This window comes from Pongo pygmaeus, chromosome 6 (genome assembly GCF_028885625.2).
Source record: "Pongo pygmaeus isolate AG05252 chromosome 6, NHGRI_mPonPyg2-v2.0_pri, whole genome shotgun sequence".
Lineage (NCBI taxonomy): Eukaryota > Metazoa > Chordata > Mammalia > Primates > Hominidae > Pongo > Pongo pygmaeus.
In genome coordinates this window covers 122,884,690-122,956,778 of record NC_072379.2, presented here as the reverse complement: position 1 = coordinate 122,956,778, position 72,089 = coordinate 122,884,690, and the positions used below count along the sequence as shown (strand labels likewise).

Here is a 72,089-nt window from a genome sequence, read left to right as displayed (position 1 = left end):
AGGGGGGAGGGATAGCATTGGGAGATATACCTAATGCTAGATGACGAGTTGGTGGGTGCAGCGCACCAGCATGGCACATGTATACATATGTAACTTACCTGCACGTTGCGCACATGTACCATAGAGCCTAAAGTATAATAATAATAATAATAATAATAATAAAAAAAAGAAAAAAAAAAACAAAAAACAAAAAAAAAAAAATCAACATAGCCACAAAGTGCTCACTTTTTCTTAAATACATCTCAGCTAGAGGAGGTGAGAACAGCATAACCCAGGCAGAGGAAAAGGAACGTGTTCAGATCCCTGTTCATCTTTTATTCTACAGACTTTGATTGATTCAAAAATATATTCAAATAGGGCCTTTGTTTTCTTATGGCCTGTTCACTAATGCTTCTTAGTAATGATCTTCAGCTTCTTATTTCACTTCTGATTTCAGTCTATGTCCGTTCTCTTCTGTTTTCTCGGTTTCAGTTTCTCTGTGTACACAAACTGCTTACACATCTACCTCTTGTCCCATCTAGGTGTTCATTTGGATCATCTACAGATCTCTTTTAACTAGATAAATTCCTTGGATCTGAAAAGAACGTTCCAGCACATCCAGGAATTCATTAAAGAAATATCTAACTGCAAAAATTAGACAGAAATCTTGCCCTCACAAAGTTCAGAATTTAGAGGAAACAGACAACAAAGATAATAATGTTTGCAAATTCTCTGCAGTGAGTTTTCAAGTACTGTGTCAATGTTTGGTAGGTTCCCATAAACTGGTATAGGTAGATCAGGAAATTACACTTGGAGTAAGTCTTCTTGGTCTAAATACCTCATCTCAAAGCTACACCCCATCCTGCAGTTAGAAATATCACTATTCCACCTGTCTCCCAAGTTCCAAAATATACCAATAAGATCTGATGTTTCCTTCATTTTCCATATATATTAATTGCCATATTGTTCACTTTCTACTATGAAAATACCATATGAAAATATAATGGAAATGGTTCAGAAGAAAGATTATTTCCTCTTCACTGATAAAAGTCTAAAATACTGACATTCAGTTTCTGTAAACTGCTTACATGAGATAAATATATATATATATATATACATATATATATGATTGTAAATATATCCCCTAGTATATTATATTTAGCTGAATAGAGAAAGAAATGCAAAAAGGTTCCTTTAAAATAAGCCCATTAAGCAGGCTGCCTTGTTTTTTAATAAGCCAAATGCTCTATTTATATGTTCTAAACTGCAATTAACTCATTTAAAAGATTGTTTAGCATTTCAGGCAGTTTATCGCTATAATATTAAGTCTTTCTTGGTATCAATTGGGTTCCATTATAATGTGTCTATTTTTAGTGAAGTCACAATGAAACATTTTTTGTTGATCCTCTTTCCCAGAAGGCTGAATAATTTCATCTGATTGCCTAGGTCTTTTTTCCAAGCTTTAACATCCAGTAACAACATTTTCAGAAAGAAAAAAATGAAGTGATTAAATGAAAGAAAAAAATGAATCCACTTTTTCTATCATCATTACAGTTTTATTTCTCTAAATCAAAATCAAAATCTCAAATCAAAGCTTTAGGCATCTCAGAAGCTTTTGCTAAGCAATCCATTTGACAATGATATGTTTTCATTTAATTATCCTCTCACATAATTATATGGTTTTGGCATATATGTACTAATCTTCACCTTCTCTAAACTGAAATTCTCTTTGCCTCTCTACGAGGGAAAGCATGGACTTTGATCAAGATATACCTAGGTTCCAAGCCTGGTTCTGTCATTCCCAGGCTACATAACCTTGGGTAAGTTACTAAGCCTCCCTGAACCCTCTTCATCTATAACACAGAGACCATAACACTTCATAGCAAGGTTTCTCGACGTTGACGATGTTAACATTTTGTATCAGACAATTATTTGCTGTAAGGAGCTGTTCTGTGTATTGTAGTATATTTATCAGCATCTCTGATCTCTACGCACTAGATGCCAGTACATCCTCTGGTCGTAAAAACAAAATTCTCTCCAGACACTGTCAAATGTTCCCTGGGGGGAGAATTGTTGAGAACCACTATTTGACAGGATTGTTGATTAGTCCTATCAAACAGTGGTTTAAATGTTTAAATATTTAGATGCTAATGTGTGTTAAATGAAATTATATACATCAATAATCTGGCACACTTTGACACATAATATGTACAGAATAAATTTACCTGTTTTTATTAATAGACCTGAATTCTCAATAATAACAACCTTGTACTGTATAAAAAGAAAGAATGAGAAATTACAGAAAATAAAAGACTTTATTGTCGGGGAAAGGTATAGTCATCATTCAGAAGAAAAATAATTTAGTGTTAATTTGATTAGAATAAGAAGCTTTTGATTGTACCTGTTTCAGGCACAGGGAAGGTGGGGAAAACCTAAATAACTTAAAGCATTCAATTCAGCAGTTACCAATTTCCACACTGACTGGCATTTTATTTTTTAGTCTCATAAACATACAGCCACTGGAACATCAAACTAAATTCAAGCATTAATTTCCAAGTGTCTCATCTTGCAGAAAGGGTTCAGCATTGGGAGATACACCGACCTGGATTCAAATCCCAGCTCTACATTTATTGCTCCAAGACAAGACTTTAGGAAAATGTCTAACTATTCTGACCCTCTTTCCTCATTTGCAAATTAGGAAATAATAACAAAAATTCCAGTTGATAATGTTTTATGAGTAACCAGTGTGATAAGATGTGGAGGTGGAAGGCAACGATAGTGATGATCCCGACCCTGTGTAGGCCTGGGCTAATAAATGTGTTCATGTCTTCATTTTTAAAAATTTTTTTAAAAATAAAAGACATTAAAATTATGAAAAAATGTTGTAGAATAAACATATAAAGGAAGAAAATACTTTTATATGACTATACAATGTGTTTGTATTTTTCGCTGTTATTACAAGAGTCAAAAGTTTTTAAAATTAAGTTTATAAAATAAAAAAGTTATAGTAAGTTAAGACTAATTTATTTCTGAAGAAATAAATTTTTTATGTAAGTGTAGTAAGCCTAAGTATACATTGGTTATAAAGTCTAGAATAGTATACAGTAATGTCATAGGCCTTCACATTCATTCACCACTCACTCATTGGCTCACCCAGAGCAACTTCAAGTTCTGCAAGTTCCATTCATACTAAGTGTACAGTTTTTTATCTTTTATAGTTTATTTTTACTATACTTTTCCTGTGTTTAGACATGTTTGGGTAGGCCAATACCATTGTGTTACAATTGCCTGCAGTATTCAATACAGTAACTTGCTGTACAGGTCTGTATCCTAGGAGCAATAGGCTATACCATACAGCCTAGGTGTGTAGTAGGCTATACCATCTAAGTTTGTGTAAGTACATGTTATGATGTTCACACAATGATGAAATCACCTTATGACACGTTTCTCAGAATGTATCCCTCTCATTAAGCAATGCATGACCATGTACTATTGTTATTATTATGATTATAAAATCTTTCTTCTCCTTTTTGTCTTCCCTTCCTTTGCCTTCCCATCAAATCCTATATCACTTCTCCTTTCTGGCAGTAATAGCTTCCAAAGGTAGTGCTGTCAACTTCAGTCATTCCTTAGACTGTCATTCAACATTCCACCATCTGGGGTAAGACAGCAATTAGGAACATAAGAACTTTCTTTTCCAGCTGCCAAAATACAATTAATTGACTAATGTATCCTTTTTCTTATTTGAAATGCAATAATTGCTGAACATTAAAATGTTTCCAACATTTTGAGTATTTTAAAATCCACAGAAAACCTAAAAGAATAGTAGAATAAGTACTCAAATAACCTTTGCTAGACTAACCAGTTAACATTTTGCCATTTTGGCACCCTCTTTTCTCCTTGCTCTCTTGATCTGTCTCCTCTCCCCACTCCTAAATACTTAAGCATGAATTTTCAAAATTAAAACATTCTCTAATGTAACTACATTGCTGTTATCATACCTAAGAAAACATAACAATAAATAAATAGTGTCATCCAATATGCATCCATATTCAAATTTTTTCAGTGGTCTCCAAAATGCCTTTAAAAGATGCTTTTATAGTAAATGTTCATATATTGCATTTATTTGACATGTCTATTTAAATTGTCTTGATTTAGAACATTCCCCCCGCCTTGTTTTTATTACCCTGAGTTTTTTGTTTTTTTTTTTTTTAATTTCAGGCCACTGTCTTCTAGATTTGATTCAACATAAATGTTTTGATAAAAATAGCACATGGATAATACTATGTGTTTCTTACTGCATCCCATCAGCAGGTTCACTATTGGTGATGTTAAGTTTGAGTGTGTGGCATGGTGGTAACCTCTAGATTGCTCCACTTAAAGGTACATTTTTTTCCTTCGTAAGTAATCTGTGCTGTGATACTTTTAAGACCATGTGAATGTTCTGTTCATTACACCATTCACCAGACGGTTTTAGTAGCCACTGATGATCCATGTTTGAATCAATTATTATCCAGAGGATTGCAACAGGATCATTTTCTAATTACATCTATATGTTAACACATATTAGCTTGCACTGTTCTCCAAAGAAGAGTTCCCCCAATCCTTTCTCTCCTTCTAAGTAGCACGACGGATTATAATCATGGTTATTATTACTCATTGTGTTATAATACATTACCATTACTCTTTTTGATGTATAAATTTTCCCAGTGTGGCCAGTGGGAGCCACATCAAGCCAGCTCCTTTTGAATACATTTTTTGCATTCTGGGGCAGGATGTCCCAGGCTCTCCTAGGATCAGATGTTTCTCCAAGAATCCTTAGTTCTTTATTTTTTTGTTTTTTTGTTTGTTTGAGACGAAGACTCGCTCTTGTCACCCAGGCTGGAGTGCAATGGCACGATCTCGGCTCACTGCAATCTCTGTCTCCCGGGTTCAAGCGATTCTTCTGCCTCAGCCTCCCAAGTAGCTGGGATTACAGGCACCTGCCACCACACCCAGCTAATTTTTGTATTTTTAGTAGAGACGGGGTTTCACTATGTTGACCAGGCTGATCTCGAACTCCTGACCTCAGGCCATCTGCCTGCCTCAGCCTTCCAAAGTGCTGGGACTACAGGCATGAGCCACCACACCTGGCCGAATCCTTAGTTCTTTTGATAAAGAATGAATGGTAGGTGTGCTAGAGGAGTGTAATTGCTTCTAGGTCCTTTCAGGCAAACATTATTTTATACATATTCTTGAGCCTACTATTAAACTTTGTTAATTTTCCACTGATCAATCTATTCGTAGGAGTTTTAGATAATTTAGTTTTATAATACATTTTAATATTCAGTTTGGTCAGTTATTTATTTTTATTCTGTTTTGTTCACTAAATCTCACATTTTAATATAAGTTGGTCACGTTTTGGAGAAAAATAAAGATTAATTTAGAGATACTAACATAACTACATCACCACATTGGCATTACAATATCAACATATATAAACAGTTATGACTCACCATTTATTCACAGATTATTCAAATGTTCCTCCTTGTCTTTTAATTAACTTTTGTAGTTTTACTATAATACCGTGGGCCTTGCCTTCACATTTTTTGTCAATTGTGATTATTTTACAATATATATTTTCTTACAGTTTTCCATGAGATTTTTCTTAATTACATTTTAAATGGTTGTTGCTGATATGTAAACGTATGAGTTTATTTCTTTATAGCAGTACACCATATGAATTATCTTATGTTCTGATAGTATTTTGAAATTCATTCTATTGAGTTTCCCAAGTAGACAACCACGTCACCTATAAGTGAATATGTTTTTCCTCCTCTTTTCTTCTGTTTATACATTTAATATTTAGAGTGCAGACAACTTAAAACTTCCTGCCTACAGAAAGATGAGAGTGCCAGGGGTTCTGAAAGAAAAACAGAAAGGTAAAAACCATATCTTTATTAAGGTGGCCAGATAATTCCTGGAAAACTCATTCTAATATAAATTTAGAGGACTGAAACCTAGAACCCACTAGAAAAGGAGAGAATTTCCATGGAAAGGGCTTAATAAAGAGGTAAATTTGTGAACACTGGACTCATCTGGGCAACTGTAATTTATCTGCATATGACTTATTTTCCATGAGATTCTTATGCTGGAGTAAAAGCAGACATCTTTTCCTCAACAATTAGCTTTCATGATTTAGATCACTCTAGGTTTTAAAAAGGGAGAGGTGGAGAACAGAATTTCCATTCCTTAGATTGAAAGAAAACAGAAAAAAATGCTTAGGAGATAGTTACAGAAATAACAAGTTGCACATACTTGGTGGTCTTCTGTTTAAAAGTGACCTGGGGGCCAGGCGCAGTGGCTCACGCCTGTGATCCCAGCATTTTGGGAGGCCAAGGTGGGCGGATCACCTGAGGTTAGGAGTTCCAGACCAGCCTGGCCAACATGGTGAAACCCGTCTCTACTAAAAATAAAAAAATTAGCCGGGTGTGGTGGTGCACTCCTGTAATCCCAGCTACTCTTGAGACTGAGACAGGACAATCGCTTGAATCTGGGGGGTGGAGGTTGCAGTGAGCCAGGATCACACCACTGCACTCCAGCCTGGGCAACAAAGCAAGACCCCGTCTCAGGGAAAAAAAAAGTGACCTGGGTTCATTGTATTGCATTTATAATAAACATGAAGGTTAGGCACAGCACGGTGGCTCATGCCTGTAATCCCAGCGCTTTGGGAGGCTAAGGCAGGAGGATCACCTGAGGTCAGGAGTTTGAGACCAGCCTGGCCAACATGGTGAAACTCCGTCTCTACTAAAAATACAAAAAAAAATTAGCCAGGCGTGGTGGTGCGTGCCTGTAATCTCAGCTACTTGGGAGGCTGAGGCAAGAGAATTGCTTCAACCCGGGAGGCGGAGGCTGCAGTGAGCTGAGATCGCACCACTGCACTCCAGCCGGGGCAACAAGAGTGAAAACTCTGTCTCCAAAAAAAAAAAGAATGGAGGTTATTTCGTGGGGATATCAATTTGTTGAATAATATGTGTATTTGGTTTTAATATACATATTAAATATACATATATACATATGCTTATATATGCGTGTATCTATGCACATGTGTATATATGTATGTATCTATGCATGTATGTGTATATATACAAATACATATACATACAAATACAAAATATTTATATTGTTGTTTCATGATCTGCCAATGCAAACATTTAAATGAGTTAACAAATCTTTGACAGAGATATGGTTTGAAATCATTTTGATAATTTAAATGATAAAGTTATTGCAAAAAGATCCACTTGTTTCCTGTTGAGAAAGAGGCTTCTAAAAATTATCTCAAACTGCAAATAGCCCTTAAAGCTTACTAATGTATTTCCATTAAATGTTGTAACCCTGAAATAGTCTTACTTGTATTTTAGAAGATAATTAGATAAATTTATAATCAAATTCTCCCCTCTACATACTATGCAAGAAAGGCAAGCAAACTTGTTTAAGGAAAAAAATATAATTCTTATGCATAATTCTAAGAATCAAGTAAGACTGTGTTCTAGAGGAAACTAATAAAATGTTAGTTCTACTACCATGTGATTACAATAGGAGGAGTTCATCCTCCCAAAAAATTTTGCAAAAGAATAATCTAAAATACAGTAGGGACTAGAGAAAGAAGGTAGTCCGGGCATCTGAAAATGTATTCTATTTTCAATAAATTTATCTTAATGTCTTAAATTTCATAGGAAATTTTAATAAATATGCATATAAATGATAAATTCCTTCATTTCTTTTATGCATAAAAAATATACACCTGTTAGTGGCTTATAAGACTATAGATTGGGAAACATTTTTTCTTTTAGTCAACAAAGATATATGTTTACTTATATATGCTTTATGTGACACATAAAATCAAGAGATTGGAAGTGCAAATAGAGTAACTCTGAACTGAAATACATTAGGTCAAATTCCATCATTACATAACAGAATCACTTTAACTCAACCACACCTTAAAGTTGAAATGGGTAAAAGGTTTTCCTAGAGTGGGTCTACAAAAATTAGCCAAATTTCATTAATAACTTGGCTTACATATCTATTTTCATTTACGGATTGATTTTTCTTTAGTGGCAAAGGAAAAAATTCTCAACATTTAACAGACAAGAAAGAAAAGTGATAAAAAACTTACAACAGTCTAAGATAAATACCATACAAGAAATAAATGAAAAAAAAAAGTTGTAACAACCAAATAGCTAGGGCTTAACTGCTTACAAAGCAAGTTTATTTTTATCACAAGAGAGTAATTCATGTATGGGTCATTTGCAAATCTTTAACAGAGTATGGGAGAAAATATGGAAAAAAAGCTAGTAACTCTCAAATGTTCTCACATTCATGTGAGTCTGTTAGCTTTAAGGGGAGGATTATAAATGACCTAAGTGAATAGAATGTAGATTATCTTTATTTACTTAGCAGATTTTTCATTTTTTTGGGAGACATGTAGAAGTCCCCTATTCAGAAAAGGTTTTTGGATGTTGCGTTGCCTATAGCAATATAAAACTGGTTGCTTACTTGAATTTTTCATCTCAATCTTTGTGAAAAATTAAATCTTTGTGAAAAATTAAATCTTTTATTAAGTAAATATTTTGTTCAAACTTTGCCTAAAATAGTCAAAATATAAATATTTGCTTCTAGGAGGGGCACAGTGGCTCATGGCTGTAATCTCAGCATTTTGAGAGGATGAGGTGAGCAGATTGTTTGAATTCAGGAGTTTGTGACCAGCCTAGGCAACATGGCAAAACCCAGTCTCTACTAAAAATACAAAAATATTAGCTGGGTGTGGTGGCATGTGCCTGAGTCCCAGCTACTTGGGAGGCTGAGGTGGAAGGATCACCTGAGCTGGGGAGGTTGAGGCTGAAGTGAGCCGAGATCACAGCACTGCACTACAGCCTGGGCAACTGGAGTGAGATCCTGTCAAACAAATAAATTAATTAAATTAAATAATATAAAATAAAATATTTGCTTCTCATCTTTTTCACCCAGGGTAGCTGGAGTATGAGATGTGTTGAGATGAGTAATAAATTGGAGTCAGACTATAAAGGGCCTTGTGAACCATTCTAAAGAGTTGTGAAGGTAATGGACAGTGAGAGTGGAGAAAACAGGATGTGTCTGAGGGACATTTCCCAAAGAGAACCACTGATCTTTGAAGCTGATTAGATGTGGTGAGTGAAGCTAAAGGGGTAGTAGAGAAAAAACTCTGAGAGGGATGGCTGGCGAAGCCTTTATCCAAGACTAAGAACACAAAAGCTGAAGCTTTTGGATGTCCTCTGAGTAGGTGAACAGGGTAAGAGAGGGAATACAGAGTGAAATAATGACTTCATTTTTAGAAACGTTGAGTTGACAGTGCCTGTGGAACAACGAGATGAAAACAGCTGATGGGATACTAGATTGTGAATCTAAGTTTGCAATGATAGCAATCATGGGTTTTCGTTTATTGCTAGATTCTGTGCTAAGCATTTTGCGCATTATAGCAGAAGTTGCTAACTCCTAAATATCTGTTCTCCCTCAACAACTACATTTATCTATACTAATCTCCTTCATCTATACTAATAGAACCCATGATTAGTGGCTGGATATAGTTTTACTTGGAATCAAAACAATGCTTTCCAGCCTCCCCAGTGACTAAGTGCCACCATGCCACCAAGTTCTGAACAATGGGCTGGGGATGAAAGTGCAATTTCCAGGTACTGTTCTCAAGAAAGAACCTTCTTATCCTTCCAGGTGGCTAGAATGCAATGACTAGACAGCTAGAATAGGCATATACATACTTCAGAATGTAAGTCATATACAATAAAGCATCCAGATGAGATAGAATCTGGATACCAGAAACTGAGTGGTGCCATGCCAGTTCAAGACATGTACTACAAATTATTCATGAGAGAAAAATAATTTGTCTCTTCAGACCACTAATATTTGAATGTTCTGCCTTTTAAAAGAAAACCAAATTGTAACTATGACACATATGTTATCTAATCCCCGTAACAATATTAGTTGATGAATACTCTCATTATCTCACTTTAGAAATGAGGCAAGAAGAAGCTAGGATAGAGGTTTGCCCAAGGTCATACAAACAGAAAGCAGTGTGGCTAGCATTTAGTCAAAACAATTTGAGAGCAGAGGCCACACTCGTGATCACCAAACTTTAGGAAACTATCTAGCTCTCTGACCATTCCAAAGCAACCCCACACATATGAAAATTTGTCTTTTAACTTTTTATTAAAGTATAATATATGTAGAAAAATGTACACTTTTATTTTTAGATGAGGAACATATTCAATCAAAGTGTTATTTTGTTTCCAACCTAAATTCTTCCTCATGTATTATGTACTCATTTTCCCTTATCCGCAGATAAAGGCCAATAAGGCACAATCTTTTTCATGTTTATTTTATGACCTAGAAACATTATTAAAGTTCTCTGGCAACTTCCCTTTTGCAGGCTAAATATAACCCTGAGTCCTTATGCCTTTCTTTCAGTCTTAACATCCCAAACCCCTGAATTATTCCCACTGTAAACCTTTGCAGATTCTTTAATGCCTCTCAATCTTTTACCTAAGAACTATTTGTGGTTGCAAATTTAGCAGCATATGGGGCTTGAGAATGAGTTTTCTCACAGCACTTTCCATGTACCAGGCCAGGATTCATGCATTAGACCCCCCACCACATTTGAGAAGATTTAAATACTTGATAAGTTAAGAGGTTCTTTCTGTTTTTCAAGGACAAAGAGAGCTTTGTGTTATTGCTGAAACCTGACATGAATAACTTGAAAACAAAGGGTTTGTCAATTACAATCTATTCTTTATGTTTTCAGAATTTGTTTTTGGCTAGCCATAATCCAATAAAATTTATCTGTGGACAAGGAAGGCATGGGAAAGAGTAGCATCCTAGTTCTCTTTCTGGGACAGCCCCAGTGGATCAGCAGACAGGAAGGGATACACCATCCTAGAGAGGTAAATTCAGAGCAAGACGATTACTATGGGTTAGGTCTGAAAAGGAATGAGCTGAGGCAAAACAGCTTGCTATTACAGACAGCCAAAAAAAAAAAAAAAATGGGCATCCAAAATGCTTAGATTCAAAAGAGAGATCTATGTTATTGTGAAATCCTAAAGGTGGTTTAAGAGAATTTAATTTATTTCTGGATATTCTCTTTTGAAGGCCAAATATAACCCTGAATCCTTACGCCTTTCTTTATACTCTTAATATCCCAATGTTACTGGTGGCAGAGATCCAAGTTACCCTGAGTTACCAGCGGCGAATCCGTATGGGTCCATAGCAACTTCAGTCCTTGCCTCCTCAGAAGAAAGAACTCGACTGATGGGCATAAAGCAGAAAAAGAGACCAAGGCAAATTTCAGAGCAGGAGTGGAAGTTTATTAAAAAGGCTTTAGAACAGGAAAGAAAGGAAAATTCACTTGGAAGAAACCCAACCAGATGCCTGAAGGTCCAACAGAGAAAAAGAGCTAAAAGAGGGGTCTTCAGCCTTGATCCTAGGACTTTCATATGCTCTCCTCTTTCTCATGATTCTTCCCCCAGGGTAGGCTTCCCGCATGTGCAGTGCTTTCCTTACCCTTTGGACCTGGGCATGCCAAGCAGTATGTTTAGGAAGTTAAATGCAAGCCCATCTGAGGCTTTCTTCCCTTTTCCAGTGGCATGTACCTGGATGTCATACTTTGCCATTTTTGTCTCTTAAAGTGCATCCCCACTAAGTTGCTTCTCCCTGGGGTCTGTATTCAATTAACGTGTTGATGTTAACAGGTGTGGACCATCAGGAAATGGTCTCTCTGTTGCCGAACCATCACCAGACATTCCCGGTGGGTTGGGGGAGAGCCCTCTCCTGTCTGGCTCATGCCTATCTACCTGTAACACCAACACTAAATTATTCCCACTTTACAGTGGAAATCTGTTAAGATTCTTCTCCCAATCTTTTACCTAAGTACTGTCTGTGGTTGCAAATTTAGCAGTATATATGGCTTGACAATTAGTTTTTCACATTACTTTCTTTGTTTCAGAAAAGGAAAATGTCTTTTGGCACGGAGTCCTCTTAGATGTAAAGTTATTTTCAATTGACTTTTGGAAGGTTCCAGAAATAAGGAAAATTAAAGGGAAGTTGAAATTCATCAACACTGTAAACTAATTTCAGGGAATAAATAAGCTTACAGGGAAATAAACAATAGGGCATATTATTATATGCAAACAGATAAATAATGCAGAAGATCTGCAAGTTCTGAGACACTATCATTAGAAATTACATTTTGTTTATTTGTTTAATATAGTGGTGGGAAGATGAAATTTAGACTCAGCCTTGTCTCTACAAAAAATACAAAAACCTAGCTGGGTGTGGTAGTGCATGCCTGTGGTCCCAGCTTCTTGGTAGGCTGAGGTGGGAGGATTGGTTGAGCCCAAGAGGCAGAAGTTGCAGTGAGCTGTCATTGCACCACTGCACTCCAACCTGGGCAACAGAGCAAGACTCCATTTCAAAAAAAAAAAAAAAAAAAAAAAAAAAAAAAACTTTAGACTCAAGAAATCTTGTGCTTCACATAATGAAAAAGTTTCTCATTAACTCGTCATTTACATTAGATATATAGTTAATGGGTGCAGCACACCAACATGGCACATGTATACATATGTAACAAACCTGCACTTTGTGCACATGTACCCTAGAATTTAAAGTATAATTTTAAAAAAAAGAAGAAAAAATTTCTCTAATAAATCGGAGCTGCTGCAAATAAAATTTAAAAAGACTATTAACCCAATGGAAAGGGATTCGAACAGATAGTCCACAAAACAAAAATAGTTCTTCACTATAAGAAATTCTCTATAATGCCCCACTGCACTCATAATAGGATCAGATCATTGAAAATTAAAACTACAATTGATACTTTTTTCACCCAACTAGATTGGCCAATATCAAAAAGCATAATAAGATGTCTGTGGCAAGGGTGAATGGAAATAGGCCATTTCCTAATTGCTGGTGGGAGCACAAATTGATGCTATTTCTTAGAAGGACAATTTGGCAATATCTGTCAAAACTACAAATGTACACATCCTTTTACCCAACAACATAACAGCCGCACTTCTTCAAATTTATCCTTAACATACATAGTCCTACACGAGTAATGACTTATGTTTAAGGCTTTTATAGTGCAGCATTTTTCACCATGACAAAGGATTTAAATCCATTTCAATGCCTACCAGTAGGGACCTTGGTTAGATAAGTAATGATTCCCTCAATGTAATACCATTAAGCTGTTTTTCAAAAAAATTGATGAAGAGTTATTTACGTATAGATCTGAAATAATTTCTACACAAAATTAATAAGTAAAAAAATAAGGTGCAGAATAAAGTATAAAGCATATTAGTATTGGCATAAAAATGGTATGGGGGCTTCTATTCACTTGCATATGGAATAAATACAAGCATATATTGTATAGAATGTCTCTACATGAACAGCCAAGGAATTAAATATTATACTAGTAATATTATCCCAGAAGGAATATGGGTGGATGGAGGACAGATATTACAGGGAGGTTCTTCTCTGCCTAGCCTTTGTGCCTTATAAATGTTAAAGATATGAAAGTATTGCATATTTTCCAAATTAAATAAAAGCTAAATTTTAAAACAAAACTACACTTGTACCCAGCCTCCCCTAGAGTTATTTTAATTCTTGTAATACTCCCTATTTTACAGAGTAATTTTAATTCTTGAAATTTCCCTATTTTATAATTTCTCTATCAGTAAATTATACTTCTTGCTTGCCACACATTATTACAGGGAACCAATGAGATAATGAATAGCAGGACACCTGTATAAGGTACTATACAAATGCAAAAGGAAGTTGTGTCTATACAAACAGTATCGACTGACCCTGGATTTCTGCTAAGAAATATACACCTGGTATGCTAATACTTTTGTTGAAATCAATGCTGAAGGCTGAAAATGTAAGAATGTTGCACAAATTCTAACCCATTTATTTTCTAATTGTTTATTCTAGCTCCTAAGAATGATGTTTAACTTCTGTCACAAATAGGAATTCACTGTTACTCAATATTCAAAAATACTTACGTGTAACTCAAACCATTTAATGTACTAAGAAAGCTTGCAATCTCAAAGACCTCTACTGTATTTTCTTACAAGGGAGAGAACTTTTATAAAATAAGCAGTTATCCAAATCATGAAAATATATACATAAATGCAAATTTACATACATCTAATTTGTCCAAGGAGAGAAAAAGACCCCATATATATTCTAGAATGGGAACGTTAGCAGGATTTCTTTGTCTGGCCAATGCCTATTGACTCATGATATCTGCTTGGATCACTCTGTTAAATAGGATTCTGAGGTGAAGTCTGGATTTTGTTGGAAAGAATGTTGCAGTAATTATGTGTACCACGTACGTGAGAGTGAGGGATGGTGAGAGGGGCCGGGAACAGTCGCACCTGCTTTATGTGTTTCCACACATTTCCCCTTCCTTCTTCCTTTCTGCCCTTCCTTGCCATATTTTTTCTATTCTACAAAAATGTTCCTGGGATTACATGATAGCAGGTTTAGGCAGTCTGGTATGGGGAAAGAAAGGGTGTTGCTTTCCCTGGAATTCCCTAGTGAGAGGAAAGGATGAGGCAATAAAAGAAGAGCTTATTGGGAAACCAGCTAGATGTTTTCAGCACTGGTTGTTGTATTAAAATGTGAGAAGATAGGACAGACAAAACACAAGCTAATTCATGTCAATATAACTAGATCATATTTACATATAATCTAATCAAGGAAGTTCAAGACCCGTCCAAACAGCAGCTCATTTAAATCAATATCAGATTCCACATTATGTGAATGATCTCTTTGTGCAAGTTTCTGTGCCAGGAGATAAAGGAGATCTCAACAGTATGTGTAACTCAAGTAAGTTTTCAATATGACAAAACATAAACATGAGATACTTTGAAAAACTCAGAATAGCAATAAAAGCATAGTGAACTGTTAAATGTGGTGCACCAACAACTGGAATGCTTCAGCCAGGTACATATAGTCAGACCCAGCTTTACAGAATGTATCAATATGAACAGGCCTTGGAGAATGGATAGGATTTGCCCAAGTAGGAGGGGTCCAAAGGAGCTCATTGAAGATAAGTAAAAGAAATAAGGTTGGAAAAACAGATCACTATTTGATCTTGACTGTTGAGCTAAGGAGCTTGGGTTTTCCACAATAGGTCATAAAAATCCTTTGAAGATTTTTAACCAAGGTAATGAAATCTTCAAAGTACTAGTTTACAGAGGGTCACACAGATCAGAGGAGGATCAAGAAATTTGTTCTGGGTACATCAGTTAGGTTGGTGATGGAATAGTCCTGGCTGAGGTGATAACGGTCTGAATGAGGGTGATAGCACTGAAAATGGAAAGGAGACAACAGATTATGAAAATGCACTTAGAGAAATATTAGAGAATAAAGTTAGACAGGACATAACAACTGCTGAATATGGGAGTTAAGAGATATTAAGGAGTCAAGGTTAGTATATTAGGAAAATAAGAAAACCCTAACAAAGCTCTCTCAATTGCAGTCAGGATCCCTCCTGCATGCACAAATACACTCAGTGCTTTTTGTCTGCTATAATATTTATTATTCAGTGTTGCGGTCACTGTTTACTTACCCATGTCCCTGACTTGACTGTAAACTGCTGAAACCTAAAGACCATGTTCTGGTTGTGGCATAGCTGGTACAAAAATGTTCGTATACATGCAAAATGAAATGAAGGAAGAGAGAAAGGGAAGGAAAGGAAGTATTTGTTTTAGAGGGAGAGATGAGAAATTGAATTTTATACATGGAGAGATAGAAGTAACAGTATATTATTCAAACTAATACATATATATTTTATTTAACCTTATTAATTTTTTCAAAGGTTACCTTTATTACTGTCCACTCAGTGCAACCCATAGTACTGAATACCCCAAACATATATTCTCAATACCAAGGTTCTACTAGAAGACCATCTCTTTCCAGTCATGACTCCCTGGTCCCATCTGAGGAAAATTCATGTTTAGTATCCATAATCCAAATATCTGAAAGCTGAAGTGCTCCAAAATCTGAAACTTTTTGAGTACCAACATGATGCTCAAAGAAAATTCTCACTGGGGCATTTTGGCTTTTGGATTTTCAGATTAGGGATGCTCAACTGGTAAATATAACACAAATATTTCGAAAGCCAATAAAATCCAGAATCCCAAACACTCGTGGTCCAAAGCCTTTCAGATAAGGAATACTCAACCTGTATTTACTTTACTAATGTGTTCAAAGGTTCCAGCCAGGCTTCTGGAGAGCTATTTAGCAACAATAACTAAAGCCTTAAAATGTGGATGTGTTTAATCCTCCAACTGAAGGTTAAGGAGTGCATTCTAGGTGAATAAATATGGTTGCTTGAAAAAGATGACTAAGGGAATGCTTACCACATAGAATTTCATAATAACAAAAGGTTCTGGGGATAGGCTAACTTAATTACAGAATATCTATGCAAAGGAATTCTTTATAATCATTACAAATGATGAGGTAGCAAACCATCAAATAAAAAGATGCTTTCTAATCAACGACAAGAACAAATTATAAATTACAAAAGGAACACAATATAAACTCCTTTTGGAGATACTATAATATTGTCAAAAGGCTATACAGTAAAACATTAAGAGTGGATAGCTCTGGGTTGCCTACGTGGGTAGTATGTATTTGTTTTACTTTTTATTTTCTTTTCAGTTTCTTCAATAAGTAACTACATCTTTTGCAACAACCTATATTTTAAATGTCAAGTGAACATAGACTTTGTTATATTTACTTTGTATGTCCAGACATAGTACAAGCATTACACAGAAGTGTTCAACTGTTGAATAATTGTTGATTAAAGAAAATATATTAAATATGTTACTATTTAGCTATAAGTCAAATACAATTAATATATAATATAAATATAATAAACATATTATTTAAGGCAAGAGTTACAGCAATCGCAATTACGGAAAGTAGCAATATGTCACCAACATGACCAGTTTCTGAAGAAACATGTTCACACAGGTTGGGCCTGATAACTTGCAGCTAAAGGAAGAAAATTACTAGGCGGCTGGAAACAGAGCCAGTAGCTCAGCTAAGGAGGACAATGAGTACACTGAACTGCAAGAGCTACACCTCACCTGAGGGTCTAAGAAATCCAGGCTGTGGGCCAGTAAGACTGACTCAGCCTTCCTTCACCTGTCTTCTGAAATTTAAGTAAAATAAAAACCTCCTCTTCTCTGAGTCCTTGCTATGGTCTGTATATTTGTGTCCCATTAAAATTTATATGTTGAAATCCTAACCCCCAACGTGATGGTATTAGAAGGTGGGGTCTATAGGAAGTGATTAGATGAGGTTTGAGACTAGTTCCCTTACAAATCCGACTGCAGAGAGATCCCTAGCCCGTTTCAGCATCTGAGGACACAGCTAGAAGGTGCCATCTACGAACCAGGAAATGGGACCTCACTGGATACCAATTCTGATGCTGCTTTGCCCTTGGAACTCCCAGACTCCAAAATTGCAAGAAATAACATTTCTGTTGTCGATAAGCTACCCAGTTTACGGTACTTTGTTACAGCAGCCTCAACAGACTAAGACAGCACTGATCAGTGGGTTCTTTCGTGCAACCAACGTGGGTACTTAGAACCCTTCATTGGGCAGGAGACTTTTTTCAGAGAGGCAGTGTGGTCGGAAGGAGCTTTTGGATTTTAAAGAAGAAACAACTCTGCCACTAACAGTGCATGTGTACTTTAGTAACTCACATTTTCTGGTTTTACCAGATAAGTATGAATTATAAAAATAGCCCTGTCATCACAAGATTGAGGATAAAATAAGAAAATCACTAAAAAATTAAGAAATGCAATAACTAGGTGTTAAGCTATAAAATATACTATTTTTACTCCTGGTGATTAATTAAGTTTTACCATAAAATCAGCCTCCACTATAATCCCAGCACTTTTGGAGGCCGAGACAGGTGGATCACTTGAGGTCAGGAGTTGGAGGCCAGCCTGACCAACATGATGAAACCCTGCCTCTATTACAAATAGAAAAATTAGCTGGGATTGGTGGCAGGCGCCTGTAATCCCAGCTACTCAGGAAGCTAAGGCAGGAAAATTGCTTGAATCCAGGAGGCAGAGGTTGCAGTGAGCCGAGATCGTGCCATTGCACTCCAGCCTAGGCGAGAGAGTGAGACTCTGTCTCAAAAAAAATAAAAATAAAATAAAATAAATCAGCCTCCAGAGAAGATTGGATTTCATATCACAGTAGTGTAAGAGGAAAGATATTTCATTATGGTGTTAATGTAGTTCCACTTGAAGCAGCAAGCAAATCCCACTGGCCCCTACCTTTCTACCTACCTCCACAGCAGACTATGAGACAAGAGACCAGCGTAAGGTTAACAACCTCAAGTGCTCTGTCCTGCTCTGTATATTAATGACGTCAGTTGTTGGGCTCATTTATGAGACTGGGACTTGGCAGTCCTTGCGTGCTGACATCAAATCAGATCCCCCAAAAGCTGCACACCTACTGTGCTATATACATCTCTATCCAGAACTTATCTTGCTCATAATGATTTAAAAATTAACACTTCAGCCTAAACTGTGATTTCAGTGAGGGTGAGATCCATGTACTCAAGCTTTGGATCTTCAGTTCACATGAGAATAACTAGAAAGCAGTAGAGGCTTAATAAATGTGAGAAACAAGACAGGGTCCAAAAATTCATGAGACTTTATTTCCATATCATAAACTGTATTTTTGACTGAGGTGTTTGTTCAGTTACCTTTATCTGCCTGCCATCACACCTCACTGCCAGATGAGGCTTTGAAAAATTGGGTGGATCTTTTCCAAAGTCTCCAGATTAGCAATCATGTTTAGTTACTTGTATACTTTTTCTATACAGAAAATATTAACATGTTTTGGGGATTCAGCAGGTACAAATGGACTGTTAAATAGAAGAACATATGCAAATGTATTTAAGACACTGCACTGAACCCAGCCAAGCTTTTTCAAATGATGATAACCATGAATAGGAGTGTTAACAATTGGAAGAGCAGGGTATGGTTTTGCTTAACTTCCTTATCTAGTAACATGTACCAACAGTTGACAGGAATACTTGTTGCATTACATACTCATTTTCACATTATCTAATTTCCAACATCTTTTATTCTCACATTGGTAACAGACAGCAACCCCTTCCACATAGCCATTTACTATTTTGTGAAGAAACCCAGAAGGAAGGATGGAATAAAATAAGTAAATGTGCAGAAAAAAAATATGAAATGACTGTGTATATTGTTGATTAAAATAAAATGCATAAGCTGGGTGTGGTGGCTCACACCTGTAATCCCAGCACTTTGGGAGGCCAAGGTGGGCAGATCACAAGGTCGGGAGATTGAGACCATCCTGGCTAACACGGTGAAACCCCATCTCTACTAAAATACAAAAAAAATTAGCTGAGCATGGTGGCATGCACCTGTAGTCCCAGCTACTCGGGAGGCTGAGGCAGGAGAATTGCTTGAACTCAGGAGGTGGAGGTTGCAGTGAGCCGAGATCACGCCACTGCACTCCAGTCTGGGTGACAGAGTGAGACTCCATCTCAAAAAGTAAAATAAAATAAAATAAATTCATGATAACAAAAGAAAGGGAGGGACTGGGGAGGAGTTGGGGGTAAGTTAGTATTCACTAGAAGAACTATAAACGAATTGATTTCTTTTCTTATCAAATATGTCAAATATGCTACTACAACTCATTCAAGATGACTTCACTATGATGTGAAGAGGTAGCACAGTACAGCACTCACTGAAAGCTTTGGTGTCAAGTGGAAATGGCTTCATAAGCTTTGGCTTTAGATTTATTAGCTATAAGACTTCGGGCAAGTAATTTTTCTGAGCCTCAGTTTCAACATCTTCAAAGGGAGAGAGAGAACAGTTATGTGAATTACTAATGCAAAGTGCACAGCTATATGTAGATATTCAAATAAGTGGTATCTATTAACTGTGAAAGTCCCTCTTCACAAAGCTTCTATGTTACCAGTAAACCCCTAATGTAAGAAAGCATTATTATTCCAAATAGGCTACCTCCTTTGAAAACATAATGGAATTGACTGGGATGGGGAAAAAAAGTCTCCCTGGCAGACTCAGGGTGAGGCACTGGCAGGCAGGCAGAAATTATACAAAAAGAGTGCTCCTGATCTGAATATTGCTCAAGGTGAAATTTTCTTTTTTAAGCAAATTCTTCCAAAGCAACTCATTACCTTTCATTTTCTTAATCTCTATGAATTAAAGTAATTTATTCAATATCTGTTCCCTAGGAGACCCTCTCCATGAAATCTCAGAAACAACCCTCAATGGAAGCAATGTTTCCTGGTGAAAAACAGGAGCTCCAAGAAATTCCAGGGACAGAAGAGTAACAGAAGAGAAGGCCTAAAGTTAAAAATTAATAATTTTATGAGGACACAAGAAGCCATGAGGAAGAGGTACAAAAGGAAAAGGAAGGAAACTCCTCATATCAACACGCCTCCCCATTAATTAAATTATCAGAAGAAGGAGTAAAAGGAGTATGGTAAAAAGAAGAGCTTTGTAAAGATATACAATAGGAACAACAGGGCAGATTTCCAAGATGATCCCCTAACAGTGTCATATCCAAAAAAGTTTACATGCTCGTGTATGATCTTTCTGCATTTAACCTCGAGCACTAATAGTCTCCTCCTGATAGTCCATTTGCCTTCCCTGATGTTTAAGCAACACACAGGAGTTCTTTAATTTGAAACTTTAGTATATAACAAAGAAATTTAAAAAGAAGATGTAAGTAAAATAAATGAAACTATAAGTATATGCATACAAACATTTTATATCTTTAGTATGTAGGCATGGTTTTACTGCAGTCAATAAACCTCTCTCTCTTCGCCCTCCCCGCTACCACACACACTGGGATGAGCATTATTTTAGGTAAACTCAAAGTGTCAGTCCTACTTCTTAATGATCTTTACCTGTCCTTACTTAAATTATTCTCCTCTTGAATTCCAAACAATTAGATTGTGCAAACCTGAAACCACCTACACCCACACAGCTTATTGTCTACATGAATGTTACTTTACAATCTGACCATCTTCTTCAACATGGCTTTACTATTACAATGTCTTTATTTCCTTGGGGCAGGGCATCTTGTAATCGTACATGAAGTATTATTCTTGTAATACTACAACTGTACTATTATTACAAGAAGCCCTGGCCCAGGGAGATAAAAGTTTGCCATTTATTCTCAACACTTTTTTTTGAAACCCTCACCTCAAAACCCTGTCCTTGGCTGGGCGTGGTGGCTCACACCTGTAATCCCAGCCAAGGATTACTTTGGGAGGTCGAGGTGGGGTGGATCACCTGAGGTCAGGAGTTCGAGACCAGCCTGGCCAATGTGGTGAAACTCCATCTCTACTAAAAATACAAAAATTATCTGGGCATGGTGGTGGGTGCCTGTAATCCCAGCTACTTGGGAGGCTGAGGCAGGAGAATCGCTTGAACCCAGGAGGCAGAGGTTGCAGTGAGCCGATATCGCACCATTGCATTCCAGCCTGGGAGAAAAGAGCAAAACTCCATCTCAAAACAACAACAACAACAACAACAAAAACCTTGTCCTTGCTGCATCCACCAATTATAAACCAATATATCATAATCATTACCCAACTTTCATCAAGCCCTCATATTGAAAAACCCATCTTAAACCAGGCACCAAAAACCTCATAAATAGCCCAACTTCACCCTCCCTCTCCAAGATGTTATTAAAACTTTGTCAAGGTAGAGAGCTCCCTTACCACGCTAAGCCACAAACTTAGATTTGCCTTATCAAATTAGTTACTTAGGTGGTATTTTTAGGGAGCAAACATTCAACAACTGAAAGCCTTCTTGGATGGATGTCTTCCTTCTTAGTTAATGATTACAGTATATGAGAGATAAGCATGTGTGTATAATTTTATTCTTAATAAGAATGGTTGGCCGGGCGCGGTGGCTCACACCTGTAATCCCAGCACTTTGGGAAGCCAAGGCAGGCGGATCACGAGGTCAGGAGATCGAGACCATCCTGGCTAACACGGTGAAACCCTGTCTCTACTAAAAATACAAAAAATTAGCCGGGCGTGGTGGCGGGTGCCTGTGGTCCCAGCTACTCGGGAGGCTGAGGCAGGAGAATGGCATGAACCCGGGAGGTAGAGCTTGCAATGAGCCGAGATTACGCCACCGCACTCCAGCCTGGGCAACAGAGCAAGACTTCATCTCAGAAAACAAAAAAAAAAAAAAAAAGAAAGGTTTAGGCTGGACACAGTGGTGGCTCACATGTGTAATCCCAGTACTTTGAGATGGCAAGGTGGGAGGGTCACTTGAGTCCAGGACTTCCAGACTAGCCTGGGCAACATAGGGAGACCCTGTCTCCACAAAAAATAAAAAATAAAAAAATAGCCAGTGTGGTGGCATATGCCTGTAGTCCCAGCTACTTGGCAGGCTGAGGTAGAAGGATCACTTGAGTTCAGGAGGTCAAGGCTGTAGTGAGCCAAGATGGCACCACTGCACTCCAGCCTGGGAGGCAGAGGGAGACAGAGAGACTGTCTCAAAAAAAAAAAAGAAAAGAAAAAGAAAGGTTTGTAGGTTTGTATATCTACCGCTAATATGACTGCTGTTTTCTCTATCACTACATTCATGTCTTACCCAATTGAACTTCTCTTTAGCTGTCTTCTTAATGCTGTGTTCTCCATGCACCTGCCTTCTGTTCTTCTGGTATGCAGTGAAAGATCTCAGGCTTGCCATACATCTAAAAGACAACCTTGAACCTATGGCCACTAGGCAACAATTCATTAAAGATGATCATGAGCCTCCGAAGGGCCCTTGTACTAATTCTCAAATTTCTCCTTGGTCACACTGATGACCCTTGTTCCACGAGTTGTACCAGTTTATAGTCAACTTGGCCAGTCAGTATTTATGCCACATGAACTATTACACCATTACAGAGATGGTTTCCCAAACAGCTTCTTAGTGCCTGAGGTCAAAGACGCCTGTGTTTCCCACAGATGAAAAACATCCCAAAGTGTTATTTGAATGGCTGCCCCCAGACCTATGGAATCTCAGTGATGCTGCTTCATTGTTGTTTCCTGTTTCTTACTTTTAAACTCCCTTTATCCTCATATCCACCAACTCCCAAAGTTGCTGAGTTTACAGATGTACCTTTGCAACCTAATGCAATGTTGGGACTCATAAAACAAGACTCCACAATGAAAGCCTCGGAAGCAGCCTGAGAAAAGTTTTTCTCTGACCTTCTCCTCCCCTCTATCTCTCAGTCCCATTCCCCGCCAGGCTAGCCACAGAAACTAGCATCCCTCTTCCCCAAGGCAGGTCATAGACACCAAAACCCCTTTTCCTCAAAGCCAGCCAAAAACCTAAAACTATTACTCTAACTTTCCCTCTGCCTTTCTGTGTAAACACTGGTCATCAAGAAGTTATCCAACCTACCTTTTTTTGACTATGGTCATAAGATCCCCATTCCAGAGAGTGTCCTGCCCCATACCCAGAAGAAGGGAATGTATGCTCAGGGAGGCCAAGAAGATTCTCGACAGACAGGCCTTGCTGAGTTTTCCCCACTCAGTCTGTTAGCCTTAGATCATACTCTTTTGTCCAATCACAATTGGACAAAATGTACGGACGCAACTGTCCATACTTTGTTGAACCTAAGCAAAAGAATAGACAATTCCCCCTGTATCTTCAGGTCTTCACTCTGAGGGCCCCCATGTACACATTAATTTGTATGCCTTTTCTCCAATTAATCTGCCTCTTGTCCACGATTTTCAGTGAACATTCACAGAGCAAAGAGGAAGGTTCTCCCTTGGCCCCGACAGCATACAGCAGCAAAGACCAGCAAGAAATGCTTTTAATCTTTTATGTTCATAGAGACTCTAATGTGAGGATTTTTAATATAAAATGATCATTGATCACTAAAGCTATCCTGCAGTTTTAAAATGAAGAATAGTTTTAGAAATATAGCAATGAAGCATGTAAAACAAAAAGAACAATGTGATGATAAAGCAAAAACAAAGGTTGGCATCACTGCTGGGATAAGAATGGCACAAAATACTGATTCTTTAAATGAGACTAAAAAAAAGAATTAAAGGTGATATATGCCATGAGCATTTTTCTTATACTTTGTCTTATGCCTAGTTTTTTTGTTTGTTTGTTTACTTTTTTAAGTTAGTTTCACTCACATTCTGAAATGGTCTAACTAAGAAGAGGCCACAATGAAAATATAAAAGAAACATGGAGAGAATAACAGATCATAGCTGCACTTTCTACTATGCTTTTCTAACTGTTCATTTATATTTTGTATGATTTCTCCTAAGAAAAACGGAAAACCATTTCAGAAAAAGACCCAAAAGAATGAGAAGACTTTTAGTAGTCTAACCCACTTGATAGAGAACCACTGTGAGGACAGTAGCTAGCCCAAACTTTTTATTGGATACTCCTCACTAAAAAATTTAATGTTTCATATATATATATACACACACATAAATTTTATACATGTTCTATTATACTGTGTAATTTATAAAATATATAAGTTATAAAAAATAGAAATTTTTAAATGCTGAAATTAAAAATACAGAAATTAAAGCTCTAATTTTTTTTTAATCCAAAAGATTTTCCTGCACTCCCTGGGATGAATTCTAGGTTGGACTACAGATTTTCAAGATTTTCCTTGCATCCTTAAGAAAAGTTAGAATAAACAGAAGACTTGGGCCCTTGAAGTTTAATTTGCTATTTGAAAACAATTCAGGTTTAATATAGCAAGTTAGCATATACAAGTTTGAATGGCTACATTTATGGTATTATGAAGAAGTGCTTTCCCTTGTCTAAATAGCAGTTATGGAGAAAGAGTGCATTTGTTTGTAATATCTGATAAATTGGGCCCAGGATTGAGTTCATTTAATGAACTAAAAACTCAAAATAAACATTAATCTAGTAGTACAAACATCTAGTATTTACTATTAAATGATCACAATCAGTTATTATTGATAATAATCATAAGCAGGCTTTATGAAGGCATAATAGATTATTATCATTTTAACTAGATTACACACCTCTTAAAGAGAGCATCTTATAACCCTTTATTTTCCCAGTGTAGGCATAGCAAGGTGCCTACAAAAATGTTTACATTATTTCCCTTCATTGTATTTGCTCAGGCACTTGCGCAACTAGGTCAAACCTGGTTTGCAACAAGTTGATGAACCTGCTACCTGACATTTCTGTCCCTGACATGAAAACTTCCTGACATTCCTGTCCCTGACATGAAAGTTTCTCTTAATTCACAGTCAACTTAGCTACCACAGATTGGAACGTGAGGGGCTGAAATAGGCAAGGAGACAGCATGAGGAGGAGGTTGCCTTAGAAATTATGTCTACTCGCCAGAAGGAAAAAAAAAAAAAAATCCCCAGAAAGCCTTTCATCAAGGGAGGATCTAAACTCTAACACAGAACTGTTATCTATCCGCACATGAATTTGGGGGGAAGGAGGAGAAAGAGGGAGGTAATCGGTATAATTCATCCCCAAGGCTCTTTCCAATTCCAAGACTGATTCAAAATTGGAGAGAATGGTGGAACAAACACACCAACATTCTGAACCCCTTCCACTCTTCACCAAGGAAAGAAGGAAGGAAGGAAGGAAGGAAGGAAGGAGGGAGGGAGAGAAAGAGGGAGGGACAGAGGGAGGGAGGGAAGGATTGGAGGGGAGGGGAGGGGAGGGAAAGAAGTAGAGAATGAAGGAAGGGAGAAGAGGGGAGAGGAGAAGGGGGGGAGAGAAAAGATAGAAAAAGATAAACCCTGGCCCTTTATGTCACTCTCCATTTCTGGGATGACCTAGTTCTGCCAAAAGAAGAACCCAGCAGCGGGGTGTGCCAGGACGAGGTACTATTCTCCACCTGAGACCCCACAGTAGCTAGAACAAAGCATTTCCTCTTCTCCACACCCCAACCCAACCCAACTGGCCTGAAATCATTTTACAAATTCTGGGGGACATCGAATCTCTGTCCCTGGCCTTGAGTAAACCCAGAAAAGTAGATGGGCCAAGAAATAGATTGGAAAAGTGGATCAGGCCCTGCGGCAGCAATTTAGATGGAGGGTAACGCAGAGGCGGGGCAGGCGTGGAGTCTCGAGTTTATTCTCTATGACTGGGACACAGCTGGCTTTGAATAAGAATATTAAGTATACAGCACCATATTTTGGTCTTGAGCCCAGCCTCCAGCCCGTGGCACTCGGCCATTCGTCTCCGCCAGCAAGGCCCTGGCCCTGATTGCCGCGATGCAGGGAATGCCCATCAACTTGCAGTCACACCTGTTAGGTGTTTCTCCGCTCAGTGTCTCCGCCCAGCAAGCGACCCCCGCACGGCCGGAGCCCCTGTGTTGAGGGGGCGCACCGGCAGGAAGAAGCAGGGCCGGGCCTTCCCGAGCAGACCCTGTGGGACTCGGTGCGGCGGGCGGGCGGGCGCGCGCGTGGGGGCGGCCTGCGAAGGCGGGAGAGGTCGAGGCAGGCGGAGAGGGGCATTGGCAGGGCGGGGGCAGGGCCGCCGCTGCTCGCGTTACGTTCCCAGAGCCTGCGGCGGAGGCGCGGGGCTAAGCAGCGGAGGGGATGGGGCTTGCACGAGCTTCTGCATTTCCCCTCACAGCCCCGGCGCCACCTCCCCTGGCTGGGCCGCGGTGCCCGTTAGGCCGCGCAGGGTGAGAGCTAGAGCGGGCGCGGGCGGGCGGCACCTCGCCTGGGACTGGAAGGGAGGGCGCAGCGGGGCCATGGCGGGGGGATTCCGCTAGCCGGGCGGCCCGCGCGTCCCCTGAGTGCACCAGCCCCCGCTGCCGCGGGACCGCGGCCGGGACGGAGCTCCCTGCGCGCCCCCCGGGGGCCGGCAGCAGCCAGGAGGCGGCGCGGGGCTCGGCCGCTCGGCCCTGCAGCTCCGCGCACCCGGCAGCGGCGGCTGTGCATCCTCGGGCGTTCGGACAGCCTCCGAGCCCATGGCGGGGAGCGACGTGGACAGCGAGGGCCCCGCACGGAGGGGCGGCGCGGCGCGGCGTCCGGGGGCCCCGGGCGGGCCAGGAAGCGAGGCGGCAGCCGGCTGCCCGGAGCCGCTGTCCACTGCTGAAGCGCCGGCTGAGAGCGCCACGCTGCCCGCCTGGATGCGCCTCTACTTCTACGGGATGCACGGGATCACCCTGGACGTGCTGGTGTCCTCGGCCCGGCGCTTCGCCCGCAGCCCGGACCTGCGGATGCTAGGGTTTTCCTCGCCCTACCGCTGCCTGCTGCACTCGCTCACCCATTTCGCCCTGGAGAAGGTGTACCTGCAGCAGCGGCGCTGTCCCAGCGCCTTCGTCTTCAATTTCCTCCTCTACCCCTCGGCCCACGTGGGGCTGCAGACCCTAGCGGGCCAGGCGCTACTACTCAGCCTGGGCGGCGGGGCGGGGGTCGCGGTGGCGCCAGGGGCGCTGGACCTGGCGCTGCAGTACGTGCTGGCCCTCTACCACTGCCAAGTGTTCCTGAAGCGCTTCCTGCGCTTGCGGTACCGGCGACAGAGGCGGCGGCAGCAGCAGCAGCAGCAGCAGCAGCGGAGGGGCGCGCTCCCCGCGCCTCCCGGCGCCCGGGTCCCTACTGCGGCCGGAGCCCGGCGGCGACGACCCCGTGGCCCCAGGGGCGCCGGGGGAGCCCCCAGCCAGGGGCTGCCCGACCTACCCCGCTTTCTTTTCTTCGGAATGCACGGCTTTCTGGATGAGATCTTCTTCACCTTCTTTTTCAACGTACTGGGGCAGGGGGACGGAACAACCAGCGGCCACACGTCGCTCTGGTCCTTCTTTATGTACGGCAGCTGCAGTTTCGTGGTGGAAAAGCTCTACTTCCACCTCCACTACAGCCGCGGTTGGGGCACTTGGAAGCGGGTGCCCATCTACGTGATCTTCATCTACGTGTGGGAGCTGTCCTGGGGTCTGGGACTCCGCACGTGCGGGGCTTGTTCCTGGGACTATTCTCACTACCCGCTCAATTTCATGGGCCTCATTACCCTGATGTATTTACCTGGCTGGATATTCCTTAGTGTGTACCAGGACCTAATTTCCAACGTGTTGTGGAGGGTGCAGTACGTACCAACTAACTAAAACCAAAAAAGAAAGAAAGGGAAAAAGTCACTGGATTCCCACGAATGGATGCGATTTATTTTTACACATTTAAAATGAAGTGGGTTTTTTAGTCCTTTAATTTTTATACGCTTTACTAAGCTCTTCCAAATTGTTTTATTCCACCTTTTAGTTTTTCTATTTGAAACCCGTGTATAATATACTTGGAAACACTACTCGAAACATAATTCAAAGTACTTTATTCGCCAATGTTTTAAAACGTTTACAAGCCCCAACGTTTACAAGCCCAAACAGCAAAACCGTTATACCTTAACATCAGAATGATGTAGTAGTGTTTACCCATCTGGCCATAGATGAGTGATAGCTACTAATTTTTTTTTTTTTTTTTTTTGGCGGGGGGATCTTTAAATCAGAGACCAGTGATTTTTACAAGATTTGGCTAAATTTTCTGATTCAGTGATTTGTTTACTTTCTTTTTAATCTAATTTCATTTTAATTCCTTGCCATATTTATCAATGACTAAAGAAACTCAATGTCTTGTACTCTTGAGACTACAGTTAATAGCTCTTAAAGTGCCTCCGTCTAGCACACAAGTGAAAAGAGGCTGAAAAATGTGAAAGCACGTTCTATGAACAGATTTTTAAATGAGAGGTCTTTTCTAGCAACTCAGACAGGTGACACTGTGTTAAGATATTTGATCTCCATCCAGGAAATGATTGCTTTCCAATGTGGGTAAGCCTTAAACACCAGGTGTGTTAACGTTGATCAGATCCTGTGTTATCTATGGCTGTAAATTTTTGTTACTGTGCAATAATGTAAAATGTTTACCTTACATAGCCGAGGGCCAAGTGAAATTATATCACCTTCCACAGTGTTCTAACTCCAAGGACCCTTTTCTACATGGAACTTCAAGGGCAGAAACATTACCTTTGAATAAAATGAACCTGAATGTTCACTCTAATTACATTAAGCCTAATTGTTTTCTGTGAATACAGATATGTTTTCAGCATATTTCTGCCATGGTTCTTTTTCCTTCTGGGCCCAGAGTCCTTGGGCCAGGCTTGATGTGGTAATGTGCATTATAAATCAATGGTAGCTTTGTGGTGACTTAACTATTGATGTCTGCAAGCTCTGAAGTTAAATGAGATGATGTAAACCATTTTAAGAAATTCATGCCTAATTAATAATGTATTTTGATGTTGTTTGCTGTTTTATTACATTTATAAAAGAGTAGAATTCAGTGCAGCTCAGCCAGGGATGACGAATATCCTCTCAGTTTTTATTACAATCAGGAAAATTTCATGTATAGAAATGAGTGGTTTTCTATTCAAATTATCAGCGAGCCTATGCTGTAAAAAGGGACTTTTTTCTGTTTTTAAAAAATGTTTGCTCCAGGAGTAGAAAAGAATATGTATTTAAATTTGATTAAGTTAGACATAGTTATGAGTGTTATATATTTTAAACCACTATCTGAGGTTATAAGCTAAATTAAGAGTAATGAATGCTATATAATCAACTTCACCTGTGAAACGGACCGCGCAAAACATTATTTTAGCCAAAATGCTATACTCAAAGCTGAATAGAAACTTAAATATAAGCTAACTGTTTGCAAAGAGTTTCACTTAAGAAAAGTTCTCTATGACACTTGGTCACGGATCAAAGATTTATGAAAACCCTGTGTAGAAAAAAGTATAAGCATAGTCACTCAAGTTAGGGAGATGCTGGACAGAATATTTGTAATTCAAATGTGACACATGAATCTGAGTTAAGTGTGACATCACACCACACACTCCAGCGAATACTTCACCAAATCCGAGATTTCTGAAATACTTGCTAAATGTACACATTTGCACTGTGCCCTTCACATGCTGCTCTCCAGCCCTTCTTACCTGCCTAACAGCATTCTTAGGGTCAGAAGTCCATCAAGGAAGTAGGAAAGCATGCTGTTTTGTTTTGCTTTTAATGTTAATCCTATTTAAAGGAAAAGTCCAGGTTTTCATGCATTCAATTCACTCAAGAGATAGTTACTGAGCCTCCACTATTTGCCAGGCACTTGCCTGAACTCCGTGGATATAGCTGTGAACCAACACAGACAAAATCTCTGTCCTTGGGATGCTTACGTACTAGTGCTTTGATTCATGTAAGATTATACTTATTTGCAATAGGCTATGAGAGGCAATTTTTATGAGGGCCCTCATCAAGCCTGTTCCTGGAAAATCAGTCCATCAATCTAAAACAAATACCTGTTAGCAGTCTCTCTGCTAGTTCTAGAAAGAGCTAGTTCTTATGTATTCAGGAAGTGATTAGCCTGTCTATTAACACAGCACCTCGCTTTAGGGCTTCTCATTCTGTGTTTACTCAGCTTCTTAAATGTGACATTTTGCTACAAACTTTGATCCTTTAAGGAAAACCAGGGAAAAGAAGGAACCATCAGATCATTCAATTGTGTCACTAACTAGTAATTCAAATACAGAAATGAGATGGCAATGTGATGATAGTTAATATCTAATTAGCACTTACCACCTACAAGGAACTCTTCTAAGGGGTGTGTGTCTGTGTGTGTGTGTGTAAAGAAATATGTGAAAATATGTGTATGTATATATCTTAGGGGAATATATATATATATTCATATATATCTCGGGAATACACATATTCATATATATATCTCAAGGGAATAGATATATATTTTATTTATATATATCATGTATATCTCTTAATATATATACATATGTGCACATATATTCACTTAAACCTCTAACAGCCCTCCTTTTACAGATGAAGACAAGAAAACTCAAACCCAAATAGGTTAAGTAACTGCCCAAGTCATACACCTACTGAGCATTTAGATTTGAATCCGTATATACTGGACTCCAGTGTCCATTCTTAACGTCAATACTGTCATGCCTTGATCTACTGACCACAGTGGATCTTCTATGGAGTTCATTTTACAATCCATATTGCTCTTCCCTTCCACTATTATAGATGCAAGAGTAGCTGCATAAAAGCCAGGCAATAGTGGCAAAAAGACTTTCATGCTGCCTTTTTATTCCATGGTATTAAATAACAAGGGAGCTAATAGCAGGATGCATAACTGACATCAGCCTAGTTCTTATCCCGAGATGATACATCTTTATGTTTCAGTGATGCTGTGAAATACAGTACCTTGCTTGAATTCAGATAATCTTAAGAATAAGGCCAGGCGTGATGGCTGACATCTGCAGTCCCAACGCTTTGGGAACCCAAGGCAGGAGAATCACTTGAGACCAAGAGTTCAATACCAAACCGGCAACATAGCAAGTCCTCGTCTCTACAAAAAAAATTAAAAAATAAATTAGCCAGATATAGTGCCACATGCCTATAATCCTAGATACTTCAGAGGCTGAGGCAGGAGAATCACTTAAGCCTAAGAGTACAGGACTGCAGTGAGCTATAATCACACCACTGCATTCCAGCCCGGGCAACAGAGCAAGACCCTGTCTCCAAAATCAGAATAATATGCCAAAATGCAAGATACCTCATTTCACAAGCTAGGAAAAATACATATAATTATTACTACACATTTAATATGGTATTCAGGATAAATGTCATTGTAAGAGCTAAGCAGCCAAAAATTAAAACTAAATCTTTAGAGACATTTATTCTGAGTTCTAGTAAACATCTCAGAGTAAGAAATGTATTAATAGAAAAACATAAATGTAATTTATTTTTTTCTCCGTGTTTAACTTATGCAATGCTGAAATGTCTTATTAGAAGTGCTTTAAATTTTAAATCAATTCTATTTGAGCTCTGAATCTAAAAAGGAATGTAACCTTTTTAGTTTTTCTTGTTAACAGTAAATACAGAAGTTCCTGTATCACACAAGGACTCCAATAAGATCGATCATCCATTTCAATATTTCCAACATTTTAATGATTCAGTGTACTTAACTATGAATACTTTATTATAAATATTTGATATTTCATGCTTCAGCTCAGCAAAACACAGGTTAGAAAAATATAACCTGTCTTTCATTGTTTAAGAAACATTGGATAATCCTACCCCTTTGAATAAAAAGAATTTCTACTCTTGAAATAGTCTCCGTCGGCATGATAGACTTGGTTCTGTTTAAGAAAGACGGTGAATGAGAATTTTGATAGACTACTTTGGTTCGTTTCCTACTTCCAAAACACATAAAAAAATCAATATACTTGGAAAGGAAGCTACACTAACAATACAGAGTTAGAGTGATAAATAAGTAATTGTATTGTAGTATCTTAAAGCATTTTAATAAAATCAATTTTCCTTATATTAAAAGGCATTAAAATCTTTTATCTTTTATGTTAATTTTTAATATACTATCTTGAACAATGCTTAATGGAATTAAGCTCCTTTACTGAAGGAAAGTCAGAAGAAAGTATATGGTTCCCACACCCCTATGTATCAAACACATGCTCAGCTTATACTGAAGAGAAAGATGGCAGCAAAAGATGATTCTGTTACATTTCCAGGGTGTTTTTAGTTTTTTTCCTATTCTTAGGCTTGGTACTGGAGCATCTAACAAAGATAGCAATTGTCTGTGTGGACCTCTATTCGCTAGAATTAGCCTCATTCTCATTTTTAACATTGAGGCCTCAAGCCAGCCACCAGCAGCTCAAATTGTAAATTAACCTGTGATGTGGATAGAGAAATTTTTTTTTTTGCTTTTAAAATATTTATTTTATAATTGACAAATGAAAAATTATATTTATGGTATACAATGTGATATTTGAGAAATTTTTTATTGAAGACTTTTTTTCTTTTAATGTAAAGAAAACATAGAGAATGGTTTCCTTAATTTCTAAATTATCTTTGCAAAAATCGTCAAGCAAATTACCAGACATCTGACAGAGAAACATGGATCCTTAACACGCAGAAATGTTTAATTTTCATCTTACCTCTTAAAAATTCTACAAAATGCAAAAGTCACATGAACCAACTTTCCCAACTAAAAAGAAAAATAAATAATATGTCTTTAATGTGATTGAGGAAAATCAAGTGTTGAAAGAAATCGTGAAAGTTAATAACATCCAGCCTTCCACCCAAGGCAAGAATTTACTCTGAAAGATGGTTTCTTGGCTCAGTTTTTACTACTTAAGAAAGTATTAATTGTGTTTTTCACACAAAGGCTAAATGGGAGGAAAGCCGTTGGCAGCTGAGTTGATAAACCCCACTTTCAGTGAAGTAAGAAGTCTTCCAAAGTTTTTCAGAGCTAATATATGCAGGCCAAGCGCACTGGCTCATGCCTGTAATTCCAACAATTTGGGAAGCTAAGATGGAAGGATCGCTTGAGACCAGAAGTTTGAGTCCAGCCTGAGCAACATAAGGAGACACAATCTGTACAAAAAAATCAAAGATTAGCCAGGCTCTGTGGCATATGCCACCAGCTACTCAGGAGGCTTAAGTGGGAGGATCCCTTGCACACAGAAGGCTAAGGCTGCAGTGACTTTTGATGGACTCCAGCCTGGGTGACAGAGTGAGACCCTGTATCAAAAAAAAAAAAAAAAAAAAATCAGTGTTTCATTCTTTTTCCATGATACTTATGATCTCTTTATTTTCTTTATTGTACCTTTTCAAATGATGCTTCATTCATGGAGCCTAAGCAGCAAGTTTTTGAAAGCTTTTTAGGGTAATTATATTACTTCAGAAAATTAAAAAAAAATACATTGATTGCAGGTTTAGAAAACTAAATTCTAGACACTCTGCTTGAGTCGTTGGAGTCTCAACCTGGTTCAAGCCAAGAAAAGCCTTTGGCGAACTGCTCTGGTCAACCTACAGAACATCACCTGGTGAAGTTTCCTGGTAACTTATCCTCGCAGACCTAAACAGCTGTACCAAGAAAGAAATTGAGAGGCCATAGGTGTCACAGAGACAAGGAGCTAGCCAAAGAAGGGTGAAAGATTCCATCGATCAACAGTCCATCCAAGAAATTGTTCTTACCATATTAAGGAGAAAATTAGCTCCACTTTTCATGGGATTTCAGCAGATGTTCATACTATATACAAGATATTTTATTAAAATATTATTAATATCCATAATGAAAACAAAAATAGCCTTATAGGATCTCAGATTCCAAACTTCAAATATTGAAAAGTCATTACTGGGGGAAAATAATATTGAGAACATGCAGAAAGTTTATATCATTTTGTTATGATTACCTAATAACTTTTAGGACAAAAACAAAATTAAATAGGCTCTTGTACACTTCTGAAGGAGAACTATTTTAGTCTAATCCTTTTATTAGTAGCAATGAATGAAGAGGAAGAAAAAATAAATAAAAGAGTTCCCTGGTGTACGAGAGAGAGCAGTCAGATTCCAAATACTTAAAAGCAAGAGTTTAATAAAATTCATCATAGGACTTACTCATAATGCTGATATTTAAAGCAAACAAAACAAAACAGAAACAAAAGAATAATTAAGGCAGAAATTGAAGATCAGTTGAGAAGGATACTATTCAATAGCCATAGAGAGCACATGTGTTAATTTTCTATGGGTAAAATAATTGGAATACGTGAATGTTATTCTATATCTTTCTAGCATGCAAGATTTGCATTCCAAAGTAAATTTTGGGTTCAGGAAACACTGCACACCCTAGGTTTGACAGAATACCAAATGTATACTTTATTGAGTTAATATTTATTTAGTGGAATTTCTGAGTTTATTTTTTATGTAATGATGTTATTGGGCATGCTATGAAAGTTTTAATAATAGTGTTATTGAAGTGTCTACTCAGTGCACGAGTAAAGAGACCACAACTTATTAAAAATCTAAAATCACAGAACTTTAGAGCTTAAGAGGATAACTAATGGTCACCTAGTTCAACTCCCAGCCCATACAGTAATTCCTTCTAGATCATCTTGGACGTGTGTCCATCCGTCTTCATGATCATTTCCAATGACAGATCATTGTACTTACTCAGATCTCCCAAGAAAATGTGTTTCTTTGTTCTATAGCTTAGATTGTTAGAAAGGTCCAAACAATAAGACCACATCTGTAACTCAGTCATTTTTTGGAGTTTTCAATTCATGGACAAACCAAAAACCAAAGATTTTTTTTTTTATTATTATACTTTAAGTTTTAGGGTACATGTGCACAACATGCAGGTTTGTTACATATGTATACATGTGCCATGTTGGTGTGCTGCACCCATTAACTCGTCATTTAACATTACGTATATCTCCTAATGCTATCCCTCCCCCTCCTCCCACCCCACAACAGGCCCCGGTGTGTGATGTTCCCCTTCCTGTGTCCATGTGTTCTCATTGTTCAATTCCCACCTATGAGTGAGAACATGTGGTGTTTGGTTTTTTGTCCTTGTGATAGTTTGCTGAGAATGATGGTTTCCAGCTTCATCCATGTCCCTACAAAGGACATGAACTCATCATTTTTTTATGGCTGCATAGTATTCCATGGTGTATATGTGCCACATTTTCTTAATCCAGTCTATCATTGTTGGACATTTGGGTTGATTCCAAGTCTTTGTTATTGTGAATAGTGCCACAATAAACATACATGTGCATGTTTCTTTATAGCAGCATGTTTTATAATCCACCAAAAACCAAAAATTTGAAGAAAGTTTCCAAGTGTGTCATAATCGTCTTACCCCAGGTTAAATATCCCAAAATATTTCAGCAATATTTAATAAAGTATAATAATAAAGCTATTTCCAACTTGGTCTAGAAATTTTATCTCTGCAGATAGGAAACAACATTACACACGATTAGCTATTTTTGCAGCTCAACCCTGCCATTGTTTCAATTGAATTTTCATTTCTCGAAATACCCTAGGTCTCCTTCCAGTGAACTACCATTAAGCCAGCTGGTCCTCTTTATGCACTTATACATTCATATAAAGATAGTGGACATGGATCTCTGTTATTCCAATACTGCATGACTAGGACCTGAAAGTGAGTTAGAGAGAAGTGACAGCAAGTAGAGTGAAGAAGGGAAAAGTTACCATTGAATTTACTCTTCATTTCTTTTGTTTCTTCTATTTTCCTGCTGTCTTCTCCTGGGATTAGACGCAATGTCATTTTCCCTGTTTTCTCAACACTTAGCAAAGAACATAGCTAAGAGTAGATGCTCAGAAATTTTTTGTTGGTTCTGAATGTTTATGTCAGACATAATAGTGGAAGCATAACTTAGAAATACTACCAGGTGGCATATGTGATTTCAATAGGACATTTATTTATAGAACATATACAAGAATCACCTTGTGCCTAGAAAAAGAGGTACAAATGTTTTAATTTTTCATATTTTTCCCTCCTCTGCTCAGCAGCTTCTTTACCCAGGCAAAAACCTCAGTTAGCCCTCTAAGAGAGTTTAAATACCTGGTGGACTTTTAAATTTGTAGGCTAGTCAGAGAACCTAGCTACCCTTAAAAACATTATTTCTGAACCATGAATTTAGAAAGAAAAACTGATGTTCATGTGAACTAGTTGGAAAGAGTATGTTTTATGATGTGACTCTTCTCTAAAGACTGATTTGCTCAGTTTGCAGCTATTTTTATTTTTTTATTTTTAAAAAGAGATGTTATTGTTTAGAACAGTTTCAGATTTGCAAGAAAACTGTGATGATAGTACACAGCTCTTATACACCCATTAACATCTTGCATTAGTATGAGTCTTTTGTTGTTATTTAGGTACCTATATTACTAACAAGAGCCCACACATTATTCAGATTTCCTTAGTTTGTACCTAATGTCCTTTTCTCCAGGATTCCATTCAGGACACAACATTGTGTGTTCCTGAATGGAACAAGAAGAAAATGCTCATGACAATTATATTTTTCATTTCTGTAATTGTTTATGTGGGCACGGCAGGTATTCATAACTACTTTCTTTCATTATTCATTTTGTATTCACTTTGCTTTCAGCAAATACTTCAGCTGGTCGTGGTTCTTTACCTGGTGGTGTAAACCAAACCTTCATTCTGAAAGGTCTGGGTCATTACAGACCTGGATTGGACTGGACAGTTGCTATGGTTTTCCACTGACCTTAATCACAAGGCATAGTAATGCTAAGAGACTCCCTAAGGGATCTCCTGTATTCCAGATCTATTCTTTCTTACCTCCGTTGTGAAGCAGCAGTCCAAATTTCCCCTTGTTAGTCAGAATAAATCACCCCAGCTAGCACAGTAACTCCCTTTTTTGCCTGTTGATTCAGAGGCATGAGGAATCCAAAGTAACTGAGTGGCAGTCTTAACTTCCAGTTCAATAGAATGATTGTTGTGTCTCCTGAAGGAAGCATTTCTCCCTTTGAATCTAAGACCTCTAGGCCAGTGGAGCATAAGGTCATGGGAACAGGAAGCAAAAACTTTGCTGGTGGGTCACCATGTGTAATCCAGGTCCACTCGTTGATTCTTGGACCCATGAATGCTGGCTATGGGAGAAACACTCATATAATTCATATGATGTTAAACCTTGCCCCAGCCCTGCAAGGCATTGTCATCTAGCCGGTGCTATAACTGAGTCTTCAAAAGGCCATTCCACCATTCTATGAAGCCAGCTGTTTCAAGATGGAGGAAAATATGGTTAAACCAGTAAATTCCATGAGTATGGACCCACTGTCATACTTTATTTGCTGTGAAGTGAGTTCCTTGATCACAAGCAACGCTGTGAGGAATACCGGGACAATGGATAAGACATTCTGTAATTCCATGAATGGTAGTTTTGGCAGATGTATTGCATTCAGGAAACACAAATTTATATTCTGAGTAAGCATCTATTTCAATAAGGGCAAAATGCTGCCCCTTCCATGATGGAAGCAGCCCAACGTAATCAACCTGCCATCAGCTCGCTGGGTGATTGCTTTGGGGTATGGTGCTATACTGGGGACTCAATCTTGATCTCTGCTGCTGCCAAATTGGGTACTCAGCAGCAGGAGTAACAGGCCTGCCTTGGTGAGTGGAAGTCTATGTTGCTTACCTCATGCATAACCTCCATTCCTACCATCATAGACACTTTTTTCATGAGCCCACTGGGTGATGCCAGGGGTGGTGAGAGAAAGAGGCTTACTGGTATTCACAGAATGGGTTATCTTATTCAATTAATTATTAAAATTCTCCTCGGCTGATGTCATCTTTTGGTGTGTATTCACATGGGACTCAAATATCTTTAATAGTTTTTGCTCTTTCAGTGAGTTTTATTCACATACCTCTTCCCAAATTTTCTTGTTACCAATTTTCCAAATATATTCCTTCCAAGCCCCTGACCATCCAGCCAAATCGCTGACCACAGTCATGAGTTGTTACATAATTACACATCTGGACATTCCTTCTTCCAAACCAAGTGAACAACCAAGTACACTGCTCAAAGTTATGTGGAAGGGTTTTTTTTCATCACTGTCCTTTCTTTCATACAGTCCTTACAGATACAGGCTGTATTGGTACAGCCATCCACTTTTGGGTGGTACCTACATATCATGCAGAACCATTTATAAACCAGGTCCAAGTCTTCTCTTCCTCTGTCAACTCATTATAGGGAAACCCCATGAAGCATAGGTAAAGGTTGGGAGAGAGGAGGCAGTGTAGCAGAAGTGGGCAACATGGGCATTTGAGCCACTTTATATAACTTACTTATGCCCTCAGGGCTTGCTCAGGCCCAATCACATATATATCATTTCCATTTGATAATGGAGTGCTGGTTTGCATGCCCAACTTTGTGGCTTGGTAGTCAGATAACACCCAGTTCATGATGGGCAGCTCAGGTCACATGGTAACTTGGTGAACCATGGTTAAGTATTCAGTATCTAGTATGACACAGTAGAAGTAGCAGGCCAACAGTTATTTCTAAAAAAAAAAAAAAAAAAAAAAAGTAGCTATCCATAGAGAATGGCTGGGATTTGCTCTACAATCCTAAGGCCCTACAGTACAATTCACCTATGGGGGCCTGCTTAAGGCTCCAAACAGCATCCCTATCTACCATTGACATTTCAAACACCATTGGATCTGCAGTTGTCAATGACACCACAATCTCTGAGTCTCTCACCCATCTGACTGTATTTATTCCTGTATCTCTTGCAGGCTTCCTGTTTTCTTGTACTTTGGAAAGTCCTCAAGTCTCTGAGACTACATTCATTGACATTGAGTCCAGGAGGCCCAAAATGTCACTGTGGCCCAAGCAGCTAAGCAGCTTACACAGCAACTCGTATTTGTTGCAAGACCTTCTTCTGTCTTGGGCCCCACTCAAAACTGGCAGCTTTTTAGGTCATTCAGTAAATGGGCCAGAGTAACATACTAGAATATGTGGAATACAAAGGGGGTCCCTAGCTGTTGTGCCTCTTTTTGGTGTAGGAGTTGTAGACCAGATACAACAACTTATTCTTTACTTAGGAGAGAGATCTCAATATGCCCCACACCACTGGAACCCTAGAATTTTCAAGAGGGAGAAGGTGCCTAAATTTTGCTAGTTTTAATTTCTATCCTAAGGCACACAAATGGCCTTACCAACAAGTCTAGAGTATTTACTACTTCTTGATCCTAGGTCCAATCAGCAAAAGGTCACCAATGTGATGGACTAGTGTGATATCTAAATCAATCAAAGAAAGGAGAGTCAATCAATATCCCTGACAATTAAATTATGACATAATGCTGGAGAGTAAATATACTCATGAGATAAGACAGTGCAAGTATATTGCTGGCCTTGCCAGCTTAAAGCAAATTGCTTCTGGTGTGTCTTATCAGCAAGTATGGATAAAAAGGCATTTGCCAGATCAACAGCTACGTACCAGGTATCAGGGCTATGTTAATTTGCTAAAGCAATAAAACCATATCTAGTATAGCAGCTGCAATTGAAGTCACCACTTGGCTAAGTTTATGATAATCCACTGTCTTTCTTTAAGACCCATCTGTGTTTTCACAGGTCAAACTGAAGAGCTGAATGGGGATGTGGTGGGAATCACTACCCTGTGTCTTTCAAGTCCTCAATAATGGCACTAATCTCTGCAGTTCCTCCAAGGATATGGAATTGTTTTTGATTCACTATTTTTCTAGATAAACACAATTCTAATGACTTCCACTTGGCTTTTTCCACAGTAATAGCCCTTACGCAACAGGTCAGAGAACCAGTGAGGGGATTCTGCCAACTGATAAGTGTGTCTATTCCAATTATGCATTCTGGAACTGGGGAAATAATCACAGAATGTGTTCAGCAACCCCCGGGACCCACTGTCAGATGGACCTGACCTAAAACTTTATTGGCCACCTGACTTCCATAAGCCTCTACATTGGAGGGCCACAGTGACATTTTGAGTCTCCTGGACTCGATGTCAGTGAATGTTGACTCAGAGACTTGAGAATTTCCCATAGTAAGAGAAAACAGGAAGCCTGCAAGAAATACAGTAATAAATACAGTCAGATGGGCAAGACCAAGAGAATGTAGTGTCACTGACAATGGAAGCATCTTAGTCCATATGGGCTGCTGTAACAAAATTCCACAAACTGAGTAGCTTAACAAAATAACAAAAATGTATTTCTTGTAGCTCTGAAGGCTGCAAAGTTCAAGATCAAGGCGCTGGCAGATTTGGTGTCTGGCGAAGGCCTATTTCCTGATTTATAGATGGCACTTTCTCGCTGTGTCCTCCCATGGTGAAAGAGACAAGCAAACTCTCTCAGGCTTCTTTTATAAGGGCACTAATCTCATTCATGAGGGGTTCTCCCTTGTGATCTAATCACCTTCCATAGGCCACCTCCTAGTACCATCACATTGGGGACTAGGATTTCTACATATGAAGTTTGAAGGACACAAACATTCAGACCACAGCAGGAGGAGAGGAGGAAGAGGAGGAGCATGTGTTCAGTATCATCAAATTTGGCATAAAATTAAAATAAGATCAAGGTCAATGACCATTATGTTTCAGAATATTCAGAAAGGCAAAGTACAGAAATATATTGAGGAGTGTGACCTGAGAAAATGGTGACAATGGCATAAATGACTTGTTTGAAATTTTGATTATATAGTGGAAAAAAAGGATAGGGCCTGTAGCTCAAGATGTGTGTGGAGTCAAGGAAGAATTTCTATATCTTAGATCAGGAGATTTGTGTGAATATAAATGCTGGTGAGAAAGAATGCAACCCAGTATAGAACTTGAAGATACAAAAGATAAAAAGGAGATAAAGTCTCACGGTTGAAGCATGCTTAAGAATAATTGATAACTACTAACATTATTGAGAGTTTACAAGTTATCTTCTAAGCATAATTAATTCTCATAACAATCTGATGAGGTAGGCACTGTTGTTATCTCCATTTTTCTATATGCTATAAATGGGACACAGGAGAACTGAATATATTTCCCAAGGCCATAGGGGTAGAGTGAGGATTTGGGCTCAGGCAGTCTGGATACCAAGCTGCATTCTCTAAACATCCACATTGACAGAAAAGCGACATAGGATTGAAAGAGGAAAAAGACATAGGGAGCTACCACTGCACTGAATTCGCACGCTGTGCATCTTATACAATCCAATGCAGAACCCAGAGAAAGCTTCTGAAGTCAGCTCTACTCAAAGGGAATTTAAATCCGTAAGTAATGACTAACTTTTGTATTTTTTTCAATCATTGATTCAGCAATGATTTGTTGAGCACCTACTATATGACAGAAACAGACACTAGGAATGCTCTAGGAATAAAAAACAAGCAAGTCTGACACGACACCTTGATTACCTACCTTATTGTATTAGTCGGCTCAGGCTGTCATAACAAAAATACCATAGATTGAGTGGCTTAAACAACAGTAATTTTTTTTCTCACCGTTCTGGAGGCTAGAGGCCCCAGATCAAGGTCCAGCAGAGTTGGTTTCTGGCGAAGCCTCTCTTTCTGGTTTGCAGACAGTCATCTTCTCTCTGGGTCCTCACATGGTGGAAAAAGATTGAGCTCCTCAGTGTCTCTCCTTATAAGGACACTAATCCTATCAGATCAGAACCCTGCTCTTATGGCCTCATCTAATCTTCATTGCTTCTACAAAGGCCCTATCTCCACATTCAGTCACATTGAAGGTTAGGGCTTCAACATATGGATTTGGAGGGAACACAATTCCATTTATAGCACTTTTAATTCCTTCTTTTAATTCCAACCAAGACCCTGTGTGATAATTGTTATTATCATTATTATCTACAACTCATGGATAAAGCCACTGAGACTTCCCCTGCCACACAGTTAGTAAGAGACAGGAATAACACTCCATTTCAGCATTCTTTTTTGGCAACATTGTATATCCCTCAGAAAGTTCAGGGCTGTGTCACTAGGCAGGGGAAAAGAGCATCCAAAAAGAGAAAGAGGGAGCATCCTTAGTTTTATCCTTGGACTATGTTATATAATCCCATTGTCATTGCTTTTTTATTGTCTCTTGGGAGGAGCTCTATTTTGTCTATGCCTAATTTTAACCTTTCTTAGAATTTGTACACAGATTGCTAAATCAGCCCCCTCCCCCGCCATTTTTATTTTTTTCTTCTGAGTCTGTCTACTTTGTTACTCAGAAAATCAGCTCTCTGCAAACATCTAATCACAGACACTCTGTCTCCAGGCCTTTCTGAAAGCTGAGACAGAGGCCTTGGAGAGCAACTCTACTCAGAGCCAATTTCCTTAATTTCATGGAACATGTTTTGAGAGGAGAGTTTAAAATATTTGACCAATGATATTCAGGAGTACAAAATCAATTTTCAATGCATTATAAATGGTGTATCATAAATGGGTAACTACATTTCCATTAAGTTTATAGGGTATTTATTTTCATTTTGGAAGCATGAATTCCTAATTGTATTTCTAGATGATCTATAAATAACTCCAAATGTGCTTATCAATGTTTTGCTTTTTAGGGCATAAAATAGATAACACAGATAACAAGGTATTTGGCTTTCTTAGGCAAATGAATTATTTTTTTTTAGTCCAGATAATCTGATATTACTTTGGAAGCTGTGTGCAAATCAGGCAATTTGGATACAATGTCCAAGGGAAATAGTGTCCTTCTAAGGAACCACTGTTTGTAGTTTAAATGTTCAGTGTGTTCCTTCTCCAATTAAAGCACAACATAGTAAAGAGACACATCCCTGGTATCATGCTTTGTGTTAGAAATCATTAGCCTCTGAAAAACAATGAAAATAGTTTGAGTGAAGAAAACTTTCTGTTGAAGCAATGAGGTGAATTTTATGAAGATAAATACATTTCAGATTTTTTAACTTTACCACACAAATTATATATTTGAGGAAATATAGGTACCTTAACATGGGTACCATATGAAGATAAATAAATTCCAGATTTTTAACTTTACCACACAAATTACATATTTGAGATAATATGGGTATCTTAATGATAAGGAATTCTGTTAGGGGTCAACCTGCACCCACATAGTTTAATGAGATCAAAACTCAAAATAGAAAAGGTAAGTGCCTGAAGTTAGCTATTCAAAATGGTCTTTATACAAAGCCACTTTGTTTTCCATTACCAAACTTTCTTGAATAGGCCCACTCACTACACCAGTTAAATGTTGATAGATAATTTGAAAATCAACTTTATATCACTTCTGTCCAGAATATTATGTAATGACAAATGTCATTTGCACTATTTAATGTCCACTAAACATACGTGGTAGCTGAACAGCTGGACTAGAGGTAGTGTACCTGAGGAGCTAAATCTTAAATTCTATTTAATTTTGACTAATTTAAAATGAAGTTATCACATGTAGCTAGTGGTTACTGTATTGAATTCCACAGCTCTAGTCTATATGTATTAGTTTGTCAGGGCTATTAGAAAAAGTGACTCAAACTGGGTGATTTAAAACACCAAAAATTACTATCTGACACTATTAGAGGTTAATAGTCTGAAATTTAGGTGTCAGTAGTGCCATGCTGTCTCTAAAGCCTGTGGGGGAGAATCCTTTCTGCCTCCTCTAGCCTCCGGTATTTGCCAGCAATCATTGGCGTATCTTAGTTTGTGGATGTATCACTCCAATCTCTGCCTTCTTCATCACATGGTCGTCTTCTCTCTGTGTGTTGCTGTGCTGAATGTTTGTGTCCCCACAAAATTCATATATTGAAAACTTAGTCCCCAATGTGATAGTATTAGCAGGTAGGGCCTCTCGGAAGTGATTAGGTCATGAGAGCAAAGCCCTCATGATTGGGACTAGTGCCCATATAAAAGAGATCCCAGAGAACAGGTTCATCCTTTCCAGCATGTGAGGACACAGCAAAAAGACATAGTCTATCAGCCAGAAAGTGCCCTCACCAAACTTCACATCTGCCCTGATATGGTGCCTCCCAGCTTCCAGATCTGTCAGAAATAAATTTTTGATGTTTATAAGTTATCCAGTTTATGGTATTTTATTATTGCAGCTCAAATAGACTAAGGCACTCTGTGTCCAAATTTTCCTCGTCTTCTAAGCACACCAGTCATGTTAGATTAAGGGTGCATTCTACTCCTGTGTGACCTCATCTTAACTAATTACATCTGCAACAATCCCATTCCCAAATAAGGTCACATACTGAGGTACTAGGGGTTAGGATTTCAACATATCTTTTAGGGAGACTTAGTTCAGACCATAAACCCATACTTTTGAAAAATAAAAAACTGAAAAAAAAAGTGTTTTCTTAAGTTAATCATTATCATTAAGGCTACTGAAAGTGTACCACTTTTACTTGGGTCTATGATCACCTTAATTTTGACTTTAATTTATAATCAAAATATTTCAGTTCAGTTCAGTTGAAACAAAATTAATTCAGAAAAGAATTTCAGAACAAAAGGTATTTTAAATAACTTCAGTTAACCCAGATTATTAGATAGTGTTTGGCATCTAAAAACCAAAAAAAGAAAGTATATAAGATTGTTATTAACTTAACAAACTTTTAAGTTGAAAACTGATTTAATTCCTTTCCTCCTGGATTTTTGTGAACCTGTTGCTGCTTCTCCCTAAATCAGCACTTGGGAATAAAAAAGTTTGACATCCAAATAAATGTGAGAAACTCTGATTTTAAAAACATTCAAGACGTTTCCTTACTGTAGAACTTACCAGAAATCGTGTTAGCTAATGCTCATTGTGAGCTTCCAAGAGCTTGATGTAGCATACACTATTTCCCAAACTTTTTGAGTACAGAATAGATTTCTTGATTTTTTTTCATTTTGTCTTGTGTTTTGGCCTCTCACACAATATGCTCTGGGAAACATTCCCTAAATGTATCAACTAATCTTCTACCTATCCCATATTTCACTGTAATCTTCCTCCTCTTGGTAACTCTACAACAGTCCTTTTGCCTGTGACATAAACTTATTCAAAAAGTATCAAAATTGAAGAGTAAAAAAACCTATTCCTTCTTGCCTACCGTATATGGAACCAGTAATCAATTCTTATCACATCTTTGAAATTATAGTTTATATTCATTTCTTTTCATTCCCTCAGTCTTCAGAAGGAATAGACATCTAATGCAACAGTTTTATAGTGTATTAGTCCATTTTCACACTGCTTATAAAGATACTGCCTGAGAGTGGGTAATTTATAAATAAAAGAGATTTAATTGACTTACAGTTCTGCATGGCTCGGGAGGCCTCAGGAAACTTACAATCATGGCGGAAGGCAAAGGAGAAGCAAGCACCTTTTTCACAAGGTGGCAGGAGAGAGAGAGAGGGAGCAGTGGAAACACCAGACACTTATCACATGACCAGATCTTGTGAGAACTCACTATCACGAGAACAGCAAGGGGGAAATCCGCCTCCATGATCCAATCATCTCTCACCAGGTCCCTCCCTTGACATGTAGGGATTACAATTTGAGATGAGATTTGGGTGGGGACACACAGCCAAATCATAAATCATGTAGTTTACGTTACTTGTGCCCATTTCTATGTAATTCAATCTGTCTGAACTAAACTTTAAATTACCACAGTCATCACATTGAAGAAAAAATTAAAGCAGCATTTTATCAAATTTTGTCTAGTAGAAAAATAATTAGATTAGCCACTATTAACTAACTGGTCATTAAATGCCTAAGATTGTGAATTATTGCTTTTTCAATTCTTGATTTATTCTCAAATTAAAGTAGAACAAAGGCAGCCTAATCATTTGGCTTGCAATCAAATACTTCCTAGGAAAGCTCTTAGAGGTCCAAATAGATTTTTCTGTCTGATTTTGACTTTTCTTTGTGAAAACTACCAATGGTTACCACTTAAAATGATGAGCCTACCATTTCTTATCGTGTCTTTTTTATCACTTAAACTCCAGGGCTCCTCTGAAGCTGGCATTACTTGACAATCATCTATGCTTGGATTCATTTTTCTAACTGTTCTCTTTTACAACTCGTTAATTGAACAAGTCTTCAAAGGATTTTGGTTGCCATGTCTTCAGAGTTGTTTTTCTCTTCTCCAGATAAAGAAAGGTCAGTTTGCCACAGTCAAATCATGTAGCTGTTTTTCCATGAAAGAAAATGTCTTTTTCAGGGCAAGTTACAGCAAGTCTACTTCTCACTAGAAAAATCATATATATTTTATATAATCATGTATTTTTATAATAATGATAATATTTGTATATATTGATATATTTTTATATAATGCATATGTGTATATCAAAAAAACTTACCTTAGTAGCATTTCTGTTCCCCTCCAATAGTATTTTCTCCCCAAATATGCAGACATATTCCTGGGGATCCAATAGTTACTGTCAACTGAAATTAAGGCTGTTGAGATAGAAATAATTTCATAAAGATTTATTTATTTATTTATTCATTTTATTTTATTTTCTTGAGATGCAGTCCCACTCTGTCTCCCAGGCAGAGTGCAGTGGTGCAATTTCGGCTCACTGCAACCTCCGCCTCTCGGTTCAAGCGATTCTCCTGCCTCAGCCTCCTAAGTAACTGGGATTACTGGCACATATCACCATGCCCAGCTAATTTTTGTGTACTTTTAGTAGAGACAGGGTTTTGCCATGTTGGCCAGGCTGTTCTCGACCTCCTGACCTCAGGTTATCTACCCACCTCGGCCTCCCAAAGTGCTGGGATTACAGATGTGAGCCACCACGCCCGGCCACATAAAGGTTTATTGGAAGCCAAATGTGAGGATTGACCCAGGATGACACACCAGCAGAGCTGGGGGTGTTCCACAGCCTGTCACAAGGTGAAAGATATTTATAAGAAAGTTTTAGGCCAGACGCAGTGGCTCACACCTGTAATCTGAGCACTTTGGGAGGCCAAGGCGGGTGGATCACCAGACGTCAAGAGTTCCAGACCAGCCTGGACAACATGGTGAAACCCCATCTCTACTAAAAATACAAAAATTAGCCAGGGGTAGTGGTGGGCACCTGTAATTCTGTCTACTGGGGAGGCTGAGGCAGGAGAATGACTTGAACTCAGGAGGCAGAGGTTGCAGTGAGCCGAGATCAGGCCACTGCACTCCAACCTGGGTGACAGAGATTCTACCGCCAGAAAAAAATGAATAAATAAAAAGAAAGTTTTAAAGAAAAAAGGGAGACTCCTCATAATGTAGTTGTCCCCTCTTCATTAGAGAGTACGATACAAAAGGCATAATCATCGGCTACAGACAACATCATATGGGCTAAAAATGTCTACATGTAGGACCATCAGCAGAACTTCATGCTTCAGCGAATCTTAAAATAAATCAGCATCCTATTTAGTGTCTGCAGGTTATACATTGATCAGTACAACCATCTGAGGAATTTATTATTTACTGAGAGACAAAATGTCACCATAGAGTCACAAGGCCTCCCCAAGATGGATTAATTTGGAAGTCTGCTTATTGTAAAATGTGATCTGAAGGTTGTCATTTCTCATTTCTAAGGTTTTTTTTGTTAATCTTTGCACTTTTATTTTATTGATGTAACTAAGTCCTGTATCTTATAATTTTGCATTACAATATTATTTCCCATGTTTATAATTTTAGTTATTATGGGGGTCGCTCTTGAGGCTGTGCCAAGTGAAAAGCTAATGACTTTCAGGTACACCAAATGAACTAAGGTTCATGACAGGAAAATTGATTTATCACAATGTACATGATATTACAGGGAAATTGAACCCAGATGAACGATTACCATACTCATTCTACAGGATGAATTGCCAAATCACTTCACTTTATTAGCACCAAAAATATTTTTCTGTTCTCAAATGTGGTAATAATTTAATTAGATCACTAATCAAAGTAAGTTTAATTAACACTACATGCAAATTTATCTTCAACTAAACAAAAGAACAGCTTTTCAGAGTTGCCTAGTACCATCTCATTCAAATTGGCCTTTTTGATTACTCAGTGGATTTGGTTATCTTGAAGTAACAACATTATAAGCATCTCAAAGGCACCAATACTAGTGAATTGTGGAAATACAACATTTATGTGAACAGATGCATAGAAACAGATCAAATAGAGGACAATATCCGAAGCTACATCTTCCTACTCTACACCCAATATCTGTAATTGACTTTCAGGAAGCAATATCATCCATCATGTTAAATTAACATTATTGCTTTATGGCTTGCTTTATATTAATGTATAGATTCGTTTAAGTTTTATATTTGTGTAAGAGCTATAAACACAAGGTTTTGCCCCTGTTTCTATTATTTAAGCAAATTAATGATAGGTATCATTTCCACAATAATTTTTTTCTCTTTAATGGGCATATGTGACATAAATTTCAGAAACAGTTTTGCAACTTTCAGTTTCTGATATAATCTGATTAGTGGAAGAGCTTCATACCCCAAGCTGTGGCTTTATCAGAACAAAACTTTTAAACAACCCATTAAAATGTTTCCAACTCGGCTACATCTGCATGCCTGGCATTTACTAGGCATTATATAATACTCTTCTTAACACCATTGCATTTCTTATTCTCCTTATGAGACTAAGAGGAAATTGGAAAAGTGGAGACGAAAAGAATGAAGAAGTGTAAACTGAATAAGTCTGAAATTCAAACCCTCATACATTGTTAGAGTCTTCTGTATTCACGTAGTAAAGTCCTTAGGAGACCAAACTTTTAAATGAAAACAAAATTATGAATTTGAAGGAAATGAGTGTAAGTGCATGTTTTAATATCAATGAATATGTGGAATAGAAACGAATGAGACACTGAAAAGAAAGCCTACCATTGTTCAGAAACAATAGGATATGTATTCCCCTATCTGATGGTGCCTTTTAGAGTCCCATAATCGCTTTCTTCTCTTTCTTGTTAGAGGCTTTCCTCTGTTGAAGGCCTTTTAACTCTCCCTGCTCCCTCCTGTGTCTTCTCTGTGGAATTCACTGACCTGGATGTGGTGCCAACCAGTTGGATGCCAAGGTGATCCATTACTACTGTTTAGTGAATGATCCACTCCCCTGGGGTCAGTCCATGTTGATATTCAGAAAAATTCAGATTTAATCTTATATTTTTGTATTCATCCATCTTTGAATTCTCTCCTTATTGGCCAATGAAATAGTGATGTAAAATTTTCACACAGAGATTAAGAAGGTTAATTTAAAATTAAATATGTAAATGTTTAAATTGACTAATTCACTTCCCATTAAAAATTTGCTCTTAAATTAATGAAATCCATAGCTATGATTTATCAGGGATGAAAACTTATTTTATAAATCACAATAAAAAATGCCATTACTTTTTTTTTTTTTTTTTTTTGAGACAGAGTTTCACTCTTCTTGCCCAGGCTGGAGTGGTACAATGACGCAATTTCGGCTCACTGCAACCTCTGCCTCCTGGGTTCAAGCGATTCTCCTGCCTCAGCCTCCCAAGTAGCTGGGATTACAGGAGCCTGCCACCACGCCCAGCTAATTTTTTGTATTTTTAGTAGAGATGGGGTTTCACCATGTTGGCCAGGATGGTCTCAATCTCTTGACCTCGTGATCCGCCCACCTCGGCCTCCCAAAGTACTGGGATTACAGGCTTGTACTCGGCCTCGGCCTCCCAAAGTACTGGGATTACAGGATTACAGGCCGCGCCCGGCCGCCATTACCTTTTCCTAACAACATGTTTTCTCTGTTGTATATAAGACTGCACTTTCCCTCTTCCTTCCCATGGTCCAGATCTAATTTAATTTAAATACCAGGTGCTTCTTAATAGAAAATTTTAAGTATAGTTTTACCTACTGGGGTGCATTAGGCCATTTCTGCATTGCTATAAAGAAATACCTGAGACAGGGTAATTTATAAAGAAAAGAATTTTAATTGGCTCATGCTTCTGCAGGCTGTACAGGCATGGTGCTGCCGTCTGCTCAGCTTCTGGGGAGGCCTTAGGGAGCTTTTACTCATGGCAGAAGGCAAAGTGGGAACAGGTGTTTCACATGGCAAAAGCAGGAGGAAGTGAGGGAGTGGGGAGGGGAGGTGCCACAGACTTTCAAACAACCAGATCTAGATCTCATGTGAACTCAGAGTGAGAGCTCACTTATCACCAAGGAGATGGCACAAGCCACTCATGAGAGATCTATCCCCAAGATACGAACATCTCCCACCAGGCCCCACCTCCAACACTGGGGATCACATTTCAACATAAGATTTGGAGGAGACATCCAAACTATAATGGAGTCAGGAATCACTTTAGCTTCCATAAATACACTCATTTATCTCAAAATTCTACACTTGTAAGACTTCTTTTAAAGTTTGATTAGAATTATACCATAATTCCAAGTTGATTGATGGGAGTAGCTATGTATTGAGTATCCCCTCTGTACCTATAAGGGAATAAGAAACAGAATCCTTCACAAATTCTCTGTTTAACCAAGCATATGGATAAACACTTAACTGGCATAGAGATGGAGGGTAATGGAACATTCCAATCAGAAGCAAGGAGGTAAAATCAAGGTAGGAGTGGTGAGACCGGTGTAGGGGTCAGGCTATGAAGAGATATGTTTACCATGCTGAGGTCAAATTTATCCTGAGTATATTGGGTATTAATTGAAACAGGAAAGTGAACCATCTGTAACCATATATGGTTTTAGAAAAATTACACCTATTAGCAGGGGGACATAGTAAATGAAAGAGAACCTGGGAAGTCACTGTAATATCAAAGTAAGAAATGCTGAGAGCCTGAGTTAAGCTTACGGCAGAAGAGAATGTTATTTGGAAAGTAGGCTCTGGAAACATCCTGGATATGGCAAAAGAGGCATAGGAAGTTTCACTCGCGTCTGTGTGAAGAGGCCACCAAACAGGCTTTGTGTGAGCTATAAAGCTTTTTAATCACCTGGGTGCAGGCAGGCTCAGTCCAAAAAGAGAGTCAGCGAAGGGAGATAGAGGTGGGGCCGTTTTATAAGATTCGAGTGGGTAGTGGAAAATTACAGTCAAAGGGGGTTGTTCTCTGGCAGGCAGGGGCGGGGGTCACAAGGTGCTCGGGGGGGGAGCTTTTGAGCCAGGATGAGCCAGGAGAAGGAATTTCACAAGGTAATGTCATCAGTTAAGGCAGGGACCGGCCATTTTCACTTCTTTTATGGTGGAATGTCATCAGTTAAGGCAGGAACAGGCCATTTTCACTTCTTCTGTGATTCCTCAGTTACTGCAGGCCATCTGGATGTATACATGCAGGTCACAGGGGATATGATGGCTTAGCTTGGGCTCAGAGGCCTGACAGGAAGGGTTGTGACTTCAAGATTTTTAGCTTTAAGTACATGACAGATGAAACAGTGCATCATCCGCACCCTGTTCCTTCTTTCTCATTCTGTCTCTTTTTTCACATTTTTAGCTAGCTTCTTATCCTAAAACATAGTACTGTCAAAGCTGATAGAATTACCTTATGTAAAAATATCTCATGACCTTTCTGATTCTATAGTATTAGATAGCTTGCATAAGTTATTTTTCTTGTATTTTATTTTAATAAACATTCACTTGGCCAGATGCTGGTTTGTCTCATCTTCTAAGGTGTTTTGTATATATTGTGTGATATTTAAAGACCAAGGGTCCCAGACAACCTGACAAGGTAGTGGTTGAGGGTGAGGTGCATTGGAGAAGCCCCTCAAGGTGTCACATTGGGCCACCTGAGATGACAAACCTGCTCCCTGGAGGCGCTTTGGGGCTGCCCATGGGGCTTTCCTTGACCCACTCCTGGCAAAGTACAGCTGTGCAAAAGATATTTTAATTAGCACAATAATCCTAATGTTTTCACACCAATTTAGAGCCTAATTGAGAAAGACAAAGCAACTATTGGCAACTGCAAATTAAGTGGCTTCAGAGGTAATCTAAACAAAAAGCAGGTCTGGGCAATTTTAGTCTCTCCCTAGGAAGACATAACAGAATTGAAAGATTGGTGCTGGCAAGTGCCAGGACCTGGGGTCAGAAAATAAGCACAAGCAGCACTCCTGAGCAAGGTATACAGACTGTTTGTGCCTCACCCTCTCTTATCCTCCCGCAGGCTGCTGAAAACTAGCTTTCGAAGTGTATATTTTTAGCAAGACAGCTAAGACATCCCACCTAATTGCAGCTTGCAGGAAAGCACTGTGATCAGAGCTAAGTTATGGATACTTTTAGAGTAGGGCACAGAGGTGCTGGGTAAAGTCCCAAATTTAATGGCTGAGAATCCTTCAGTGGATCTCTATTTTTTTAACCCCACCGAGCATGTATACTGAGCCTGTTACAGACTAACCGTGCTCAATTCATTCACCTACATGGGAGTTATGACAAGGGAGAGTCCTGGTACCCGGTACTTCCACATTGTCCAAACAAAAAGTGAAAAATCCATTTAGCCATAGGCTGTAGAAGTGTAAATAAGAAGAAAAGATTTAGTAGTAGACTATTTCCTACTGGATTTACAGGTGTATATAAACACAATACATATAAATGTATAATAGTAACTTCCATGTTTTAGTCCAAGTTTTTTTTTTATTACTTTGCATGGGATATTAAGTGATTTATACAACTGAACTTTTACATTTTTTTCACAGACAAGCATATCTTAAAGTAATTTGCTTAAAATTTTCAAACAGAAATTTGCAAGCCTTTTACCTTTTAAAATATCCTTGCTTTCTTCTTAGATATACTTATTATTCGGTGGCCCATAAGGAATGATTACATTAGCATGTTATAGTCATGTATTTTTAAAATACGCCCTGCTATAAATGTAAAAAGTATGGATATAGTTTAACTCTAGGAATACTAATTTGGAATAAAACTGACCTGTGTATTTTTACGATTTAAATATAGATATGGTCTCAGAGCAAGATACTTTAGTGCTCTAAGGTTCAAATAAATTAGCAAACTTTTATTTTTTATAACATTTCATTTCTCAAATGCATTTGCCATACATATGGCACAAAATTCAGAAACTATAAAGGAGAATGAGAAGAAAGCAAATAAAATCAAATTGAAATATTTTGACATATTATTGAAATATATTTAATACTGTATTAATATATGATTTTAATGCTTACATATTTTATGTAAGAATTTATGGTTAGAACTGAGGAAACTGCTTATGCTTTAGCAAAAAGTAACTAATTGAGAAATCTTAAGGTTAGTTAATTTCTTAATCATTAGACATTTTAGTGGAGTTGCATGTCATTTATATATCTTGCTACTTAGGCATTGTAGTAGATTCAGTTATTATCAATAAATATTCATTCTCTCCTTTCCCCCTGCTACACGGGTGGACTGAATTTTCCTGCCTTTTGACTTTGGCCTTGGCCATGTGACTTGCTTTCATCAATGAGACATTAAGAGGAAGTAAGGATCAAAGTTTGAAAAGGAAAAGCACTGGCAAAATTGTTTGTTTTCCTGCACTCCTGCTATCTCCATGAGAACAGGGCTGGGCTAGATTGGAGGTAAAAGGAACAGATCTGCGTCTAATGAGCTATGTCAGCCAAGCCCAGCCAAGCCCAGCCAAGCCTGGACACATGAGAAAAATTAAGTAAATGTTTCTGGAGGCACTGAATTTGGAGGTAGTTTGTTACACAGCATTATTTTGGCAATAGATAACCAATACAACCACCAACAGGAAATGCGATGAACAGACGGCCTAGGTTTCAGTTCCAGTTCTGTCATACACTAGCTTTATGACCTTTGCACATTTAATCTATTTGATCCCATATTCACAGCCTGTTCAATTTGCAGCATAAAAACGGTACGTTAGCTGGATGTGGTGACACCCACCTGTAGTCCCAGCTACTTGGGAGGCTGAAGTGGGAGGATCACTTGAGCTTAGGAGTTTGAGGCTGCAGCGAGCTGTGACTGTGCCACTGCAGTCCAGCCTGGGTGATAGGAAAAGACTTTAAAAAAAGGTGACAGAAAGAGAGATTGAGAGAGATTGAAAGAGAGAGAGAGAGAGAGAGAGGGAATGTTCCAGGAAGGTGGTTTCTCTAAGAGAAAAATAACTTTGGACTAATTGGTAAGCTTAAGAATGTGGAAATTGGGACGTTAGGCTCCTGTACATACCTTTAGGAATGAGGCTGAATCCAGGGTGTTAAGCAGAAACAGCCCACAGGCTCCACTCCCACCTCCACTGCACCTCACAAGGTAAGACCCACTGGCTTAGAATTCCAGCCAGCTATCAGGAGCACCGTTGCACCTCCCTAAAAAGGAGCTCCCAGGGGGAGGGGTAGGCTGCCATCTTTGCAGTCCAGGCCCTTTAGCCATTGCAGCCCTCAGGCTTTGGAGAATCGGAGCCAACCCAGGGAGGAAGGGATTCCCCGGCACAGCACAGCTGCTCTACCAAAACGTGACCAGTCTGTTGCTTTAAGCGAGTGCCTCATCCCTTTCCTCCTCACTGGGTAGGACCTCCCAACCAGGGCCTCTAGCCACCCCCACCCAAGCTCTCTAACTGACAGAGATCTGAATTCCCCCTGGGACAGCACTCCCAGACAGAGGGATGGGCCACCATCTTTGCTGTTTGGGTGACTTAGCCATTCCAAACTTTAGGCTTTGGAATGTCTGAGTCAACCTGGGGTGGGAGAGATCCCCCAGCATAGCACAGCTGCTCTACCAAAATGTAGCCAGACTGCTGCTTTAAGCAGGTGCCCAATCCCAGTCCGCCTTACTGGGTGGGACCTCCCAACCAGGGTCTCCAGCCACTTCCTACAGGTGCCTTTGGCTGGCAACAGGTTCATACCTTCCTGGGACAAAGCTCCCAGAGGGAGGGACAGGCTGCCTTCTTTGTTGTTTTGTAGACTTCACTGGTGACACCTCTGGGTTCTGGAAAATCCAACATGACCAGAGACTGGAGTGGGCCCCAAGCATACTGCAGCAGCCGTACAGAAAAGTGGTCAGCTGTTATGTGGGTACCTGTTCCCATATCTCCTCACCAGGCAGGTCCTCTAGGCCTGGGCCTCCAGCCACCCCCTACCAGAGCTACTGAGCCAGCACCAACTCAGCAACTCCCTGGACAGAGCATCCAGGGGCCACTGAAAGCCTCTTGGCCCCTGCCTCTGCAGAGGAACTGCCCCCGCCACCTTTGGACTAACAAAGGCGCAAAGGTCCTTAGTGTCTTATCCACACCTCCAACAATCCGCAGTCAACCCAAAGAGAGGAGGCCAGTTCATCTCCCATGGGTGCCACTCCCTCTACCATCCATGGCTCATCACCAGACAGGGAACCCCTGGCTTGGGTCCATAGCACAAACCCTCCATCCTGGACTGACTGCACTGAGTGATTGATGACCTGCACCTCTCTGGGGTGGGGCCCCTAGGAGTCAAGAAAATGACCCTTGGCCACAGCTACTACTAAGGTCCCTTGCTCTGCTGCCTCTAAGCTGGGGAAGGAACATAAACACTAGGATTGCCCTAGAGCTGCAGTGGGCAGCTCAGGAGTACCAAGTCATGAACTAGAGCTAGCACTCAATGGGGAGAGGAATCCACACTTTCAGAGCACTGAGGGGTAACACAGCTGCAACTGTGAGGAAATACAGGGGAGCCACACAACAGAGCAAGAATCTACCAACTGACCAATAAGCCTAAGTGTCACCTGCTGGATCACACCCCAAAGCTTCCACACCAAAAATACCTCACTAACATACCCACCTGTGAAACCAGAGACAAGAAGTCAGCTTCAAATAAAGACCCTACATAAAGCCTCAGCCCAGTGAAAAGATCCAGAAGTCTATTGACTGTACTCAATCTACACTGCAGTTAAATGAACACTCACACACAGAGAAAGAATCAATGCCAGAACTCAGATAACTCAAATGGCCAGAGTGTCGTATGTTCTCCAAATGACCACACCACTTCTCCAGCAAGAGTTCTTAACCAGGCCAAACTGGCTGGAATGGCAGAAATAGAATTTAGAATATGGACAGGAACAAAAATCATCAAGATTCAGGAGGAGGATGGCAAAACCCAATCCAAGGAAAATAAAAATCACAATAAAGCAATGCAGGAGCTGAAAGACAAAATAGCCTGTATAAAAAAGAATCTAATGTATCTACAGAGCTGAATAACAATGCAAGAATTTCACAATGCAATCACAAGTATTAACGGCAGAATAAACCAAGCTGAGGACAGAATCTCAGAACTTGAAGACTGGTTCTCTGAAATAAGACAGTCAGACAAAAATAAAGAAAAAATGTTAACAAGGAATGAACAAAATAGGATCATGTAAAGAGGCCAAATTTACTAATCAATATCATCACTGAAAGGGAAAGGAGGAAAGGAAACAACTTGGAAAGTATATTTCAGAATATAGCCCATGAAAACTTCCCCAACCTTGCTAGATAGGCCAACAATCAAATTCAGGAAATAGAGAAATCCTGCAAGATTCTACACAAGAAGATTATCCCCAAGACATGTAATTGTCAGATTTTCCAAGGTCAAAATGAAAGAATGTTAAAGGCAGCTACAGAAAGAAAGGGCAGATCACCTATAAAGGAATCCCCATCAGGCTAACAGTGAAACTCTCAGCTGAAACCCTATAAGGTAGAAGAGATTGGGGCCCCATATTATTGGCCCCAAAGCTCCTTTAGCTGATAAAGAACTTCATCAAAGTTGCAGGATACAAAATCAATGTACAAAAATCACTAGCATTCCTATACACCAACAACAACCAAACTGAGAGCCAAATCAGAAAGGCAATCCCATTCACAATTGCCACAAGAAAAATAAGATGCCCAGGAATACAGCTAATCAGGGAGGTGAAAGATCTCTGCAATGAGAATTACAAACATTATATTCAACAGTCTTAAAAAAAATCTTCAACCAAGAATTTCACATCCAGCGAAACTAAGCTTCCTAAGTGAAGGAGATATAAGATCCTTTTCAGATAAGCAAATGTTGAGGGATTTCATTACCACCAGACCTGCCTTACAAGAGATCTTGAAAGGAGCACTAAATATAGAAAGGAAAGGCTGCTACCAATACAAAAACACACTTAAACACACAGACCACTATCACTGTAAAGCAACCACACAAACAAGCCAACATATAACTAGCTAACAGCACAATGACAGGATCAAATCCACACATATCAATACTAAACTTGAATGTAAATGGACTAAATGACCCACTTAAAAGGGACAGAGTGACAAGCTGGATGAAAACGCAAGATCCAATGGTCTTCAAGAAACCCATCTCACATATAGTGACATTCACAGGCTCAAAATAAAGGGATGGATAAAAATGGAAAACAAAAAATCAGATATTACAATCTTAATTTTAAACAAAACTGATTTCAAACCAACAAAGATCAAAAAAGACAAGGAACATTTTTTTCTCTGTGATCTCTGCAATGAGAATTACAGAACACTGCTCAAAGAAATAAAAGAAGACAAAAACAAATGGAAAAACATCCTATGCTCATGAATAGGAAGAATCAATATCATTAAAATGGCTATACTGTCCAAAGCAATTTACACATTCAATGCTATTTCTATCAAACTACCAATGACATTCTTCACACAACTAGAAAAAATTATTTTAAAATTTTTATGGAACGAAGAAAGAGCCCCAATAGCCAAAGCAATCCTAAACAAAAAGAGCAAAGCTGGAAGAATCATGTTACCTGACTGCAAACTGTACTACAAGGCTACAGTAACCAAAACAGCATGGTATTGGTACAAAACCAGACACATAGACCAATGAAACAGAATAGAGAGCCCAGAAATAAGGCCACACATCTACAACCATCTGATCTTTGATAAAGCCGACAAAAAAAGCAATGGAGAAAGGATTCCCTATTCAATAAATGGTATTGGGATAACTAGCTAGCCATATGCAGAAGACTAAAGCTAGACCCCTTCCTTACACTATATACAAAAATTGACTCCAGATAGATTAAAGACCCAAAAGTAAAACCCCAAACTATAAAAACCCTAGAAGATGTATGTGAAAGCCTGGATGTCCAGGTAGAAGCCTGCTACAGAGGCAGAGCCCTCGTGGAGAACCTCTACTACGGGAGTATGAAGGGGAAATGTGGGTTTGGAGCCCTCACACAGAGTCCCCACTGAAGCACTGCCTAGTGGAGCTGTGAGAAGAAGGCCACAGTCCTCCAGACCCCAGAATGGTAGATACACTGACAGCCTGTACCATGAACCTGGAAAAGTCACAGGCACTAGCACTTGAGAGCAGCTGTGGAAGCTGTACCCTGAAAAACTTCAAGGACAGAGCTGCCCAAGTCCTTGGGAGCTCATCCCTTGCACCAGTGTGCCCTGGATGTGAGACACAGAGTCAAAAGAGATTATTTTGGAGATTAAAAATTTAATGACTGCACTGCTGGGTTTCAGACCTGCATGGGGACTACAACCCCTTTGTTTTGGCTGATTTCTCCCTTTTGGAATGAGAGTCTTTACCCAATGCCTGTACCTCCATTGTATCTTGCAAGTAACTAACTTGTTTTTTATTTTACATGCTCATAGGTGGAAGGGACTTTCCTTTTCTCAGATGAGAATTTTGATTGCAGAATTTTGAGTTAATGCTAAAATTAGTTCAGACTTTGAGGGACTGTTGAGAAGGAATGATTGCATTTTGCAATGTGAGAAGGACATGAGATTCGGGAGGGACCAGAGGTGGAATGACATGGTTTGGATTTCTATCCCCACCCAAATCTCATGTCGACTTGTAATCCCCAGTGTTGGAGGTGGGTCCTGGCGGGAGGTGACTGAATCATGGGGATGGATTTCCTCTTTGGTGCTATTCTCATGACAGTAAGTGATCACAAGATTTTGTTGTTAAAAGTGTGTAGAGCCTCCTCCCTCCCTCTCTTCTTTCTGCCCGGGCCATGTAAAATGTGCCTGCTTCCCCATCACCTTCTGTCATGATTGTAAATTATCTGAGGCCTCCCCAGTCATGTTTCCAGTACAGCCTGGGGAACCATGAGCCAATTAAACCTCTTTTCTTTATATATTACCCATTCTCAGGTATTTCTTTATAGCAGTGCAAAAACTGACTAATATTGTACCAAACAGGTAGTTTTTCAACCCACGCCCTCTCCCTCCCTTCTCTAGTAGTCGACGGTGCTCACTGTTCCCACGTTTATGTCCACGTGTGCTCAACATTTAGCTCCCACTTACAAGTGAGAGCATACAGTATTTGGTTTTCCATTCCTGCATTAATTCACTTAGGATTACGGCCCCAGCTGCATCCCTGTTACTGCAAAGGACATGATAGCATTCTTTTTATGGCTGCATCATATTTCATGGTATATATGTACCACATTTTCTTTTATCCAATACACCAATTATGGGAACCCAGGTTGATTTTATGTTTTCACTATTGTGAATAGCATGGTAATGAGCACATGAGTGCACGTTTATTTGGTAGAATTATTTATTTTCCTTTGGGTATATATCCAATAATGGAATTGCTGGGTTGAATAGTAGCTCTGTTTTTAGTTCTTTGAGAAATCTCCAAACTGTTTTCCACAGTAGCTAGTTTATAGTCTCACCAAGAGTGTATAAGCATTCCCTTTTCTCCACAGCTTCACCAACATCTGGTTTTATTTTTTACTTTTTAATAATAGTCATTCTGCCTGGTGTGTGATGATGTCTTATTGTGGTTTGGATTTGCAATTCTTCTATTATTAGTGTTGATGCAAATTTTTTCGTATGTTTGTTGGCCAGTTGCATGTGTTCTTTTGAGAACTGCCTGTACATGTCCTTTGCCCATTTTTTAATGTGTTTGTTTTTTGCTTTTTGATTTAATTTCCTTATAGATTCTGGATATTAGATCTTTTTAGGGTGCATGGTTTACAAATATTTTCTCCCATTCTATAGGTTGTCTGTGTCCTCTGTTAATAGTTTGTTTTGCTGTGCAGAAGCTCTTTAGTGTAATTAGGTCCCTCTTGTTCATTTGTGGTTCTGTTGCAATTGCTTTTGGAGACTTAGTTAAAAATTTATACCTGATTATCACCTACACCTAAAAAACCATCAGGATAAATCATACTGTCCCCTAGATTCCTATATTCCTTGGTGACTCACAAGAAATCCAAATTTCTAGGTCTTCCCTTATCTCCTGGATTCTTATCCTCATAAAGCTAGTCTGACTTCACCTTCTACCCATCCCTAACCTCCCAAGCCCTTTCACTGTACTATTTGGAAGTCATAATTTGTCATCAGTAAAACTTCACATATTCTCAAACTCTTCTTTGAATATTCTATGCCCCTTCTTGTTCCACTGAACTTGACTTTCCTCTAAAAACACAGCCTCCCCTGCAACCATCTCAGGATGTGGCAGTTTTTCTGCAGCATTTCATGTACCTCTTGGCTGAAAGTGTGGTAATAACCTCCCAGCCCTTTGTTTATATTTCCAAACCTTTGTTTCTTTTTCTTACCCATTTTATCAGCAACCTTGATGATTATGCCATCAGAGCAGCTTCCCATTCCCTCCTCTTGCTGTAGACATCTGCTGTCTTGCCAGGTTCCCCATCGCCACCGTCAACGCTACTCAAGTCACAAATCCTAGTGGTTATAACAGCCCCATAACTAATACAACCAAGATCCTCACCTCTCTGTCTTTTGGCCTTTTAATGTCAGTAATCCTGTCCTCTCACTAACAAGATTACATCTTAGACCAGCTAGTCTCTCCCAAACTAATTTTCAACATCCTCTCTCTCTAGTTACCACCTCTTTTCTTCTTTCTTTCTTTAACTACTAATAATTGATCATTTATTATTGGGGCCTAAAAAATAAAAATGGGTTTTCAAAAACAGACTTTAATATATGGATATGCTCATATGTGGGGCCAGCTACATGGGTCTATGGCCTGTGCAGCAATGACAGTCCCATGCTTACACAGTCTCTATGCTTCATTTAATGCTCAGTTGTTAGTGTCTTGAAATTATTTTATTTCATTTCTTTTTCTTTTTAGAGATGGGGTCTCACTATGTTGCTCAGGCTAGAATGCAATGGCTATTCACAAGCATAATCATAACACACTACAGACTCGAACTCCTGGCCTCAAGTAATCCTTCTGCCTCAGCCTCCTAAGTAACTGAGATCACAGGCATACTCCAACATGCCCAGCTCTTGAAATTCCTAATAATGTTTAAATGAGTGGCCCTAAATTTTTGTTTTGTACTAAGCCCCACAAATCAGGTGACTGGTCCTGATATATGTGAGTATGAGAGGTATCACCTCTTATTTTTGCACCTCACTCCTCCAACCTAATTCTTGTCCTCACTCCATTCTACTCAGCTTGGATGACACGATCCATCATCATAATTAGTGCCTTGTATACATTCCCTCACCACTCTTATTTGTCTCTCCCTCTTGTTATACATCATTTCCAAAATTTCAAACATGGAGAAATCCACTGTCTGCTTATTTCATGCCTTCACTCAAGCAGCTAATGAGAGATAGAATGGAGCTAAGAGGCCTTATATTAAGTTTAAAACCAGACTGGGCCTCAACGCTGACAGGCAATACAAATAATTTTCCCTAGTCAAGTAGTTCTCTTACTATTTCACAGTTTCTCTTTTTCCCTCAGATCTCTGATACTGCTAGCCCCTTCTCACATCAAATGAAAACCTACTTCTTATGCACTGAGAAAATAGAAGCAATTAGATGCTTATAGTAAATAGAAGAATGACAGTAGAAGATGCCTCATCTACCTACCACCAAACTTTCAACCTCACTGCATCATGAATACAAATTCATGTATTCTGGCTTTTCTCCTATTTAAAGAGTAAACATCAGGGTTCCAATATAAGCCCAACCTCTCCTTGCACACTGCATCCAATCACTTCTTACATACTAAAGGATTTTGTACCTACATTAATCTCACTACTGCCTGCATCATCAAATTTCCTTCTCCAATGGATCATTCTTATCAGCCAACAAATGTACTTTAATAGCTCCCTCCCTTCTAAACACACACACACACACACACACACACACAAAACTTCCCTGCCTTCACAAATCTACAGCTTTTGTTTCTCTGCTAGCCTTCATAGCAAAACTCTCTGAAGAAGATTCCCACACATGCAGTCTTTACTTCCTCATTGTTCTTTTTCTCTTGAAGAAAAGTTTTGTCTCTACCACTCAAGGAAATTTCTCTTTTCACTGCCACAAATGACCTCCAGTTGCCAAATCAGTGGTCAACCAGTCTCATCTTCCGTGACCTCCCTGCAACAGGGCCAGCAGCGGCACCCAGCACCGTGCTCTCCTGTTCCTCCTTTTTGCAGATTTGCAACAGTTTGTACTTGACTCTGCAACTTTCTTTCCAATATGTCCTAGAAGATCCTCCAGGTTTTTTTTTTCTTTTTAAACCACAAAAATTACTCCTTTACTAAAACTTTGGCAATAACGCCTTCTTTTTTTTGTTTCACTTAAAAATTTCTTACCAAGTCCTACAAGATCAGTCAGGGCTGTATGTCTTCTGTTGTCTCTGTGCGAAGTAATGATATAGGAGTTAAGAAGAAATCACTTATGCAGAAGCAAGGGTATGGGGTTCCTCAGTAAGGCTTTTCTTTTTAATGAAAAGCAGCCCCAAATCATTTTCTAACAAAGAGCAGCCTACAAGCTGGGGGCTTGCAGGGGTGAATGCCGGCGGGAACTAGGGACTAGACTTTTCAAGATGGCGGCTCCGCGGTTTCTTCCCTGCCAGCCACATGTGCCATAAAAAGCAGACAAGATGGCACGGATCAACTGGAAAGCCCATTTGCATAATAAGATTAGGGTGGGGCAACCAGCCTTCCCTGAGCAGTGTGTAAATGTCATACCTGATCAAACCAATCTGTGAGCCCTACATAAATCAGACACCGCCTCTTCAAAGTGGACTATAAAATTTGGTGCATTCTCCACCAGCCGGTCCTTTCCACTCGGAGACCCCTTCCTCTATAGAAAGAACTATTTCTCTTTCTCTTCTCTTCTACCTATTAAACGTCTGCCCCTAAACTCCTCATGTGTGCCCATGTCCTAAAGTTTCCTGGCACACGACAATGAACCCCAGGGTACATACCCCAGACAAGGTAGCCACTTCAGCAACTTTTATCCCACGTCATCCAGCTTGCCTGCCCCTCCCCACTCTGGCATAACTCACAGCACCCCTCCCCTACACTCTTTGTTTATACTGATATTATAAACATCGCATTGTATTGTGGTTAACATATATTGTGTGTGACTATTTGTTGGATAGATTCATATTTGTTTCTCTAGGAGATAGTGAACATGTCCCCACATGGGAACAACATCATCATTATTGCATTTTGCATCTCACAATTGCATCATCTAATGCTAGTAATTGGGCTTTTCTGTGGGAGGAGTTTCTGGCTTGTAACTTCAACTTATGTCTGGAAAGTCCCATTTCCCCTTAGAGTTCTCTACTCACTGTTGCCATCCACATGTTAGTCTCAGAGTCAGGGCATATGGTTCTCCCTTTAGATATTCTGGTTCAGTATGCACCATCGTCTCTTCCCTTTGATACCCCTTGACACAAGGGAAATGAGGCCAGGATATTTAAATAAGACTTTGCCAGGGAGTAACAAAAGGAAAATTAATCCATGAAGTAACTTGAAACTATTTAATTTGCAATACAGGATACCACATGCTCTTTGAGCTCAAGGCTTTATTTCCATGTAAAGGGGCTGACTGGTAGCCCACATTCAAGAACTAAAGTCTAAATCTTTGCCTCCCTAAAAGTCTAGCCTAGAGAGGAAACGGCCAAGTGTGGGGGCCAGAAATTCCTTCTCCAGCCTGATCAAGGCCAATCTTTCTAGTCCCAGTTTCCTGCATAAACCCTGATCTCTTTAGGGATTAACATTAACCATGTTTATCCCTTTCAAGGGAGATTCCATCCCCTAAGCACCGGAGTGTGGCTTTACACTCTCCTTTCATCAGGGCATCCAGATTGGAAAAGAGGTAAATTCATGTAATAATTTTAAAACAGGCTATGGAGTGAAATCCTGGATTCAAATCTTTACTCTGCCAAGTAACAACTATGTGATTTGAGGCAAGTTACTAAATCTCTCTGTGTGTTAGTGTCCTTTTTTGTAAAATAGCAATAATAGAACTTACCTCGGATGGGGTCATGGTGAGGATGAAGTGAGATAATAGACATCAAACACTCGAAACAGTGCTTGAGGCATAGCAAGGACTCATCATTCTAACTAGCCGTAATGCAGAGATGCGGCTGCCATCCACTCAAAGGACGCACACAGGTGATCAGGAGCTCTGTTCTCTTGCAAGAATACTGAGCATGAAAGACAGAGTCAGAATATATCTGTTAACTTGAGAAGGAAAATGAAGGCAGAGCATTGCAGAACCCTGAACGACAGATGAGGTGATCCCCACACTGCTCTGCAAACATGCGTCTGGGAATGATGGCTCCCAGTTCTTTCATCCCCATCGCTTGTCTCATTCCCACTTAAAATGGAAAGCTAAGGACCTTCCCTGCTTTACCAGGATCTTTTGAAGTGCAGATTTTACTCTAATCTTTCGTGGAGCTGTAGGGCTTCAGTCATTCATCTGCTCCCTTTATTATGCTACAGCATTTCTGATCAAACAGAATTTGAGAAGACAGAATCTGTCCTGTCAAACAGTAAACAAAGAAACTCTCATAATAGCCCAGTGTTGTCACATGGCCTCCAGCCTTAGGTGTCCTGGAATGCTCCAGATCTGTAGAAAGGCGCTAAACCATCTTGAATGTAGAAAAGGGACAATGTAGGACAAATTTGTTAAATATATCTTTGCCTTATAGAGTCATGATTATACTGATGATTAAGGTTTTTTTAAAATGCTTTCATAGTATAGCCTGGTAGAGAAGTCAGCCAACTTTCTGTAAAGGGCCAAATGGTAAATATTATAGGCTCTGGGAGCCATACAGACTCTGTCTTAACTACTTCACTCTGCCACTGTAGGAGAAAGTAGTCACAGAAAATAGTTTGAATGGATGTTACAATAATGTGTTACTTCAAAAGCAGGAACCAGTTGGATTTGGCCCAAGGTCCATAATTTGCCAAACACTGGCCCGACATACTGTTTCTTAGACTTGCATTATATCCATAACACTTTCATGGTTTTTGCCAAATCTATGAACATATGTAATCTTATTTATTAAAAAATTTCAGTTCACTCTATTTTTAAATGCATTTTAAAATAAAAATATAATTATTAATATAAAACATAAGCTAGTTTACTTTTAATAAAAAGATAACTTTAAAAACTGCATAAAAAGAAGCCACACAATTAAAATGCTAATTAAAATTTGAAGAATATTAAATGCTTATAATATAATTATAGAATAATTTTATAATATAATATAATATGAATATAATTATATAATATAATTATTATAGAACAATATTACAGAAGAATATTAAGTGCTTATATTATAATATGATCGAACATAGTGGGAGGATGGGAGTAGGAAAGTATAGAGATGATACACAGGAGATGAGAGAGCTAAATCCTCATCTTTTATGGTATACAAAATAGTAGAAAATGAATGAAAAGTTTCTGAAATGAAAAAATAAGAAATAGCACCATAAGCATATTATAATAGAAAAACAGAGGTAAATACCTGAAGAAACTTCTGAAATAATTTAAAATGATTGACTCTGAAAGTGCGAATTAGGAGGCAGCAGTTGAGAAGTCTAGCAAGTTACCGTATTTTCAGTCTTCTAGAACTATCTGACTTTTAAAACTCTGATAAGTATAAAAATGAAATTTTAAAAAGCCAAGGGTGTTGAAAAGGGTGTTTCCTTTCAAAGAAGGAACATTTTTTAATATAAAGTTGACTCGAAGATATCTACCATAATTTTTTAGTTATTGATTTTTCTGTTAGGTATTAAACAAAATTCCTCAAAAAAATTTTTGAAGAAGAAATAAGATTTATCACTTCAAGCAAAGCTGCTTAACAAAGCTAGTCCCATATTGGACCGTGCTTAACCCCCATGCTGTTCTCTGTACCTTGGCTAAGGTGATGTTCTTTAAATCCCTCCTACCTGTGTTATCTCTACCACTGTCAGAAGCATTGGAACCAGAGTGACTCCATCCTGAATAGGGCTGGGTAAAATGAGGCTGACACCTCCTGAGCTTCCCTCCCAGGAGGTTAAGCATTCTTAGTCACATGATGAGATAGGAGGTTGGCACAAGATACAGGTCACAAAGATCCTGCTGATAAAACAGGATGGTGTAAAGAAGCTAGTCAAAACTCATCAAAACCAAGATGCCTATGAAAGTGACTGCTGGTCATCCTCACTACTCATTATATGTTAATTATAATGCATTAGCCTTCTCAAAAATACTGCCACCAGCACCATGACAGTTTATAAAGGCCATAGCTATGTCCAGAAATTACTCTATATAATCTAAAAGGAGAAGGAACCCTCAGTTCCGGGAAATCTTCTTCCCTTTTTTGGAAAACTCATGAATAATCCACTCCTTTTTTAGCATATAACCAAGGAATAACTATAAGGGTGGTGAACCCTGAATACCTGAGACAGGTCTCAGTTAATTTAGAGGTTTGTTTTGCTAAGTTTGAAGAGGCAGGCCGGTGACAGCCTCTAGAGTCCCTGACGACAGGTGCCCAAGGTGGCCAAAGCACAACTTGGTTTTATACATTTTAGGGAGACATGAGACATCAATCAACATATGTAAGATGAACACTGGTTTGGTCCAGAAAGGCGGGACAACTCGAAGCTGGAAGAGGGCTTCCAAGTCACAGGTAGTTAAGAGACAAATGGTTGTGTTCTTTTTGAGTTTCTGATTAGCCTCTCCAAAAGAGACAATCAGGTATGCATTTATCTCAGTGAGCTGAGGGATGACTTTGGACAGAATGGGAGTCAGGTTTACCCTATGCAGTTCCCAGCTTGACTTTTCCCTTTAGCTTAGTGATTTGGGGGCCCCAAGATGTATTTTCCTTTCACAGTATACTCAGCCAAGCAGCCCATACCGCTGATTTGCCTATGGAGTAACCATTCTTTTGTTTCTTTATTTCTCTAATAAACTTGCTTTTACTTTACTCTGTGAACTTGCCCCGAAATCTTTCTTGTGCGAGGTCCAAGAACCATCTCTTGGAGTCTGGATCAGGACCCCTTTCCAGTAACATCACCATAGCACATGTGTACACGCTATCCTGCCTAACTGGAATGCTGTCTTTGCCTTTTTTTTTTTTTTTTTTTTTTTTGAGATGAAGTCCCACTCTGTTGCCCAGGCTGGAGTGCAGTGACACGATCTCCACTCACTGCAAGCTCCGCCTCCCAGGTTCACGCCATTCTCCTGCCTCAGCCTCCCAAGTAGCCGGGATTGCAGGCGCCTGCCACCAAGCCCTGCTAATTTTTTGTACTTTTAGTAGAAGTGGGGTTTCACCGTGTTAGCCAGGATGGTCTCGATCTCCTGACCTCGTGATCCGCCCGCCTCGGCCTCCCAAAGTGCTGGGATTACAGGCGTGAGCCACCGTGCCCAGCCTGCCTTTTTACCTGATTACACTTGACCCTTTATCTGTGAATTCTGCATCCACAGATTCAAGTAACCACAGATCAAAAATATTTAGAAAACAAAATCCCACAAAGTTCCATAAGCAAAACTTGAATGTGCTGCACACCAAGTACTACATCGAATACACAGGAATGAAGTGATGTGTAGGCATTGTATTAGGTATTTTAAGTAATCTAGAGATGTTTTAAAGTATACGAGGGGGTGTGCGTTGCTTACATACAAATATTATGCAATTTTATATAAGGGACTTGAGCATCCACAGATTTTGGTATCCTTGGGAGTCTTGGAACTGATCATTTATGAATATCAAGAGATGACTTTAACTCTAACCCATCAGGGAAGCCTTCCCCCAATAAGTCAAACCTCCTATTATAGCTGCTCATGGATCGGCAGGACAGTCCTTGGAAGCACTTGTCACAAATGCCGTTTTATATTGGCTGGAAAATCATTGAATTATTTTTTGACTGCCTTGCTATATCATTTTCTCCTTGAAGTCTAAGGATCAGAAACTAACACAGTACCTTGCCATCATAGCCACTAACAAATATTTATTACACTGAATAAGTAAATGCAATACTGAAATTTTAAAATATATATATACATATCAATTAGCCAATTCTGGTTGTAACATTTTGTTTTTGTAATATAAATCTGCATGTTATCCCTCAGAACTTGTAAATTTGCATTCTGATAACTGACTAAAAGCAGCACTTTCTTAAAGGGAAATGTTCAACTGTTTTCAGGAAAGTGAGAGGCAGGGATTACTTCCTCAAGACATGGAATAAAAGTGAGTGATTCTAAGTTTTAAGATTTAGCTTTCTCCAAATCTTCCAAACATTTCCAGATATCACCTTCCAGATGTCAGGATTCCTCTCTTTCTTGGTCAATATCCCACATTTCATGAGACCTAGTTATAATATAAATTTAATAATTTAAAATATATACAGAATTCTTTAAATAAAAAGTGTTTATGCTACTTCAATTTTGGGATCATGGCAGATGGGAGGCAGGACTAGATGGAAGCTCCAGACAGAGCAGCATGCGGAGACCATTAGCAAGATTAACCAAGAAAAGAAGGGAGAAAATCCAAATAACCTCACCAAGAAATGAAACGGGAGCTGTTACAACTGATGCCACTGAAATGCAAAAGATCACTTAAGGCTACTATGAACACCTTTATTGACATAAACTAGAAAATCTGGATGAGATGGATAAATTCCTGGAAAAATACAACCCTCCTAGCTTAAATCAGGAAGAATTAGATACCCTGAACAGACCAAAAACAAGCAGCAAGATTGAAACGGTAATTTAAAAATTACCAACCAAAAAAAAGTCCAGGACCAGATGGATTCACAGCAGAATTCCACCAGACATTCAAAGAAGAATTGGTACCAATCCTTTTGACACTATTCCACAAGATAGAAAAAGAAGGAACCCTCCCTAATTCATTCTATGAAGCCAGCATCACCCTAATACCAAAACCAGGAAAGGAGACAACCAAAAAAGAAAACTACAGACTGATATCCCTGATGAACATAGATGCTAAAAACAAAATACTAGCTGACCGAATCCAACAACATATCAGAAAGATAATCCACCATCATCAAGTGGGTTTCATATCAGAGATGCAGGGATGGTTTAACTCAAACAAATCAGGAAGAAAGAAACAAACAGTCCCATTGAAAAGTGGGCTAAGGGCATGAATAGACAATTCTCAAAAGAAGATATACAAGTGGCCAACAAACATATGAAAAAATGCTCAACATCACTAATGATCAGGGAAATGCAAATCAAAACCACAATGGGATACCACCTGACTCCTGCAAGAATGGCCATAATCAAAAAATCAAAAAATAATAGATGTTGGCATGGATGCAGTGATCAGGAAACACTTCTACACTGCTGGTGGGAATGTAAACTAGTACAGCCACTATGGAAAATAGTGTGGAGATTCCTTAAAGAACTTAAAGTAGAACTACCATTTGATCCAGCAATTCCACTACTGGGTATCTATCCGGAGGAAAAGAAGTCATTATTCAAAAAAGATACTTCCACACACATGTTTATAGCAGCACAATTCACAATTGCAAAATTGTGGAACCAACCCAAAAGCCCACTAATAAATGAATGGATAAAGAAACTGTGGTATATATACATGATGGAATACTACTCAGCCATAAAAAGGAATGAATTAACAGCATTTGCAATGACCTGGATGAGATTAGAGACTATTATTCTAAGTGAAGTAACTCAGGAATGGAAAACCAAACATCATATGTTCTCACTGATATGTGGGAGCTAAGCTATGAGGATGCAAAGGCATAAGAATGATACAATGGACTTTGCAGACTTGGAGGGAAGAATGGCAGGGTGGGTGAGGGATAAGACTACAAATATTGTGCATTGTATACTGCTCAGGTGATGGATGCACCAAAATCTCACAAATAATCACTACAGAACTTACTCATGTAACCAAATACCACCTGTACCCCAATAACTTATGGAAAAATAAAAAATATATAAAAAATGTTTAATTCTAAAAAATAAATAAATAAACATAACACCAAAGCCAGAAACTACACAGGAAAAGGTTGATCATGGCTCTGAACTAATGTATCACTTTCCAAGTATTACCTTCTATGTAGGGCATAAGGTCTGGAAGCCACGCTTTTTTTTTTCCACTGAATTTTTTCCCAATTTTTAGTGCTTAAATATCTGCCTATTCAAGGAAATAATAAGTAATTGTAAAAATACCCCAAATCTTGTCCAAAAAAAGTCTGGAAACACAGGGAATATGGTGTATTTTTAATATCATACTTTAGATTAACTATTGGATTTATTGCTTTAGAGACACTTACCTGAGATGGTATGCGGAAGTTGAAGGAAAATATATTGAGCATATTGTATCAAAATGTTACTAATACATTGTTTGAAAATAAATTAGTCCTATGTTTCTGACCTTTTAAACACTCTATAAAGTGTTGTTTTTAACTATAAAAAATGAAACAAGGCCAGTTGTGGTGGCTCACACTTGTAATCCCAGCACTTTGGGAGGCCAAGGTGAGCAGATCCCTTGAGGCCATGAGTTTGAGAAAAGCCTGGGCAACATGGCAAAAACCTGTCTCTCCAAAAATACAAAACTTAGAGGACATGGTGGCATATGCCTGTAATCCCAGCTACTCAGGAGGCTGAGGCATGAGAATTGCTTGAACCAAAAGGTGGAGGCTGCAGTGAGCTGAGACCATGCCACTGCACTCCAGCCTGGGTGACGGAGTGAGACCCTGTCTCAAAAAAAAAAAAAAAAAAGGAACAACCTAAACGGTCAATAAAGAATTGTTAATAAATAAATTATTCATAATGAAATAAATAAATAAGTACATTCCTGGAGAAGTGTTATAAACAATTGTTCTAGAAAGACTGCAGGTAACTCATTTTTTTTAAGTTGAATTGATCTGTGATATGTAGGCATGATTGGACTGAAACCATGGACCCCAAAGAGCAAGGCTCCACTGAAGCAAACAGTCCCTACAACTTTATGTGATATAAGCAAATCAAGAATCTTTACAGAATTTTTAAAAATCTGTGTCCTCAAGGGAACTTTTCCTTTAAAATGTAACAGTGTACCAAAGGAAATTGCAAAGCAATTTGTAAATATTACTCTATTTTTGGTGAACTAAATAAAATTATATATGTTTATTTATATGCTTAAAATGTAATCCAAAAGAATTTTTTAATTTACTTATGTACTTCCACCCTGCTTACATTTTTTTCAGTATCTACTATTTTTATACTTAATTTTTAAATTAATGTTAAATCAAATTTGTTAGTCATATACAAGCACCAAATGGTAAATTGTTTTTATAACAGCATAAACTTACATGTTTTAATATCTACTCCATATTTCTACTAAATAAAATTTTAAGCCATAGCACACAACCAGAGAAACCCAACAATTCAATCTTTTCCTTATCTGAGTTTTGTATTAGTAGACTCTTTCTTATCTACAAAGAATGCCAGACGCATTAAAAAACAGCTAAGATTAGAATCGCAAAACATTAGTGTTTGGAAACAGCTAACAACACTCAGCAATTATTAAGTGTTTAGTATTTACCATTCATTGTTCTAAGAATTTTTAAATTATAAGTTATTTTGTCCCTAAAAACCTTATTGTTATCTCAG

The 72,089-nt window shown here is 38.8% G+C and overlaps 1 protein-coding gene and 1 long non-coding RNA gene across 2 annotated transcripts; one reads left to right on the top strand and one right to left on the bottom strand.

The window, feature by feature from the left end:
- The first annotated feature begins 26,597 nt into the window (after window positions 1-26,597).
- TMEM229A (transmembrane protein 229A) lies at window positions 26,598-29,754 on the top strand. The gene has a single exon (XM_054496747.2). It carries the CDS (start codon window positions 27,043-27,045, stop codon window positions 28,171-28,173), a length of 1,131 nt encoding a protein of 376 aa, XP_054352722.1. The 5' UTR covers window positions 26,598-27,042; the 3' UTR covers window positions 28,174-29,754.
- A 1,504-nt stretch (window positions 29,755-31,258) lies between these two features.
- LOC129041291 (uncharacterized) lies at window positions 31,259-64,929 on the bottom strand. The gene is made up of 3 exons (XR_008503831.1): window positions 64,872-64,929; window positions 64,488-64,662; window positions 31,259-31,459 (listed from the first exon to the last, which is right to left on the bottom strand). It is a non-coding gene; the product is annotated as an uncharacterized LOC129041291 (long non-coding RNA).
- Window positions 64,930-72,089: the final 7,160 nt, after the last annotated feature.

Bases quoted from the DNA above. Each gene is read 5' to 3' on its own strand.
- TMEM229A (XM_054496747.2), top strand. From the start codon at position 27,043: ATGGCGGGGAGCGACGTGGACAGCGAGGGCCCCGCACGGAGGGGCGGC.